This window comes from Canis lupus, chromosome 24 (genome assembly GCF_048164855.1).
Source record: "Canis lupus baileyi chromosome 24, mCanLup2.hap1, whole genome shotgun sequence".
Lineage (NCBI taxonomy): Eukaryota > Metazoa > Chordata > Mammalia > Carnivora > Canidae > Canis > Canis lupus.
In genome coordinates this window covers 26,683,822-26,755,910 of record NC_132861.1, presented here as the reverse complement: position 1 = coordinate 26,755,910, position 72,089 = coordinate 26,683,822, and the positions used below count along the sequence as shown (strand labels likewise).

The 72,089-nt window shown below is 37.3% G+C and overlaps 1 protein-coding gene and 1 long non-coding RNA gene across 2 annotated transcripts; one reads left to right on the top strand and one right to left on the bottom strand.

Moving 5' to 3' along the window:
• Nucleotides 1-18,398: 18,398 nt before the first annotated feature.
• On the bottom strand, nt 18,399-33,540 carry LOC140615910 (uncharacterized). The gene is made up of 3 exons (XR_012016414.1): nt 30,814-33,540; nt 28,868-28,935; nt 18,399-20,383 (listed from the first exon to the last, which is right to left on the bottom strand). It is a non-coding gene; the product is annotated as an uncharacterized lncRNA (long non-coding RNA).
• HPGD (15-hydroxyprostaglandin dehydrogenase) lies at nt 33,349-63,945 on the top strand. The gene is made up of 7 exons (XM_072796030.1): nt 33,349-33,534; nt 33,842-33,965; nt 37,363-37,469; nt 45,809-45,905; nt 57,641-57,717; nt 60,554-60,717; nt 61,651-63,945. Exons 1-7 carry the CDS (start codon nt 33,442-33,444, stop codon nt 61,787-61,789), a joined length of 801 nt encoding a protein of 266 aa, XP_072652131.1. The 5' UTR covers nt 33,349-33,441; the 3' UTR covers nt 61,790-63,945.
• The last annotated feature ends 8,144 nt before the right edge of the window (nt 63,946-72,089 follow it).

Sequence of the window (72,089 nt, the reverse complement as noted above, 5' to 3'; positions counted from 1 at the left end):
CACAAAAAGATGGAAAAATATTCCATGCTCATGGATTGGCAGAATTAATATTGTGAAAATGTCAATGTTACCCAGGGCAATTTACACGTTTAATGCAATCCCTATCAAAATACCATGGACTTTCTTCAGAGAGTTAGAACAAATTATTTTAAGATTTGTGTGGAATCAGAAAAGACCCCGAATAGCCAGGGGAATTTTAAAAAAGAAAACCATATCTGGGGGCATCACAATGCCAGATTTCAGGTTGTACTACAAAGCTGTGGTCATCAAGACAGTGTGGTACTGGCACAAAAACAGACACATAGATCAATGGAACAGAATAGAGAACCCAGAAGTGGACCCTCAACTTTATGGCCAACTAATATTCGATAAAGGAGGAAAGACTATCCATTGGAAGAAAGACAGTCTCTTCAATAAATGGTGCTGGGAAAATTGGACATCCACATGCAGAAGAATGAAACTAGACCACTCTCTTGCACCATACACAAAGATAAACTCAAAATGGATGAAAGATCTAAATGTGAGACTAGATTCCATCAAATTCCTTATCTCTGGTTTTGCACCATCTCCATGCCCTCAGAATTTCTGTGAGCCTGATTCTAGGCCCTCCCCCACCCCACCTCATCCTGTCTAGCCCTATCTGTCTCTTACTCACCTTTTGAGCTCCTCTGCCTGCATCTGACACTCACATAAAGTATTTCATAAGTTGTTGTTCTTGGCCTTCACTATACACTCCATTTCCCCTCTTTCTAGATAACTTAAAAATGTAGATCATTTACCGAAACTCGTTGAAGCACTTGGCCTTTCCCAATTTTTTACTAAACCTCTCCAGCAAAAGTCCCCCTCAAAACTCTTCCACTCTTTGCATGGTCATCACCTTCTCATCTCTTGGGATTCAGAGCTTAAATATTCCCTCCTAAAGGAGATTTTTCCTGCTTTCCTACCCTCAGCTTGTCTTTTTCATTACAAAGTGTAAAAATTTAGTTGTATCTCACTATTTGTTTTTGTCTACTGCTCTACTAAACCATACTCTTCTTGAAAGCAAGAATGTAATCTATATTGTTCAACATTATATCTTCAGCACCTGGAGTAGTGCCTGGCAGGTGCAGTATCCAACCCCCCTTATATCTCCCCGCCCCCCCCCCCCATCCTCTGTTTCACCTTTCACAGTTTCAGTTATCTGTGATCAGTTGTGGTCTGAAAATATTAAATGAAAAATTCCACAAATAAACAATTTGTAAGTTTTAAATAGGACAACATTCTGAGATCTTGCACCCACCCACTCCATTCAATGCAGGACATGAACCATCCCTCTGTCCGGCGCACCCACAATATAAATGCTATCTGCCTGTTAATCCCTTAGTAGCTATCTCGATTGTGGGATTGAGTGTCACGGTATTGCAGGGCTTGTGTTCAAGTAATGCTTATTTTAGTTCATAATGGCCTGAAAGCACAAGAGTTACAATGTTAGCAATTTGCATATGCCAAGGAGAAGCAAAAAATGCTTTTTTAAAGTGAAAAGGTGAAAGTGCTTGATAAGAAAAAAGATTGTTTGCTGAGGTTGCTAAGATCTACAGTTATTTTTATTATGTATATTGCTCCAAATGTTCTATTTTACTATTAGTTATCTTTGTTAATCTCTTATTATGCCTAATTTATAAATTAAACTTTGTAACAGAGATGTATGTATGGGGGAAAAAACAGTATATACAGAGTCTGGTATTTTCCTGTTTCAGGCATCCACTGGGAGTCTTGGAACATATTCTCCAAGGATAAGTGGGGACTACTATAGTCATTGGGTTTTGTTGAATGAATGAATGAATGAATGAATGAACTGAAAGTTCTTATTCAGAATGGAATCCCCATATAATCTCCCTGTACAGTGGTGGATAATTTGATTTTGGCATATATTTTACATGCCTTGAACCATATTCCTTTATCTATTCCCTTTGCTGTAATGTCTTTTTGAACTTATAAATGCTTATTGTAAAAAACTTAGACAACTTAAAGCATAGTTTATGTTCATATGTTCTTCCTTAGAACATAAGAATCATTCCAAGCCAAGAAAAATGTGCCACTTCATCAACTGATCTCACAGCACTTTGTCCCCATTGCTATTACAGGGATTATCACAGTTGTAAATGATCTGTTTTCTCAGCTAGATTCTAATCTTCTTAAGGATAGGAAGCTTCTCTTATTGGTATCTCCAGACATTGCCTGCTCAGATTTTCGAATGAATATTACCATTGTAAATGTAACTCTACTTTTCAGAGCAAGTCATGGCCATGTAATGTACTGTTGACAACAAACTAAATGTTTGAGTGTTATGGTTGAATTGTGTCTCCATCCCCATTCCACCAAAACAAAACAAAAATTCTGAGGTTTTATTTGTACCTCTGAATGTGACTTTACTTAGTAATATGGTCACTGTAGATATAATTAGTTGAGTTCACATGCAGCCATACTAGAGCAGGGTGGGCTCCTAATCCAATACGACTAATGTCCTTATAAGAAGATGGTCATGAGAAGACAGAGATACACAGGGAGAATGCCACGTGGTCACGAAAGCAGAGATTGGATTGCACAGCTATAAATCAAGGAATGCCAAAGATTCCCAGCAAACCACCAGAAACTAGGAAGAGACAAGGAAAGATTCACCTTCAGACTTCAGAGGGAGCATGGCCTGCTGACTTCTCAAGTTCAGACTTCGAAGCTCCAGAACTGTGAGACAGGAAACACGGGGTGTTTTAAACCACATAGTTTGTGGCACTTTGCAATGGCAAGCCTATCAAACTAATACAATAAGCTATTATTATTAAAACTCTGCCTAATAATTTAGGGCCAAGCTCAAAATCTGCATACTTTGATCGATTTGCTGGCACCAGAATAAAGGAAGAAATCAATTAGATGGTGTCTCTTTCTTTCTTTCTTTCTTTCTTTCTTTCTTTCTTTCTTTCTTTCTTTCTTTCTTTCTTTCTTCTTTCTTTCTTTTCTTTCTTTCTTCTTTCTTTCTTTCTTTCTTCTTTCTTTCTCTTTCTTTCTTCCTTCTTTTTTTTTCTCCCTTTTTTATTCCTGTGGTTGGTTGAGCTCAAGAAACAAAGTTGCTACTAACTAGGAGTTGCACAGTATTAGGGGAATGTTTCATCTCTGAGTTAGACAATACTTTCATTCTTGTAATCCCAACCAGATAGTATGTTCATGACGTGGAAAGAGGTTTTACATGATCATTCACTTATTACACATCTATAATGGCAGTGTTCTTTGACTGTTGATATTGTATCCACAATATTTTCAGCCTTCCATGTGAAGTGGAAAATTTAAGGGTCTGAAGAATCTTATATCCTAAACTGGCATTTCTTGTTCAGGTTGGAGAGTGGCTCATTTTGAGAGCACTGGGGGGATATGCTGCAGTGAAATGACTCTGGAGAATTTCTAAACTCTACTCCAGAAAAATGAATGCCCTGAACTTTTACTAGTTTCCTAGGAGGCAGAGTGACAAATGTATTCTTATGAAAGATAAATTACTCAGTCTCCTTAGGGCTTAATGCAATCAGCTTTTGTATGGGATAAAGTCTTAGATGACTCATTAAAAAAAGGTACAAATTTTTCCCTAAGTATATCAGGGAAAATTAGAATGAGCCCGTATAGTCCCTGAATAGAAGAACTTCACTTACAGGAACCTAAAACTATATATATGTCCTTCCTTAACACATATATGCAGATATAATAAAAGATGAGGAAAAGTTTGGAATAGCATACTAAAACGCTGAGCACATAAATGTATCAATATTCTTTCTTCCACACAGGGTAAAGGTTACAGCATAGGGAATCTACTCAATGGTATTTTTAACTGTGTTGCATAGTGACAAATGGTAGCAGCTTTTGTAGTGAACATAGCATAATAAGAGTTGTGAATCACTATGTTGTATACCTGAAACTAATGTAACTTGCATATCAATTACATATATATATATATATATATATATATATATATGATTTTTAAAAAAAATCCCTTTTCCCATAAGAAGGAAAATTATCTGTGGATAGTGAGCAGAAAAGGACTATAGCTTTCCTTTCCATACACCCCAATTCTACAGAACACTTAATTTATGACCTTCTATTTAAGTTTCTGACCTGTTAATGATGATTTTGTATCTTAGAAACACACTTCAAAATAAGCAGGATCTAATTTAAGATTCATGCTTCACAGGATGCCACAACAGTTTCAATTTAGAAAACCAAAAAAATAAACTGTTGGACCTCTGCAGAAATTACTTAATTTTAATTTTAAAATACTTTCAAAATCAAAAGCTAATATTTTCTTTATTTTATGTTGACACTGTATATTTAAATTATATTCTTTCTAAGACTCCTGCAAATAATTGGCCTTGGAGCACATGATACATTTTTTTAAAACACAAGAAACAAAGAAACCCAAGAAAACAGCAGATTTTCCTGTTTGCTTTCCATATGCTCAAGATGCATATCATCTCATATTGAATATGATATTTTCTAAGGCCTATTTCTAATGCTATACTTCAATAAGTGGTTTTTATATCTATCAAAAGGCATGACAAAAAGTAAATAAATTAACTCTTTAAATTTGCAAAATAATTGAAACTGAATGCTATAGTAAGAATAAAAATGTTAAGAAAAGCATATGCAGAAATGAATACTTTGATTTTGTCCTTTTTATTAGTGTACAGTATTTACTGATTTATGGGTTATCAGTATGGGGGCAATCTGTCAAAACTATGGGTCTAAAAATCATAGCTAACTTACAAAATTAGGAAAATCTTGCTTTATAAACTATCTGAGAAACAAATGACTCAGAAATAGAAAGAAAAAGAAGTAATCCCACCTAATGTGCAATGTTTGCTCCCAATTTAATGATTCACATTTGGGATCACAAGGTATTACATATAAGCATGTTCAGCCATAGTCTGGGTACAAAGCTAGCTTTCTGTAGGATTTGCTTCTTTCACTTACAGTTTTAAAATAGTTACTTCTGATCTAACTTGTTTATAATATAAAGTCAATTTAATTTGGTTTCTTCAAGGTTTGATCTTCAAGAGTTCATGGGGAGATTCAGTCAGGGAATAGAGAACAGAGAGGCCGGTTAATCACCAGAATAAGCCATGCCAATGGCTCATGAACGAAGTTATCAGTGCAAATAGCTCCATGTCTGACACAGAAGTAGGACTCAGTAACTAATTATTGAATGAGTATAAGTAATCTCTGGAAATACACACACACACACACACACACACTACATTTCATAGTACTAGTTACAATGCAGTATTTCAATCAGATGAGAGAACCCCAGAAGACCCATGGCTTTCATTTCAGAATAATGCCTGATCAAACCTAGTGTTAGCAACTGAAATGCTCATTATTGTCTCAATAGTCATTTAGATCATCACACAGAAGTATCTTTATAGTTTCCATAGACATCTACATAAAATGTATTTTAAAAAGAGGGCTCCCCCACTAGATGTGAGAATATTGTTTCATGCAGTAGAAATCTTGGGAAAATATCTAGTCTTTTATACCAAGGAAGCTTTTCAATGATGAGATCTGGCAATGGAGACATTTAGTTCACCTTAAGGAAATTAGAATCACTATTTTGCATCACTAAATTAGATGAAGCGAAATTTCCCTGTTAGCTGTAGCCTAAGTAATTTTTAAAGAACGTGATCAATGAAAAAAATTATGCGAAACACTTGACCAGTACTCCTCAAAACTCTCACAGTCCTCAAAACCAAGGAAATTCTAAGACACTGTTACAGTCTAGAGAAACCTAAACATACATGACAATGAAATGTAATGTAATATCTTAGGTGAGATTCTGGAACAGAAAAAGGGCATTAGGTTAAAAGCTAAGACAATCTTGCATAATATAGAGACTTTTTTAAATAACTATGGACAATACTGGTACATTGGCTATAACAAATGTACCATACTGTTTATTATAAGATGTTAATAATAGGGGAAACTTGGTGTAAGGTGTCGGGAGACTCTGTACTATCATAATCTTCCTGTAAATCTAAAACTAAAAAAGTGAAATTTACTTAAAAATTATGCAACTGTTTAAGATATATACACATATATGACAGCAAACTATCCACCCAAAATCTTACTTATGTGGAGTTCAATTAATATCACACACATATGCATATGCACATGCACGTGTACACACATGCACACATGCGTGCACTCACCAGGGCTGTAGGATGATTGGGTTGCAGAGTGCCTACTTGTTCCTTGGGGTATGGGATAAGTTCCTTCTTAAACTCTAATTAATAAGAGAACAAGAAGTTCATGAACATGTGCCTTGTACTTATATTTGGGAGCACCTGGGGTTTATACAGCATCTTAACAAAAGAATTTCGTAGAGAAGTGGCAAGACAAAAGAAAAAGACTTTGAACTTCTAGGAGTAGCAAATTGTGGCAAAGCAAATATATGGGAAAGTAACCAGTTAAACGGTCTAGTTTTAGCAAAGTTTATTATGTGTATGCCTCTGATTCTATCTCTGGACTGACAAGGGTTGTCTTCCGTAGTTAACTTCTATACCTTCTAGTAGGGAGGGAAGAGGGAACACCTTTATAAACTTATGTCCTGCTTTTAGCCAAATAAAGGGCACAGAGCTTTTCTTTTGTCTGCTTGTTCTCTATTGCCTTCAGTTCAAAATAATCCTTGTGCCAATGGGGCATATTTTGGGATGGCGTAATCTGCTACCTTTCAAGGATTCTTCAATATTGCAATTTAGGAAATTAATTTCTTTATTTTATTAAGGTCTTTAAATGGATTTTTAAAAAGACATTTTAACCTGTAGGTGTTCAATTCATATGTTTTGGATTTGAATGAAAAGAGGTATGAGGGTTTTTCCCAAAAATCTTGGCCACAAAAATAATTTTACAGTATAATTTACCCTAAGAGGCTTGTATGAATTTACTTTTTCACATGTATTTAAGGATTGAAAAAAAAAAAAAAAACAATAATAAAACAAAGCCTCTCCTGATTAGCATATGTACTATGGAATAGCAGATGTTACAATGTACCCTGAGGACAAAAGAAGCTGCCAAAATTGAACACATCAGTTTTAACAACCCTGGAACTCATTTTTGCCAAATGTTTTAAGTACAGGAAATGACTTGAGCCACTCTGTATTTCTTTTTATTTAAGGCATGACTAAAGGTTGAGTCTTTCAGAAGTTCTGAGGCAAATAGCCAATTAAAGCTATGCCCATCATCTGCAAATTTCTCTCTGAGATTACTGTGCCCAATAACCCAAAGAATTATTACCTAATTACCTAAAGTAATAGGTTGATGATAAGACTCCCTCATGCTTTCAAAGTTATTTGCAGCGATCCAGACTATATGGTCTAATTTATAGGGTATGAATAAGGAATTAGAGAAAACATTAAAACAAGTTTTAAATATCTCAATATGATACTTAGTTTCACATTTTTCATTCTCTGGATTATAAACCTCATATTTATGCTTTCATCTAAAAATATTTATTTAGTATTTCATATCCAATTCACATTTATAATTACAAATACCTCAAAATTCTAAAAAGGCATGGAAATTAAAAAAAAAAAACCTCAAATAATTGATAAATCATTTTAATGTACACATTTTATCGGAATAGAAATTTGCCTGAAGGAAAAATCAATAAGATTTTGAGACAAATATTGTATATGTATGTGCCTGTATTTGTGTTTGAACCACCATTAAACCATCTTGATAGTTTATTCTGGCATAGAACTGAAGGTCATATGTTTAGTTTCAGCGTGTGACAGATTACTTTCTTTTACAGTCCCTGACAACACCCTTAATTCCAGCCATATTGGTCACAAATTTAGTATCACTGACAGAAAAACAAGTCAAAGTACAAGCAGATTGGGGCAGTAACATCATTTTTCCCATATGAATAGCATCTCTTTTAAAATGTATTCATATTTCTATTCGTCGTGTGCCCAGATTATATTACCAATATAATCCTATATCATATAAAAAATATATATGAGAGGGGGTGAATTTCAAGTGTTTATATATGAAACATGTTTAGTGTAAATGGCTTCAACAATTAGAAAAACAAAGAAACTCAGGAAAGATGACTCCTTTGTTCTGGCAAAATCTTACCCATCTCACAGAACACAGCTTAAGAAATCATTTCCTCTGGGAAACCTAACTAAATTGCCTTCCTTTTGCCCCTATCTATAGATAATTTGTTTTTTATTTTCTATTATGCTACCTTTGTTTCTCTGTTGTGTGTGTGTGTGTGTGTGTGTGTGTTGTGTGTGTGTTTCATAGGAGCTTGAACTCACAGCCCTGAGATAGAGACCCAAGCTAAAAATAAAAGTCAGACACTTAACGGACCTAACCACCAAAGTGCCTCTACCTTTATGTATTTTTAATAAGACCCCTGTACTTTATCCTCATCTATTGTATTTTATTTATTTATATATATATCCTTGCCCTAGATCATGAGTTCACTATATGGATGAATTCTTATTTCTCCAGCTTCTAGCTTAATGCTTTGTACATTGAAAGCATTCAATGTGTGTTAACACATATTATTAAGTGAAAGAAGCCAGTTTTATAAGTGTCTACGTACTGTATGATCTCAAATACATGACATTCTGGAAAAGGCAAAACTTTAGAGACAATAAAAAGATCAATGGTTGCCAGGCATTTGGACAGACAGAGTCAGGGGAGAAATTAATAAGTGTAGCATGGGAGATTTTTAGGGTACCAATACTATTCTTTATGATTTTATAATGGTGGGTATATGACATGCATTTGTCAAAACACAGAATTGTTCCACAAAGAATGAGCCCAGTGGAAACTATGGCCTTTAATAATGTATAATAATAATGTAATAATGTAATAATAATGTATCGATATTGGATCATCAATTGTAACAAACATACCACACTTATGTAAGACAATAATAAGGGAAATGTGCAGGCTACCTGGGGGAAGGATGTGTGCAAATGTGGGGAGAGAGAAGGGTACATGGTAACTCTGAACTTTCTGCTCAATTTTTCTATGAGCCTAAAACTATCCTAAAATTAAGGTCCATTCACTTAACAATGTGATGAGAAATAAAATGTTTAGGGGTCATAATTTTGTCTCAAGGTTAATTTTTTTCTCAGCTGTCATTGGAGTATTTAAAAACTCTAATGTCAGCATATTAAGATTAATTTGGCCAAGTTGTAGTTTGAATTTCTCAGGTTCTTTACATTTCTGAAACAGTGCCAATAATCATCACTTGGCAAGGCAAATATCTCCTTAGGGAATCTTCTGTAGATCTAAACATGCTATTCTAGTTGTCAGCAGCCATATACCCTCTCTCTGCTAATGTTTAGAGTATATGTGCATACGAAAGGAAGGTTTCATGTTTAGTAATAATAGCAGTAGTTATTTGAGAATTATATGTGGAATTTTGTCACATAAATTTCTTATACTAATTAATGTATTCAAATAGTATACTTTATTAATTTTAATTTAATTTTATTTTGGTGGAGGGCAGGGAAAGATTCTTTTTCAAGTGGGCTCCATGCCCAGCACAGACTGTTGCAGCACTCCATCTCACAACCCTGAGACCATGACCTGAGCAGAAATCAAGAGTCCCATGTCTAGCCAAATGAGCCATCTAGGCACCCCTCAAGTAGTATACTTTAAGCTCAAATCTGTAAGCCTAGTCTATTTCCTCTATCAAAATAAAGCTTTAAAATATTGCCTCAATATATACCTGCAGCTATTATTTACTCAATTTTATGAAACTTAGAGATACTGACACAAATCATTAAAGATTATAATTTTTAAAAAATATTTAAAAATTTTTTAATTTTAAAAACCGCGCAGCGGTTTAGTGCCTGCCTTTGGCCCAGGGTGCGATCCTGGAGACCCGGGATCGAATCCCACATCGGGCTCCCGGTGCATGGAGCCTGCTTCTCCCTCTGCCTATAGATGTCTCTGCCTCTCTCTGTTTGTCTCTCACGAATAAATAAATAAAATCTTAAAAAAAAAAAAACCTTAAGGTTCAGAACTGAGCTTTAGATTCAAGAATGCTCTGCATTTAGATAATGTTGATGCCATAGGAATGAATGCGCATATTCAGGAGTCTCTAAAAGGATTGAAGATAAGAGAAGGCATTAACACTTAGGAGCTGACACCTAAAGATTAACAGAAGAGGACCTTACAAAGGATCCTGAAAAGACTGAAAAATTAGAAGTCGAAAGACATAGAGGGCAAGGTCATGAAACTCAAGGCAAGACAATCTTCCAAGAAGTGAGAGATAAAGAGGGTCAGGGTGGGGAAAAAAACTCAAAGATGATAAAGACCAAAATACCTCCATATGTACTTAGATGTGGCAGCATTGATATTTGTCATCATAAGAGGAAAGTTAAGATGGTTCTGCTTTATTCTCCTACTCTCAGAGCCTTCCTCAGTATCTAACACCCATTGACTCATTCAAAAAAAAAAAATTTATTGAAGGGCCCTATACTATCCCAGGAAATGGAGTTCTTTAGAAAGACAAAGAGAACTCTTTTAGGTGCTTGGGATACATTTAAAAAAAAAAAAAAAAAAAAAAAACAGACCAAGACCTCTGCCCTTGTGGGGCATCCATTCCAGAAGTAGGGAAAACAGACAATCAAGAATAAGTGAAGGGAAGCCAAATTTCAGTGGATTGAAAAATGACTATGAGGGATGAATTTGAGATAATGAATATACAAAATATCCAAATAAATGTCGGAAGAACTATAAAATGTGAAATAATATCAAAATAAATTAGCTAAACATGACAGCAAGGGATTTCTTTTTTTTTTTTTTTTCTTTTAAATTCAACAGAAAAGCAAATTGAAAATGTTTACATGCCATGGGACTGATGCTCATAGAAAAAGAGGAACTGAAAGTCAGGGGAAAGAAAACAGATAAATGATGAAATAGTACTTTTGGGAAGAGAGAGAGGACTGGATTTCAAAGTGCAAATGGAGAGACCAGAATTATGCCAAAGCGACATTGCTAGCATGATCTGGGAGCAAGGATGGAGGACATAGAGTCCCAGATGTGTTGGTAGCAAGGAGAGGAAATCCCGTTTTATGAAGGGAAAGTATAGAGATGAAGGGGTTAGAAGGTAGTTCTAGTGCTTGTGTTAGCCTTGCTAGAGCACCAGAGGAAGAGCAGCAGAGGGCCACTCTTATTGTTACAGTTTAGGATTTCCCCTCATGGTTCCCTAGCAGCCTGAATTTGAAAATCAAGAAGTGGGATAGATTTGTCAGTGCAGATCCTATAGGTGGACAATGGCACTAAAGTAATTGTCAAGACAGTAATACAAATAATGAGTTGTAGAATCCAGAAAAGACAACAAATAGAGAAAAGACATGAGAAGCTTAATAGGCAAAAAAGTAGAATGGCCAATGATCTGGCGGTCCAGTGTTTGAAAGCTTCTAAAGATTATAATAATACATTTTGAATAATGAATGCCTAAATAATGGGAAAATATCAAAAATACAAACATCTGAATACATACTCGAAAAAAATAGTTTTACAGCAGAATATTTTGAACATTGACTTAACTATCTTCTATGACACCTTAATTAAGTATTTTCAATTAGTTTGCTAAGAAATTCAGGTATGCAGAGAGCAAATGATGGACTTATTTGGTCTTGCTGAAGATAGAAAAGATTTGGAAGATTTTTGATATGCTGATTTAAGTGAACTGTTTTGTTTTTAAGATTTTTTTATTTATTCATTTTAGGGAGAGAGAGCATGAGCAGGGAAGGGGAGTGGAGGGGAGGGAAAGAATCTGAAGCAGACGCCACACAGAGTGCAGGGCCTGACGAGGGGCTCGATTCCATGACTCTGAGATCATGACCTGAGCTGAAACCAAGAGTCAGACACTTAACCAACTGAGCCACCCACATACCTCTTAAGTGAAGTTTTATATGAATAGCCAGAAAGATAACTGGAAGCCAGAGAGAAAACTGGATATGGTAGTTGCTCATTTGTCAGGACAGAGAAGAAAAAGCAGAACTTCAGGTACAAAGTCAAATGGAGTACAGACATGTGCTAGGGAGGCATTGGTTTCACAGCCCCTAGTAATTTGTAGGGAGATAAAGGAAGATGAGGAAAGGATCCTTTAAAAAAATAGACTTAATTTTTTTAGAGGAATTATAAGTTCATACTAAAACAAGTAAACTAAAGGCAAGTAGTGTGGTGATTTCCCACATACCCTCTACTCCCTCTACACATGCATAGCCTGCCTCACTGCTAATCACAGTTCCCACCATCCTGGTACATTTGTTACAAGTGATGAAACTCCAGGGACACATCACTATAAACCAAAGCCACAGTTCACATCAGGGTTCACTCCTAGTGTTGTTCACTCTGTGTCTTTGAATACATAATACGAGGTATCTACCATTATACTACCGTATAAAAGTCTCACTGCCCTGAAAAATGCCTCATACTGCCATAATCTGACCCTGTTACCCACTAAGCCTTAGCCACCACTGATGTTTTTACTGTTTCCAAAGTTTTGCTTTCTCTGGAACATTATGTGGTTGGAATTATGAAGCCTTTGCAGGTTGACTACCGTAATTTAGTAACATGTATTCAAGGTCCCTCCAAGTCTTTTCCTGGCATGATAACTCCTTTCTTTTCAGCACTGGTAATGTATCATTGCCTAGATTACCACAGATTATCTATTCACTCACCTGCTGAAGGGCATTTTGGTTGCTTTCAAGTTTCGGCAATTATGAATAAAGCTACTATAAACATCTGTGTGCAGGTTTTTGTGGAAACGGGTTTTCAATTCCTTTCGGTTAATAACAAGAAGCACAATTGCTGGATCTTATGGTAAGAGTAGGTTTAGTTTTGTGTGAAAGCATCCAATTGTCTCCCAAAGTGGCTGTACCATTTCGCATTCCAGCAATGAATGAATGTTGTTCCACATCTTTACCAGCATTTAGTGGTCAGCAGTCTGTATTTCGGCCAATCTAATAGGCATGCAGGAGTTATCTTGTTGTTATTTTAATTTGCAGATCTCTAATGATATATAATGTAGAACAATATATGTTTATTTTCCACCCATGTATCTCTTTTGGTGAGGTGTCCAGTAAGGCCTTTGGCCCATTTTTAATTCAGGCTGTTTGTTTTCTTATTGTTGAGCTTTAGGAGATCTTTAAACTAGTAACAACACTTTCTCAGATGTGTCTTTTGCAAAAATTTTCTCCCCATTTGTGGCTTATATTCTCATTTTCTTGAAATTATCTTTGATAGAGAAGTAATTTTTAATTTTAACTAAATCCAGCATATCAGTTCTTTCTATTCATGCCATGGATCTGCAAGCCCTTGCCAAACCCAAGTTCATCTAGATTTGCTCCTATGTTATCTTCCAGGAATTTTATAATTTTACATCTTATATTTAGGTCTGTGACCCCTTTTGAGTTAGAGTTAAATTATTTTGGGAAAGGTACAGGGAAAGACTGTCATAGAATTTTTTTTTTTTTTTTTTTTTTTTTTTTTTTTGGCTTGTGGCTGTCTAGCTCTTTTAGGACCATTTGTTAAAATTGTTTTCTTTGCCTTATTATCTTTTTTCCTTTGTCAAATATCAGCTAACTATATTTATGTGGGTCTGCTTCAGGTCTCTCTTTTGTGTTCTATTGATTTTATTCACTTTTCTTTCACTGACACTACACTGTCTTGATTATTGGAACTTTATGATAAATTTTGAAGTTGGAGAATGTCAGTCCTCTTTGTTCTTTAAAATGCTGTGGGCTGTTCTAGATCTTTTGCCTTTCCCATCTGCAGTGACTATACTTCCTGGCCAGCTGGAGACAGTGGTTCTGATTCCAGAGTCCCCTCCCTGGTTAGCACAGCTACCACTAGCCTGCTGCATGCACAGAATCCCATAGCAGAAACTGCCACAGTGTGACTATCTTAAGACTGTAGCTGACACTCTGTGACATCTCCTAAGAGGAATCGGGCTTCCTTGATGAGGACCTAAGATGGCTGTGCTTTGTGATGCCAGAGAATTTTGTGGCTATAACCTCCCTAGATGGTTGGTGTGGACTGGAAGACAGAAGGTGCCCCCTTCTATATAAAGTGTTTCAGAAGAAAAATGTCACAGGGCAGAATGACACAGCCAGGTCCATTCTTCCAGAAGACTTATCTCTGTGAGATGTGTGTCCAGGTGATAACACACATTGTGTGCCCCAGCTGAGCACTTGCGAAGCATATGGAAGACAGGTTGAGCACAAGACTTGACCAGCATCAAAAGGAGCACCGTGAAGATGGGGCGTGGGAAGGCCCTCCTCCATGAAGGGCTGCCCATCACCTGCAGGAAGGGCTTCCAGAGCAACACCAGCTTTCTTTAGTGCCAGCTACTCCCAGGGGAAGGAAGCCACATGGCAGCACCAAGTGTGGGGAGGCCTTTCTTTTTTTTTTTTTTAATTTATTTATTCATGACACACACACACACACACACACACATACACACACACAGAGGCAGAGACACAGGCAGAGGGAGAAGCAGGCTCCATGCAGGGAACCCAACATGGGACTCGATCCCGGGACTCCAGGATCACACCCCAGGCCGAAGGCGGCGCTAAACCACTGAGACACCGGGGCTGCCCGGGGAGACCTTTCTCAATGAAGAAGTCATGACAAGTGCAGCAAAGTGGGGAGAGTCTTTTGCTACAAATACAAACTTGTTTGGCACCCATGGATACACGACAGAGAAAAGTCCTCATGAGTGTGGAAAGTTCTTTAGCTAAAGCTCCAACATCGTGCATCATGCTGGAGCCAGGGTTTATTCCTACAGTGAATGTGGGAAATCTTTTAGCTTCAGCTCCATCCTGAGTAACTGCCAGGGAATTCCATGGAACAAGGCCTCATGAATGTGCCCAAAGTGCCAAATCCTTTAGATAAACCCATGGCCTCATTTGACACTGCAGAGTTCAAATTTGAGGAAGGCTTGAATCATGCAATGAATATGGGAAATCCTTTAACCACAGAGCTGACTTCATTCAACAGAGTTCACACTGGAGGAAAGCTTCCTTGTTCAGTGTAAGAACGTAGGAGAGGGGAACCTGAGTGGCTCAGTGGTTGGGCATCTGCTTTTGGCTCAGATGGTGATCCTGGGGTCCTGGGATCGAGAGCCACATCGGGCTCCCCACAGGAAGTCTGCTTCTCCCTCTGCCTATGTCTCTGGCTCTCAAACACACACACACACACACACACACACACACACACACACACACACACACAGGAGGAGAGCCTCTGTGAGAGAGCTGTCTACCTGAATTGGACTCCTCCTATCTGAATATACACAATGGAAGATTCCCCATAGATTCTAGGAATGTGGGAAACTTTAATGAGCTGCACTGTACTTTTTAACCTGTCCAGACCAGGGCACTTGCCATATTAATGTCATAGCCAGTTTCTGTGGCATATACCATTTCATCTCTCCACCCTAGCAGGTCCCCAATGTGTACTTCAATTACCCAGTGTCATAAGGGAAGGCAGATATTTCTTCTTCCTCTCCCAGGCCCTGGAGAAAACCATGAATAGTCTTAGCCCTGGTGGGGGGTGGGGGCACATTCTCTTCTCTCTGACAAGTTAAGGCATAGCCCTGACACAATTTTGACCAAGAAGACCCAGTGGATAACAGTGGCAATGTGCAAGATATCTTAGTTCTTTCAGTTTGATTTAATTTGCATAGCTGACAAAGGCCACCTCAGAAAGCCTGCAACAGTTTGTGGTCCTATTTTGTGGCTTGGAGCTCAGAATTTGTATTGCAGGTCCAGAGGTCACCTTGAGGAAGGAGAAGTTGCCATGACAACCTCCAGTGCTTTGGGGAAAGAGAAAAATTAGGTCCCTTGTCCCCAAGGCATGTCACATAACACTCAGCACTACTGAGGGGCAGCTGTTCCCCATAGACTGCAAAAGAACCATATCCCCTGATGTCCAGAATTCAATTTGCTGGGTCACTTGCAGTAAGACTACAGGAGCCAGACCGAAACAATGTGTGTAGCTAAGAGAGTGGAGAAGACTGCACCCTACTAGAGAGAATATGCTTCTTCCCCACATGTTCTGGTGACTGCAGTCATAGGACATGAAGTCTTTGTAGACTTCATACTGGTGTGTTTCTTGGTCATTGTCAGAGCAAGAGTTTTTTTCCTGTAGTCTCTGGACTGTTCACCTCAAGGTCATTGCAGCCCAGTAAGGAAAGTGTAAATACAGAAAAGGGGAATCCCATGGTGCAGAAATGTGACTTTTATCACTCAGCTAGAGTTTTTGTTGATCCACAAAGATGATCTTGTTTGCTTGCCAATATTACCTGCCACTAAAAGAGGGCTACCCTTCCCAAGGCATGAAGAAGGAGATGGCCAAGTAAATATAGAGTTGCCAAATCTTCTGGTTCTGAAAAAAGTAGAGATCTAAACTTTTATGGATATACTTTTTTAAAGTTTTATTGACGCATACCTGGCATGCCATAAACTCACATATTGTAAAGTGTGCAACTGGATTACTTTTGGTACACATATGAACCCATGAAACCATCGTAACTATGTTCATGAACATACCCATCACCCCTATAGTTACCTTGTACTGTTTTTATAATCTCTTCCTGCCCTTATGAGCCCTCCAGACAATGGTTGATTTACTTTCCTTGACATTACATTAGTTTGTATTTTCTAGAATTTCATATGAATGGAATCATAAAGTGTTTGCTTTTTGTTTTATTCTGGTTTCCTTCATGCTACATAATTATTTTCAGATTCCTAAATGCCATAGTTAATTATTTTTATTGCTGAATAGTTTCCCATTGTATGATTGGATATAATATCTGTTTATCCATTTATCTGTTAGTGGAAATTTGGACTTTTACCACTTTGGTGCTATTACAAATAAAGCTGTGTATTTAAAGTGTACAATTTGATGTCTTGATACATGCTTAAACCCTTGAAATCAAAAGTTTCTTCTTGCCCTTTTTTTCTTAGAAGGTTTTATTTATTTATTCATGAGAAATGGAGAAAGAGGCAGAGACATAGGCAGAGGGAGAAGCAGGTTCCCCGTAGGGAGCCCAATGTGGGATTCGATGTGGGACTTGATCCTGGACCCCAGGATCATGACCTGACCCGAAGGCAGACACTCAACTACTGAGCCACCTGGGTATCCCTCCTCTTGCCCTTTTAAATCTATCCCTTGTGACATATAAAATTATTGATTTAAGGTCACATCCTACTTTTTGGAATGGATATTTTTGTATCTATATGCGAATGGAGAGGAATCCCCTATGAAACTCCCTGAATGATTCCCCAGTTTTCCAACATTATCTGTCAGCATGACTACTCTCATTTCATTTCATCTGTCTCCACATTACTGGATTATTTAACCTGTAATCCCAGATATCATATTAATATGCATAACCTCTTCAGAATGCATTTCAAAAATGCAATTTCATAACATTAGTAACTAAGTAAAATATTTAAAATATGACAAAAATTGGGGCACCTGGGTGGCACAGTCGGTTAAGTGGCTGACTCTTGATTTTGGCTCAGGTCATGATCTCAGGGACGTGAGACTGAGCCCTACATTGAGCTCCTCACTGTGTGGAGTTTGAGGTTGTCTCCCCCTCCTTCTGCCCCCACCCCCGCTTATGCACACCCTCTCTCTCTCTCTCAAATAAATAAATCTTAAAAAGCAAAGCAAAATATGACAAAAGTTGGATAAGGTGAATGGGTAAACAATTCACAGACCAAAACAAGCAAACAAACAAACAAAAAAACCCTAACTAAAAATGATCCAAAAAAAAAACCAGAAAAATGTCTAATCTCACTAGCAATAAAGATTTACAAAGTCAAATAAAAACAACTCTTTAATTTTATTTGCCAACCTTTGGCAAAGATTTAAAAGTGCAAAAGTATTAGACAGCCGGGATATGGTCACTCTTATACTGATTGCTGGGAGTATGCATTGGTGTCACATTTTTGGGACATCAATCTGGCATATCCTTTTAATCTAGAAATTTTACTCTTAGGAATTTAACCTAAGGAAATAAAAAGTAAAACCAAAGTAAAAATGCAAATAATCTAAATGCCAAACAAGATATTAGAAAATAAAAATAAATTTTGCCATATTTCTTCCATAGAATACTATTTTGTCATTTAAAAGAATGTTTGTTGTTAGTATTACAGCAAATGCATTCCAGTTCGTATGCCAAATTTTACAAATCTTATAAATAACTTTACTTGCTATAGACAAAATATGTATTTATATAATGATGTGATAATAAAATATTCATATATGAATATTTTATTATCACATCATTATATAAATACAATTAAGACTGATTTATTTACATGTTTATATGTAAGAGGTTTTTTCCTTTTTTTAAAAAAATATTTTATTTATTTATTCATGAGAGACACAGAGAGAGAGAGAGAGGGAGAGACATAGGCAGTGGGAGAAGCAGGCTCCATATAGGAAGCCCGATGTGGGACTTGATCCCAGGACTCCTGGATCATGCCCCAAAGGCAGACGCTCAACCACTGAGCCACCCAGGCGTCCCTACATGTTTAAATGTAAATGATTTGTTTCATATTGTTAGCAAAGTCATGCACATGTGCCATTTTGTTAATGGCAATATAATTCAAACACTCAATATTCAGTTATTATATCCTCATCTTAGACCACATGAATTTAATAGAACAAAAAGACATTTGAAATATGTTTACAAAAATATGATAAAAATATTACAAATGCATTTGTATCAATAAATAAACTATAAACTATATTGATAAGAATAATAATAAAACTAATACAGTATTTGTAACATGGAGCAACAGGCATTATTCTGCAACTGATCCATTATCCCTTACCCCTGTTAAATTTTAAAGGGTTATATTGTACTTATGTAGAAGAATGTCTTTGCTGTTGGCATGAAATATGGGATGATGGGGCATCCTGTTGACAATTCTCAAACAGTTCTGTGAAAAAAAGTTTCTTTTACTAGTACTATTTTTGAACATTTCTCTAAGTTTGAAATTATTTCAAAATAAAAAGTAATTTTAAATCTTTACCCAGTGAACTTACTCATAAATCTCTTGTGTAACATTATAACTCACTAGTACAATTGGCAGATCACTCCTCTGTATATAGTTTTATTTATAATAGATTGAAGTATATTATTTAACTCCACATCTTGTCATTAAGTTTGCACTTTCAAAGAATGAATAAACTCAGGGTTTCATGGGGTCACATATTCTTTTACCAGATGTAAATATAACCATATATTCATTAATAGATTTACCCTATCATATAGTCTCCAAAGGCAAATTTGGAATTTTTTGGTCTATTAAAAAAACGAAAATGGGTATTTTGTTTATGAAAACACTTTATGTTCATCATTTCATGCATTTTACTTAGAATGTAAATTTCTAAAACAAGGGGGATTGAGAGAGAGTTATTAATAATGAAGAATGGCATTTTACCACCAAGAAGTACATTTGCCATTTGTAAGGTAGTTGTGCGTTTTTTAAACTGAATGGAATTTGTAAAATGTTAACTTGAATAAGCAAGTCATTAAATCAGACCTTTCCTCACATGCCTTTCTCAAATACAGAATTATTTTACTACTTGTCTTTTTACTCTGGAAAATACATTAGGTGAGTTTGGTATGAGAAATTCTTATTGAACATGGACTGGCTTCTAGTAGTAACCATCTTGCCTCACTAAGAGCCCCAAAATAATTGGTTCAATATTCAAGCATAAAATTATACTGAAGATGGATGTCAGAGTCATCCCATCACAACTTCTGGAATTTATCTGTGCTAACCTCTTCCACAACCTCAATCCCCAACCCTCATGGTGACTTCTCTAGCGAAAACATAGCCTATTTGTGCTTTTCTGGTCTTTTGGCACCTGTCATATGCTCCTCCACGCTTGTTCACAAAGTGTCTTCAATCATAAAAGGAAATGCTTAGATAGTGAAGAATGTCAGTATTTGGATTAATAATTAACTCATTTTACAGGATTCAGGGAATGCCTTTCAATCTTCCAAGACTTCTGTGATCTCAGACCATGCTTGTTTGTTTGTTTATTTTTCTTTCTTTCTTTCTTTTTTTCTTTTTTCTTTCTTCTTCTTTTTTTTTTTTTTTAAGATTTTTATTTTATTTATTCATGAGAGACATGGAGAGAGGCAAAGACACAGGCAGAGGAAGAAGCAAGCTCCCTGCCGGAAGCCTTATGCAGAACTCAATCCCAGGGCCTGGGGATCACGCCCTGACCCAAAGGCAGATATTCAACCACTGAGCCACCCAGGTGTCTCTGCTTTGTTCTTTCTAATTCAAATAGTGTTCTCCTGGAAAGATAAGGATACAACAAAATAGTATCATAGAAGCTATGAATACACAGGAATTCACTATCATCTGTTACATCAGCTACTCTAGCTCTTACCTTTACATATATAATTATATATATTTTCATTTGCATATGTTATATACATGAGACATGAATATAAATCCATCCCTATATATAGTATATACACAGTAGATAGTATTCACATAGTATATTAAATCAATACATAAAGATGAATTTATACTCATCTCCCTATATATATATAAATATATATATATATATAAATATATATATATATATATATATATATGTTGTTGTTTTGTTTCACGTAATTTTTTTCAAGATTTTACTTATTTATTTGACAGAGAGAAAGAGAGCAAAAGCCGGGGAGAGGGGCAGAAGGAGGTGGACAAGCAGACTCACCGCCGATCAGGGAGCCCAATGTGGGGCTCTATCCCAGGACCCTGGATCATTACCTGAGTTGAAGGCAGATGCTTAATGGATTGAGCCACCCAGGTGTCTCTTGTTTCACATATTTTAAGAAGCCTTTTTATTACTGCCCCATGATTTAGAAATCTCAGTTCCTTAGAAAGCTCTGATCTTAATTCTCTTCTTCAAATCTTGTGCTTTCTTTTCATTCTTCTACCAATCTTCACATAGCTGACTTTCTTTTTCCCTTCTCAGCTCCAATGTCTCTTCTTTAGAGGCCTCTGTTCATCACTGGATCTCCCCAGATTCCTCCTCCTCCACCCATGTCGCTCTACCCCAATCCTATTTTATTGTTTTAGTATCACTCATCACTCCCTGTAATAATTTTTTCTGTCTCTTTCAACTACAAGGTGAGCTCTGTGAAGGCAGGAATATTACTGTCACCCTAGGGCTTATTACTGACCTAAGCACAGAGTAAATGCTAAATAAGCTCTTGAATACAGTGTTAATACTCAAAACACCCACTGGCACAGTACAGACGTAACAGAGCAGGTGCCAGATGTCAACAACTGGAGTTGCCCTGCCAGAGTGTACAGATTGAATATTTCCCTTGGTTAAATGAATAAGTGAATTTAAGCTTATGTTATCCGCCTCCTGTCCAGGAACTTATTACTACTTTCCCTGTCACCTTCTTTAAAACACCTTCCAAATCGATACCTATCACAGTGATAACTCTTGGTTGTAAAGCAGAACTTGGTTACTGCAAGCCTCACAAACATTTCCAATAATATTTCTTTATGGGATCTCTCTCATATTTTCTCAATTTTCCATAATCTGGCTTTTGAAAAAGTAATTCCAGAATTTCTTCCTTTGGCCAATATGAATACCACATTGTATTATTTATTGTAAAAATCTCAGTATACAAATTGTTTCCTCCTTTTGGATTAGAATTCAGCATAGATGTACTTTCCTCTTTTCATCTCATCTATCTTCAGAAATTCAAAATAAAGTAGGTCGAGTATTTTTCATATGCTTTGCTCTTTCAGTTGAAAATAGACAAAATATATCAGCTTCATCACTATCGAGCCTTCACTCTGTGCCAATTGTTGCCCACCTGCTCTACTCACATCCACCAGGTGACAAATTGTTTAAAGTCAAGACTCATGTCTTCATTTTTAAAAATTCCTTCAAAATCCAGCACCAGACTTTGACTAGAAGTAGGAGCGCTAACTTTAAGTTAAATTGGGTTGAATATGCTTTTTTATTTATACAAGCTGGATTTCAGTATGCACTACATAAAATTCATAATGCTTCTCTTTTTCCTTCTTTCTTGGCTCAAATAATTTCTCTTTTAGATTCTTGGAGTTTCAATGGTACATATGCTTTTTACTTCCCTGTCTCTGCTCTCAGATCTATTTCTGCCTTCCCACTAGTTCATAGTAACAATTAAGATCATGTTCATCTATTTATGGTTAAATATAAATTTCATTTTGTTCATTATTCACAATCACTTACATTTCCCAATTCTTCCTCCTGTTGTTTTCATTTAAGAATTACCAGGAAACCATTCCAAAGTGTCTGGGTTTTAATTTTATCTAAGTATTTCCCCCCTTCCTCTAAATGTTTCGCTAAAATCCAGTCCCTTGAAATGTGTTCCAGCTTTGCCAAGAACTCCCTGGGATCAATTAACATTTAATGGTCTACCTAGTACTGTGCTGAATAACTTCACATAAATCTTATCACTCAACTTTCCTGTTGATATCATTATAAAAACTATTATCCTCATCTCAGATTTATATAACCAACCTGAAAAAGATTGAGTAACTTGTCTCTGGTTACAGCTGGTAAGTAGTAAGGGGGGATTCATGTTTACTGCTCTTTCCACTTCGGAAGACTCCCCTTACCACTGTTCTTTATAAAACTCCAGATCCAGAAGGATCTTGGTACTAAGCACCTCCTACCCATATGGTTACTTAATGCCCCGTATCTTATTTCTACCATACAATCCTAAAATGTGCCTAAATTTGTCAACAGTGTCTTCTAGAAATGCCATTTATTTCAACACAAATCGGGGGGGGGGGGGGAATAGTAGTATATAGTAAGCCTCATGAAATTTGGCAGACTTTCAAATGTATATCAAAACAATTTTGTGATAAGGTATAGGGTGGTGTCACAATGGTCAACTATGCCATTCTTAATGGTGTGAAGTCATACAATTTACTAAATCTAAATCTCACTTCCCTCTTCTGTAAAACAGAAGAAATAATAGGTTCCAACCCATAGCACCATTCTAGGGAATAAATGAAATAATGTGTGTAAACCTCTAAATATAATGCCATTTCTGAGAAAAGTTAATTTATTAACTTAATGAACAACAACTGCCATCATCATCATCATCATCATCATCATAATCATCATCATCACTATTTTGGAAACATGCATCAGGTAAATAATGCACATCTATTTAATTGAAACAAGCCACTGCAACCCTAAACATGGTATCAAACTCCTCTTATTCTAATGTGAATTTCTGAGTAATTTTCAGTCCCTTCAGGAAGATAGCTATGTAGCACAAGATGTACTCACTGGAAGAGTTGATCTAGTTTTCCGATAGGACCCAACCAATAAGAACTGTGTGACCAAAGAAAAGACACTTGCCTTACTGCTTTTATATACTCATATCTAACATAAAGGAATTGGAACACATAATAAATAACAAAGACTCCATTCAAACAAAGGTTCTGAAATTATCTCTTGGCCCGCTCCATTTTGTGATAAATAATTAACATCTGTGGTAGTAAAGAATAAATTATTCTCTAGTTCCAGTTCACTAAATTGATTTCTAGCCCTTGGAGAAAATTATTACATCATTTTCACTCCGAAAATAATAAGACATGAAGGGATTTCTCTCTAGTAGAGATTAATAAAGTATTTACCATCCCCAAATCAATTCAATGCCAACTAAACATAGTAGTGCATTCCTTGGAATAAGTAGAGTCACCTGCCATGATCTAAAGAGTTACCTCTTTAACTCTTACAAAATCCCTGTAAATTACTTAAGTAGTACGTAGCAGAAATATTTCTGTTTTAGGAGAAAAATAAAACCCACCTGTATGTAAAATGAAAAATTTGCATATTTTGCCTAAATTTTCCCATAATGTTGAGGAGAAATTTGGGAGAAGAAACAATGTGTGAACTTCCGTTCCAGTGTACCTAAGGAAGATGAGAAATACAGGGAAAGGAAAGATCCTCTTCCTTCTTTTATTCAAGTGTGGACTACCTCTAAAACCCACATCTGGCAAATATCCAAAAGCACCCAATCTTCTAAAAACAAAAATTTACTAATGGTGCTATTCTCTCCATACAGTGAAACTGTGCAAAAACTGAATTTTTCTTCACAGTGAGTCACTGGGAAGACATCTGGTCTTATCTATTAAGATAGTCATTTGTATCACTCCCATTATTGGGAACTGCCCTTCTGGGACAGTCCCTGTGCTTCACTCCAGCAGAGATACCTTGATTCCCAAGCAGGGGGCAGAGACACCTACCTGTTCAGGCAAAGCTAATGTTGGTGCTGTTTCCCTCCCTCCCTCCCTCCCTCCCTTCCTTCCTTCCTTCCTTCCTTCCTTCCTTCCATCCTTCCTTCCTTCCTTCCTTCCTTCCTTCCTTCTTCCTTCCCCAATCTTTGTCTCTGTTTCTGTCTCTGTCCTCTCTCTTACACTCTTTCTAAGCCAGACTATTCCTCTAATTTCACACAATACTTAGGTTACTTGCATAATTACACTTAATACCCATAGGGCCCATCAGTAGGAATTTCTCTATAGTTATCTTGCCCTGTCATTTACACAGTATAATGTAAGATCTCACCTTGTAGGTTCGAAAGGTTGACAGCAATTAGGAAAACTAAATTCTAAAGCAGAGTGCAAGCAAGCTAGCATATTTATACAAAAGTACAAAATTTGAAAAGGCAACTTCAATGTCAGGATTCAATTAAAAAGCCTGATAGTTTGAGTTCTCTAGACATGTCCAAATATATTTTAAATCAAAATGGAACAAACTATAACATTTTTAAAAAATGGCTAGCTGGAAAAATACACTTGTCCTTACTTCCTTCATTATTTGTGGTATTTTGTGAGTCATGGTGCCAATGAAAGGATAGAGGGCTGCTTTGATCAGATGTAGTTCTAGAAGTTCTAGCATGTTCCCTGATCTACGTATTCAATAAATTGTAAAGCACTTAATTATCACTATTTAGTATTTTTAGATTATCTTGAAGAAGTCACTTCATAAATATAAGATAGTACCAGGTCAATGACAAGAAGTTGAGTATAACGTTTTTCTTTTTTTGTTGTTTTTTGTTTTTGTTTTGTTTTGTTTTTGTTTTTGTTTTTGTTTTTTAGTATAATGTTTTTCAAACTAGAAGGTAATCTAGTTGTCCCTATTTGAAATAAATGTGTCTCTTCATAGGCTTCTCACATAAAGATGGCCATTTCAAATTCTACATCCTAACATACATTATTTGTTGCAGTTTGTGTTATTAGATCCAATATAGCAGAGATTTACACTGTAAGTTTCACAGTATTAGCAAATGTTATATCTAGCCTCCATGTTGCTTTCTTTCTGATGATTTTAATTGTGTTGTTATACAGCGACACTGCTCTTTAGCAATATTTCAAGAGCAGAGAGCATGTGATAAGTGGGATGGACAGACGTGAACCACTGCAGCCTGTGGTCTTAGCTCTCTCCTTCTCTGTCCTGCTATCCATGTTGCCTCCTCTCATTTCCCACTTTATTCAGGGTTCAAGTAGATCTAAGAGTTGCGTCCTGTGTCTTCACACACAGAGGCTCCTAACCAAGGAAGAAATCACGCGCAACAATCACTTCTTCCCTGTTCTACTCCCCTTCGTTTCCTATTTGCAAAAATGTATAACCTTGGGTTAGAAAGAGGATAGGGGAGAAGGAGAGAGACAGAAAAAAGCATGATGGAGACAGGGGATTATGGAAAAGAGGGCAAGCAGCTCCCATAGAGAAGCTCTCCATTTTACCCAGGCATAATGTTACAGATGAGAACATTGAGCACTTATTTGATCTTTAAATGCTCACACAGCTTATTCACATCAGTCTATACCAGGGCAAATTCTTTTTTTTTTTAAGATTTTATTTATTGGGATCCCTGGGTGGTGCAGCGGTTTGGCGCCTGCCTTTGGCCCAGGGCGCGATCCTGGAGACCTAGGATCGAATCCCACGTCGGGCTCCCGGTGCATGGAGCCTGCTTCTCCCTCTGCCTGTGTCTCTGCCTCTCTCTCTCTCTCTCTCTCTCTGAGTGACTATCATAAATAAATAAATAAATAAATAAATAAATAAATAAATACTTTTATTTTTTTATTATTTATTTATTTATTTATTTATTTATTTATTTATTTATTTATTCATGAGACACAGAGTGAGAGGCAGAGACATAAGCAGAGGGAGAAGCAGGCTCCCTGCATGGAGCCTGATGCAGGACTCGATCCCAGGACCCCCGGATCATGACCTGAGCCTAAGGCAGATACTCAACCACTGAGCCACTCAGGCGCCACAGGGCAAATTCTTTTGACTTCCAAGTCACCAACCCTAAAAGTATCCAATTCTGAATTTCTATTGTATATTCTATCTCTCAGTACCAAAAATTTATTCACTGATGGTTTCTTCACCTTAATCTATGAAGTCTATTAAGTTTACTACCTTAAAAACTCTTAAGAATTTATAAAACCCAGAAAATCACATTAAAGAGTCTCTTCGAAGTTTCGGCAGTGAGCTTCTGGAAAGTGTCCTCTATTGCTACCAGGTGCTGAAGATCACGACCTGTATGGGCATCACCCGAAAAACTTCTCATCATTAATGGCACATCAGCACCATATGCACATTCTAGACTCCAAATCTTCCCTCAGCCTAGGAGTTTGGTTGTACATATTGAAACATAGGTCAGCTGTGCTGGTACTTTTCAGATCTCTTCCTGTCTGATAAGACCTCATATTACACAACCATGAAAAGGAACGAAGCTGTTCTCTCCCCTATGCCTAGGAGGATCTAAAAATGATGAGGAATCCCTTACATGCAGGAAACGTGCATTTCATTCGCCTCACCACACTGTGAAATGTGAAAAGACTAATCTGATTACTCTGCTCCGACCCAGATGGTCAAATTGCCAAAGGGCCGGTCCTAAAAGATCTTCTGGGACACTACCCAAAAGTTCAGCAAGAATAAATAACCTCTCACAGGTGAACAGCTCAGCCAAGTAGAAAAAAAAATTTCCTTCTCCAAATTTAAAACCCAAATGGACATCCAGAATTATATTCAATATTATTTTCATTGTTATAAAGAGTTATACCAACTTAAAATAAGAAACAATCCAATGCAAATATGAATGGGTGACTCCCCCCAGAACTTTCACTGACATTCTTCCAGTCGATTCCATCCTATCAGATGGATTCTAGTGGTTGGCATCATGATGGAGGCTTACAGTGTTCTAATTCTTCTGTTCTTCCTAAACCCCTAAATTCTTCAACAGTAAAAGCAGGATCAATACAGTTTATCTGCTTCCTTTGTCCCTGACTACACCTCATTCTCCAAGCACAATCTTTCAAACACCCAAATCTTAGAGGTGTCTCTGGTTTTTAAAGCAACCCAGTGTCTTGCTATCATCTGTGAGTGAAATCTGAAGCCCATTTCATGGCTTTAAAATTTCTCCATGATCTGGCTCTTTCCTTTTTCTCTGGCTTCAACTTCTGCACCCCACCACTATCTCAAACTTGGCTTTCCTCTGTTTGAATACATAGCACTCTCCTTCCTTCTGGGTCCTAGAGTCTGTAGAGTTCCCTGTTTACACAACCCTTTCTCCAAGAGAGCTAACACTTTCTCCAGAGGATTTGTCGCTCCCCACACCACACCCACTACTATGTTAAGTCTCTCTGACATGTGCTTTGACACACCAGCCTGTGCCCAAATTATTGTCTGCCTTCCCAGCCAGGTTAGGTTACAAGCCCCATAGCGGGATAGGACCATGTGCTTTATTTACTGCACGTCCTCATGTCCTAGTGCAGGACATAACCTTTGGGGCCTGAGAAACATTTGTCAAATAAATCATACAAACCGTATGAGCATAGAATATTAAGTAGAGATCACTTCAGAGCAGTTGTTTAAACTAATGCCAGCAACAATTATTCAGATTCTGTGTGCTTGATCCTCAAATCATCCACAAGAGGGGAATGTATTCTTCTTTCCCTTCTTGTCACAGATAACCAACACAGGTATACTCTTGACCACTCTTTTCCCATTTCCCTTGCCTCCCAGTTCCTGCCAGTCACAGGAATATACGATACCTTGTCATTTACATGCCACAGAACTGGCTTGATGCTTAATGCGTCTGTAGGGTTGCATTTCCAAATTGGAAAACCCATCTGTTGTGGGCTGAATTGTGTCACCCCCACCCTCTCAATTTCATTTGTTAAATCCCCCAGTACCTCAGAATGTGACTGTATTTGGAGATAGGGCTTTTAAATATGTGATCACTTTAAAGGAGGCCTTTAGGGGTGTCCTTAAGATCTTTATAAGAAGAGGAAATTTGGGGATCCCTGGGTGGCACAGCGGTTTGGCGCCTGCCTTTGACCCAGGGCGCGATCCTGGAGACCCAGGATCGAATCCCATGTTGGGCTCCCGGGGCATGGAGCCTGCTTCTCCTTTTGCCTGTGTCTCTGCCTCTCTCTCTCTCTCTCTCTCTGTGTGACTATCATAAATAAATAAAAATTTAAAAAAAAAAGAAGAGGAAATTTGAATAAGCAGGGAGACACCAGGGGCTCACACACAAGGGGCAACCAGGCAAAGACACAGAGAGGAGGCAGCCAGCTGCAAGCCCAGGAGAGAGCTGTCAGAGGAAACCAAACCTGTCAAAACTTTGATCTTGGTTTCCAGTCCAGAACTGGGAGAAAACTAATTTCTATCATTTAAGTCATAGAGTCTGTGATATTTGTTATGGCAGCCCTCACAGACTAACACACTACCAAAGTTTGAAACTGCTTACCTGTATTCTGGAGCTGGAACTCTACCCTTATCATTACTCTTTTTCCATTTTGAACTAAGTCTTCATATCTAAACCCAGAAAGAAATATGAAAATTAAGGAAGAAGACCTACTGATAATAATTCATGGGTATGTGTGTATGTGCCAGACACTGTACTAGGTAGGTGCCTGGTACATCAACCTGTTCTCCACTTAACAGCTCAGGGAACTTAGAACGACAGAGGTTAAGTAATCAGCCCAAGATCATACAATTAGCAAAGAGGAAGAGACTGCATTTTGAACATACATCTATCTGAGATAGCCGAGTGGCACAGAAAGCAAAGGGGCTTTGGGGCTACATGACTTGAGTTTGAACCCAGGTTTGTTGCTAAATGTCACAGTGTGACTTTGGGACACACTTGTTTCCCATGAGCCTCAGTGTCTCCATCTGTAAAATGAGGACAATACTATTTATCTATTTATCTTTGTAGGATTGGTAAAAGGATTAAATGTGAGAACACACAAAAGAACAAGAACTGAGTTCTTGTCACACATAGTCAGCTCGTCTATTCTTGTGCAGGCAAAGCTGGAACAAGAATCCTTGACCCCAACATTTGCAGAAATTGCATTATTTTAGCAGTGCTTTTCGGTTTTGTAAAGAAAAAGTCTTTTTCTATATTGATTCATCTGTGATCATTTAAGAATCAAGTAAGTTGGTATCTATCAGATAACTGATTTTCCTCTATCTTTAGCCTGGTCTGTGACTAGTTACCTCTCGGGATGTCTATGCATCCCCCAGGCATGGTTGAAGGAAAATCAAGTTAAGACTGGCTTGTTTTAGCAGGTCAGAACTGAGCCAACAAAGACAGTGTGTGTATGAAGATATATATTTGATAAGGAATTCTGACTTGAATTTAAATCTATTTTTCACTTCCATTTCTTAAAGAAATCACTATTTAATTATGGCTACAACTACTGCTTAGTTACAATTATATAAAAATAAAAAGTTTAATTAAAAAAAAATCAGTACCACACCTTGACACAAAACCACTTCCCACCTTCTTCAATTTTCTAGATAAGTGACCTTTTCCAAATTCTTTAATGTCCTTAAGCCTATTTTTCTCATCTGTAAAATGACCACAGTAATAACTACATCACCGTTTGGTAGTAAATAATAAATGTAATTATAAATGTATAGTGCTTAGTGATAATAGCATTTTCATAGCATTTGTTATGTGCCAGTCACTGGTCTAAGCACTTCATTTGAACTTATTTAAGTCAGTATAGTCTTTACAACAACTTTATGAAAGTTCATATAACTGATGAAGAAGCTGAGATTCAGAGCGGTTAAGAAATTTGAGGACATATGGCTAGTAGGTAGCGAAGCTGAATTCACAGCCAGGCAGTTTGATTGCAGAGGGTATGCTTTTAGCATTTACGAGACGAGTAAATGTTCAATACCCAATACCTGCAACTATATTGAGAGAAAAATCATCCCTTTAAATCGATTACTTAATTTTGCATTTTATCTCTTTTCATTTAAAGAAAGTGTTTTCAAATTTACTAAATAAAGTATAACGTGTAAATGGGAATGCTTCGCAAAATTATGTGAATGATGGATTGTTTCATATTTAACTTAGTTTTACTTAAGAATTATTTTTTAAATTACATTGATGATAAAATTGTATAGCTAGTGTCAATGAAACTAAATGATGCTATCAACACAGAAGCTGAGACATGTATATCAGAACCCACAGGGGGATGTGTTTATTTAGTAAAAAGTACTTTTCTGTTTTTTAGAATATACATATAGAATGTCTTGTAGGCATTTTAAGTCAAAACGTACACCTAATACAAAATATGGTAAAATATCAGGACATTCCACTTCAAAAAATACCATTCCAATGTAATTTTTCCAGGCTTAACTTTTAAATTATGTAAAAAGATCACAATATATAGCAAATCTCACCATCTCTTTCAAATTTTCTGTCTTCTCTCAGACACGTATCTCATGTTTATTTGTACTGTTCGTTGTTCAATATGTACGAGCACACACTTTGGGTGGCCCTGTGCTGGATGCTGGAGATATCTAGAAAAAAAAAAACAAAAAAACAAAAACCCAGCTCTCTCTTCAAGGAGAGCTGGACACACAGAGATAGTAAGATCATTAGAATAATGTGATGGGTGTTGTCACTGTAAAATTTTCATAGCTGAGTTGGAAGACAAGTGAAGAAAGTAGGAGGGGACGTATCAGGTGAGCAGATAGAAGATGGCAAAGGCCTGAGCTTGGGGAATGGGGTTAGGTTTTAAGTGATTCTGCTTTCTAGACTTTAAATAGAGGGGCCAGGGGATAGGCAGGGGCATGGAATGTGGTGCCCTCCTCCTATGCAGTGCCCTAGAGTTCAGATAGTTTACGGATTTTGAAATGTCCAAACATGATGAGATCTACAGTTTAGAACTTTTACTGAGAGGAATGTGGAAGCTGAAATGGATTTAGGAAATTTGTGGGCAAAGTAATTCAGGATGTTAACTGCTATCGTTATCACAGGAGAAAGTCAAGGGTCTGAATAAAGACACTAACAATGAAAGCTGAGAAGAAAGGTCCCAACTGCCCTAGATCCCAGTCCTTCCTGTGTATTAGAAATAAGTAAATAACCCAAATAAACAAAAACTGTCACATTTTCTTTTCTATCTCTCAGGTATTATTTATTAATAATCCCGAAGTAATTACTTAGAACAGATATTTATTGTATGGCTCTGTGCCAGGCACTGTGCTTTACACGTATTTCCTAATTTAATTTTCACCAAATTCTCATAGGAACTGCTTCTTTACTACTAAGAAGTCTGAGGCACAGAGAGTTGAAGCAACTTGTCCCAGGTCACAGTGCTGGTCAGAAACAGAGGCAGGATCCAGACCTATTTTGTCTGAATCTGAAGCTGAAGCTCTGATATCTCACCCCACGCCCCTCCAGACTGCTTCCAGTGCCTCTCACTCTAGTGGACACTGGCCTTTTACATTGAATCTGTATTTCTGTCCTTCCTTAAAGGAAAACTTGGTTTTTCCTCTAATGTTTCTGACTATTGTCCAATCTATTTCTTCCCATGTGATGTCTTGAGCTCCTGCGATCCCCATCTTCTCACCAGCCGTTTTCTCCTTAAATTTCAATTTGGTTTCTATGCCTTGTGAACGTACTCACACTAATTCTTTTCTTAAAAATTCAAAGCATTTCTCCATCTGTCCTTCCCTTGTGCTCCTTAGTTTGTCAATTAACTCCACCTTTCTTCTTGAAGCTATTTTCCCCATCTTTGTGGCGACACTTTGCTGTCCCAACATGGTCCAATGTGGCTCTAGTGGTTCCTCCCCCGCTAGTTCCTTCCTGCTGAAGAGCTCTTTCCTTTTTTTCTTCTATGTACTGTCCATGCCACTAGAGGTATTGGGTTTTTGTTTCCTTTTTAAACATGTCCTCTGGTGTTCTTTTTCAGTACATCTCTCAACTTACTCTGTCTTAATTTCTCAACATTTTTTGAAGACCCAATTTCAAATCAACTTGGAAGTGTTTCTTAGCTGGCTTAGTGACAGCCTGTATTTTACACACCACCCTCCCTGCTCCCCCCACGCCTTCACTGCTGACCCAGTCACCTTCCCCCTTATCTCCTGTAAGCAGCAAAGAAGTACACAAAGGATTCATTCTGCAGTTCATTTAAGCCTGTTGCCTGACTTTCATCTCCTGAAATGCTTAGGCTTCTTTGTTCCTAATAGGTGCCAACCAGGTATTAAGCTTACAAGCGTTAAAATTGAAGCCTGCAGGTGATAACAAGAAAAAAAAAAAGTGATTAGGTCAGAAGAATAGCCGTGGCTGAATGCATCTTGGATACACAGCTTATACTCAAGTTCCTGGAGGACAGAGAACCTCTTTCCCATACCCAGAGCCTCCAAGGCGAGTATGAGTCGATGAGTAAGCATTCCATTGAACCAACTGTTTACCAGGCTCACAGCGACTCTGCAAGTCCTGTGCAAGTAAATGCTTACTGTTCGGGGGGAGCCCAGTTGACACCACAGTGGTCATGACATGGGAATTCAGACATAAACTTAGATTGAGACAAGGAGTACCATCCCTAAAATTTTGCTGTTTGCTTGGTTTTTATTCTTTTTTTTTGGGGGGGGGGATCGAAGAGGGGAGGACCTGAAGGGAGGAGGAGGAGGAGGAGGAGGAGGAGGAGGAGGAGGAGGAGGAAACCAAGCTCCCGAGCCCCTCCCCTGTGCTGCTCTTCTCCGGGTGGTCTTCAGCGCCCCGAGGGTCATCTTTTGGGGGAAATAACCTTGCTGTTTGTCCGTGTCAGCGCCCGGCCGGGGGGCCCCTCCGTGGGAGGCCGAGGAGGGGCTCTGACCCGGGCTCCGCGTCCGGGAGGCAAAGATCGCGACGCTGGGCGCCTCGGAGCGCTCGGGGCCAGGTGACACGGCCGTGGGCTCCGGCGCGGGCCGGACAGGCTCCTCCCCGCCCACTCGCAGGACAGCGCGCGGCGGGGGCTATAAAGGCTGCGCTGCGCCGAGGCCGGGACACGGAGCTCGCCCACCGCCCGGAGCAGCGGCAGCGCCATGCACGTGAACGGCAAAGTGGCGCTGGTGACCGGCGCGGCGCAGGGCATCGGCAGAGCCTCCGCGGAGGCGCTGCTGCACAAGGGCGCCAAGGTAAGCGCGGCGCCCCGGCCGCGGGAACGCACCCTCGCCCCCCCCCCCCGCCCCCACCCCCACCCCCACCCCCACCCCGGCCCAGGGACGCCCCGCGAGCTGGGGGCCGCGCCCTAGCCCCCCCCCCACCCTCCCACCCCGCACCCCCGGCCGGTCCCGAAAGCTGCCGAGGCTCACGGTCTGGAGCAGATCTTAAACTTGAATCGCAGAATCTGAGCTCCCAGAGGGGAGCGTCCCGGTGTTTATTTACTGCTCCCCTGTCTGCTGCACAAGCTGTGCAGGACCTCGATTCCTCTCTTGTCTGCAGGTAGCGCTGGTCGATTGGAATCTCGAAGCAGGTGTAAAGTGTAAAGCTGCCCTGGATGAGCAGTTTGAACCTCAGAAGACTCTGTTCATCCAGTGCGATGTGGCTGACCAGGGACAACTGAGAGGTAAGTGAGGGGAGTCCATCCATCCACAGGGAACACGCCTTGAGCAAGCAGCGACCTGAAGGCAGCCCGAGCCAGGGAAGCAGCCTGGGTGCGGGCAGATCGGCTCCCTCCTGGAAAGCAGCTCCTGAGAAGCTCCAATAGAGAACTTGGACTGTTAGGTTTCCAGCTGACATCTGGATAGCCATAAAAACTAAGGGGGGTGGGGGTGGGGGTGGGGGGAGAACCAAGGCTGCTTGAGACACCTTTTAGTCATTTGGCAGCACAGAATGTAATCGCAATTCCTTTGTGTATTCAAAGACCGTGCTGCTGCAGTAATTATTAAATGATCCAAATTGCAGATGGAACTTGGAAAGTTGAAGTAGGCTAAGGGACTGTGGCAAACAACTTCTCCCAGAACGCTGAAGATGCAGAGTCCAATGACAACCAAATGTGGCAATGTTTCCTTTTAAACATAAGAGAATGCAAGATCAAGGATCATCATCGCAGACGTGCTAGATGCTTTCATCCAAATGTTCTCTCAGGCTTTTCCCCTCTGAAATGGTACTTAAAAATAATAATAGCTGCGCTACAGTGTTAGAATTGCAGAAGAAAAGTTTCTATCAGACTTTCCTCAATGCTTTCCTGTTTCCGATCTACTCCCTTAAAATAGAACAATCTACTTGTGAGATAGGGAGGACAGTATTGGCTGTACAATTAACAGATTTGGTCATATGGCGGCCTGATAGATTTGCATGAAAAAATATGATTTCCTGGGGGGGGAGGAGAAGTAGAAAAATAAAATATATGTATTTCACAGTTTTATTGGAAGATGAAATTGTTAGGCACATCTGTAATCAAAGGGCAAAAAAAAAAAAAAAAATCTTCCGTAAAAGTCACTCTTGTACTCCTGTTTTTAAAGGAACACTGAAAATGTAAGTTTCTTTGAAATGTTGGAATATTCTATAAGAGGGTGAAGATGGAGTGGTATCTTAGAAGGGGTGTTCCTCCTACAGTTAAAGGAGATTGTTTTAAAGGAAATTATGTAATTAAATCTAAAATGGTAAGGACCTATAACATGAATTACAAGCATGACTAGAAGAGATCTGTGAACCCAGTGCTAGTGGAATATTTTGCTAGAAGATAAAGTTTTGTTGATTGTGCATGATATTTTGGATTGAGGATAAAGTCATGCCAAATTCCAACATCCATGCTGATGAAATAGGAAACAGTATAGATCATCTAAAACTACTTCTGCCTGAATTTATGTGGTTTCACATGTGACATTTAACCTTAATTGTTTTTCCTTCCCAGTATTTAAAATTAGTATCTTGGCTGTAAACACATTCCTTAAGGATAAGTGATTGTGGAGGAGGAAACTCAGACACATAGTGAGTGACCAGGAGAAGGCATGTTGGTCATGAGAAGTCCACATGTTGTCTAGACATCAGCATTTATTTGCATTTAAGGAAGACATGGCCCTGACTCTAACGATTTCAGAATTTAATGCCATCTACAGCTTTTGAAACTGTTTAAGCTGTGACTAACGGAGACTTCTTTGAAATCAAATAAATACGGAGGTGAAAAGTTTCTTAGAGATGATCCAACTGTAATTCATTTTACAAATGAAAAAAAAATACTCCATGGAGAGTTTAGGTATAGCTTATAAATGTCAGCAAGAGCTGAACTGTAAGCCACTTCAACCTGAAATTCAGTAGTAGGTCAGAGAAAAGATGATGTTTTAGATATTGATAAGGGCAGAGAATAAGGAATGCAGTAGAGACCAGAATGAGGAAAGAAAATTAAAGAAGCAATTGGACTTATATACTTACCAACCTAAATTTCCTATAAGATGGAGGTGGAATTTTGAAGAGTAGAAAATGCTTTAGGTGGAATTCAAAAAAAATTATATATATATATTATATTAAAAAATTTATATATATATAAGTTATATATATATTCACATATATTCCTTAGATATTTTCTGCTAGAGGACTTTTCTGGAATCAATTGGAGATTCTACGCAGTTTAAAGATTCCATAAAAGAATAGAAAATTTTTATTTTGTTGTTTTCTATAACAGCATGGTAAAGTACTGTAAATAATGGCTTTTGCAATATTTTTGGCAATTAATTGCATTGTAGTTTATCCATTTGGAAACTGATGAAGCCATGCCCTCTTCAATATGCCTGGTGACTGTTAATGATTCTAGATTTATCAATCAAAATAAAACTTGTCTAGATTTTCTGTTTTCAACTAATTCCTATATTGGCCCTAAGACCGGAGAATACATTTCTATCATTTGGAAAAACAACCATGGTTGTTATCTATAGTCTCAAGTAATACAGCTAGAACCAATGGTAGAAGGCCCAAGGAAACAGTTTAAATCTACACAACTATTGTCAAAACCTGCTTTGAGAAATAATGTGTTTCTTAATACAAAAGTGGTAAAGTCAAGTATGAACTGGCTAAGGAAGGAGGGTTGGAAGGACTAGATGGGATATGTGGTTGGACCATGTAATGAGTGACCTTCAGGCCTCAGAATCTATGTGGATTTTACCCTGGTTGAAAGTAGTTTTTATACAAAATAGTTATACAAAATAGTAATACAAAGTAGCAATAATAGAACGAAAAAAGAATAGTAAATATTGAAGTCACAGTAGCCAGATCAACTGAATGAAAATACACTTTTTCTTACTGGGGTATCAGACTCCTTGAAATGATCATAATGAATCTGAATACAAGAAGACTCATGTTTAATATAATACTGTATAAAGATAATATGGCTTATTTAAAAAAAGGATATTTGTCATAGTCTAAACCACAGAACTTCAGTAATTTCTTAAGAACCAAGAGATATTGGCTGTCCAAGTGGACTTCTAAGAGCTCTTAGCTTAGGAGGCTCAGTTGTCCAAAATTTACTACATTAAGAACTTCAGTGTGCATACAGCTCATTTACAGACCTAATTAAAGAGTCTGATTCAGTAGGTCTGTGGTGGCAACAGACTATGCGTTAAAAAAAAAAAAAGATTTATTATTTATTTTAGAGTGCATGAGTAGGGGGAAGGGTAGAGAGAGAATCTTCAAGCAGATTCTCTACTGAGTACAGAATCCCCAACAGTGCTGGCATCTCATGACCCATGAGATCATGAACTGAGCTGAAATCGAGAGTCAGATGCTCAACCAGCTGACCCACCCAGATGCCCCAGATTATGCATTTCTAACAAGTTTCAGGGTAAAGCTGTTGATGCTGCTGGCTCACAAACCATGCTCCTAGAAGCAAGGCATTAAGTTACAGTCTAAGAGTAAAATTTTCATTATAAAAGTGAATAAATGAAAATTAATGTCAAGGCACAGGGTAGGATTGAAATGTACATCTGGAACACAAGAATGTATCTATAATGTCTTTTTTTTTTTCTTAGATACTTTTAGAAAAGTTGTGGACCACTTTGGAAGATTGGACATTTTGGTCAATAACGCTGGTGTCAATAATGAGAAAAACTGGGAAAAAACTGTGCAAATTAATTTGGTAAGCTATCTAAGCCATGTTTATTGCCTAAACCTGTTTAATAAAATGATGCTTTTACTGGAGAAAAGGTTCTTACATTATGGAATCAATACAGTGACCAACAACATAGAGAATGGCAAGTTACAGAAAGCTAGAAAAGAAGAATTTCCTTTTACAAATGGGAAGACATTTGAAACGTCTAATTATGCAAATAAATCTGTCTTAAAAATCTTAAAAGGAAATATGAAGAAAAAAAAAAACATAGTTTATCACATAACTTATGAGTTACCAAACCATGGTCCTAGATGAAACTGGCCTGCCACCTGCTTTTGTACTTGGGAGCTAAAAATGGGTCTTACATTTCTTAGGGTTGAAAAAATGTAAAAAGAATACGAACTATGTGAATATCTGAAATTTAAATTTTGGGCAGCCTGGGTGACTCAGCGGTTTAGCACCACCTTTGGCCCAGGGTGTGATCCTGGGGACCCAGGATCAAGTCCCACATCATGCTCCCTGAATGGAGCCTGCTTCTCCCTCTGCCTTTGTCTCTGCCTCTCTCTCTCTCTCTCTGTCTCTCATGAATAAATAAATAAAATCTAAAAAAAAATAAAATTTAAATTTCAATGTTTATAGTTTTATTGAAGCACAGCTATCATCCATGTATATATTGTCTATGGTTCCTTTTTGCTACAGAGCAGAGTTGAATAGTTGTAACTACCTTATGATGTGCACTGACTAAACTATTTACCATATGGCCCTTTACAGAAAAATACTTGTCAATCCTGGCTTAAATTACTTATTTATAAACTAAATCTTAATTTAATTCCAGAAACATAACAGGATGCAAGGCAAAAGTGACTGTTGGACTTTATAATTATTAAGATTTTTATCCTGAAAGTCAATGTGTGTGTGTGTGTGTGTGTAACTTCTACAATGTTTGATGATTATTTAGCTCCTAAATTACGAAGAATGTAGAAATAAGAAATACAATTTCTGTTTTACCCTCTGTATCACAAGTTTGTTGGCTATCCCACTTTATAAACACCGTTGAGGTAAGATAGTGGGGTGTAGTGAAACTTAAATCTTAGCCAAAGCATGCTGTAAGAGGTAGGCTGTGAAGGGGTCACCATGCTTTACCTGTTAAGGTCATCCTACCAGTCTTGCAAAACAGGTATGTGTAAAGTACAGAAGGGCCACTGTGTGTATAAACATACAGGGAGTGGCCCCATACTTCTTGATGCCCTCCTAGGCAATGATAAACTCCTTAAAAACAGGATGTGTTGTGTTTTATCTTTCTTTCTTAGTAGTCAACACAATATCTTGAAGATAGTGCTTAGTCAATAAATATATGACTTGAATCTACATTCCCATGAGTAATTTCTTACCTAATAACTTGATGGGAGTAATGAGAATTATACTACCTCACAAAAGAACTGAACCACTTTGAAGGGTACAAAGTTTCTCCACAAGCTTGACAGATGCCTAAAGTCCTTAAACTGAGAATGAAAGGTGCTATTTTAGAGAATAATTTCCTTCCAGTTCTTTTTAACACTCGTCTCAAGTGTTCCTAGATATCATTAGATTTCAAAATAACTTTAAAACCTACCTGTCAAGTTTCCCCCAAAGTCTTTCTAGGATATGTTTGTGTGTTTAGAGACCTGACCTGTCAACTTTCATATTGAATTTGTCTCTTGCGGACAGTATAGCATGAGCACTTATTGTTTAGGTCACACCTGAGGATATCTGCATTTTATATTTATGAATTTAAGCCACTTATATTTATTATTACCCTCTACTGAGATTTATTCTTACAGATTTGTTTGTATCTTATTTTTTTAATATTTTTTTAAAGATTCATTTATTTATTTTATAAACAGAATGAGTTGGAGAGGGGTAGAGGACAGTGAAAGAGAGAGAGAGAGAGAGAGAAGCAGACTCCTTGCTGAGTGTGGAGCCTGATGTAGGGCTTGATCTCATGACCCATAAGATGATGACCTGAGCTGAAATCATGAATCAGATGTTTAACCAACTGAGCGACCGTTCCCCTTTAGTTCATATTTTGAGTTTACTAAGTTTTCTTTTTGTTTTTTTTATCTTTTTTCCATTCCTTTGTTAAATTCCACAGGATACATTTAATTTTTTCTGCTGGTAAGAGAATTGTACATTTTACTTATTTATTTTTAAGATTTTATTTACTTGAGAGAGAGAGAGAGTGCTCATGAGTTAGGGGAAGAGGCAGAGGGAGAGAGAGAAGCTGACTCCCCACTTAGCAGGGACCGTGATGTGGAGCTTGTTCCCAGGACCCTGGAATCATGACCTGAGCCAAAGGCAGACACTTAACCAACTGAACCACCCAGGTACCTTGAAAATTGTACATTTTATTAATCTCTGGATGCTGCCCCTGACTCATTAGGAACCATACTTCATTACATCCTTTGGTTGCCAGATCAAGAAACAAATAAATGTATGACCAGTTGAGAACTTCAAGAATATTTAAGAATATATTTTTATAAACTTAATGGCGCTTTCCACAACCACATAACCTGATAAGAATTTCTTTGAATCAAGCTTTGCTAGTGAAAAAGCACAAATCACAGAGCAGTTTTCTCCCTATACCCTCACTACTGATATTTTAACAGTTTCATCAGTAATAGCTACAGTTATTTTATAGATAAAGGGCATAAAGTTGCATATATTTGTTGCATTAATAATGAACACTTACTGTGTCTTCTAAGAAATTAGCAGTCAGAAAACTATAATGATTAGAGTTGATATAAAGAACATGAAAATAGTGAAGACATTATCACAAAAATAATAAGATTAGAATCATCAGTCTTCATCTGGCTGAGAGAGCATGTTTGCTTTAACATAGCCTGGATGAATAAACTTGTTGCAAGCTAAAAATTCGTACATTGTCTACAAATAGAGAATTCTAGAACACCAGGAGAATTTTATTTGAGTCCTTTGGTTACAACTCACTCTCTTGGATCCTTCCTCATTGAAATTATCTGGCCTTTATTTTTCTTTGGACTCTGCTGACATAGGCCACTCCTTAGCTTAACTCCAGGAACTAAGGACATTTATTTAATTTTACATCTAGAGAGCAAGATATAACCTTTGTTACCTATATATAACTTGAAAACATGTTACTTCCCCTCCTACCTGCAACACCCGTTTCAAGAGTAGATTAGGGTCTGATCTATCCTTATCCTTCTAACTTGATTATCTTTGTTAGTACAATGCAAATATTTGTGTTTGGTTCATATTATTTTTTTTAGACTTTGAATGTAATTTGCCTCCTTTTACAGTACCCCGTGTGTTCTTTTGCATGTTTTTCTATGTTCCTGTCCCTGTCAGAGAGTAACCACTTAGTTAAAGGACCTCACCAAATATCTCTTCTTCTGGAACCTTGTATACCATAATTATACCATTCTTATAGGGCTTAGAAATTTAAAAATTTTATTAGAATTATTTTTATGCCTGTGCAGCTTATGCAAGTATACTGTAAGCTCTCTTAATAAATGAAAATTTTGTGTACAGAGTAGATGTCCAATTAATGTTTATTGGATAAATAAACTCTTATCCTATGATATTTTGCATTCATGAATATTCATTTTTGTATTTTAATATATTTGGTTTATTTTCTAATACATCAGTGTTGCCATGCTGTATCATCTGTCCTTCCACTTTTACTCCTTACCAAACTTACTGCTTCCTTATCCTCAACTGAGCAGATCTCACCATTCTTCCCACACAAGAGATACATTAAACCTCTTCCCATTCTTCGTTTCCATTAGGCTATTCTGTGCTTCCTCCTTAATCTGAAGCCAACCCCAGTAGCTTTCTTTATAGTTACCCAGAGCTCATTAGAAATGTTCAGAAAAGACTGAACCTTTGAATAACTATCAAAGGTTACTCTGGCAATTGGGCGGGTGGAGGTAGACTTAACTTTGAATATTGATAAGGCCATTCTTTGATATATTTCTTTTACTTTTTGACCTTTAGTAAGCCTAAATAATTCATTCCCATTCAGGTGGGATTTATAATCTGATTTGGACATGTAACTAACATATATTGAATCCCTTAGTGTACTCAAATAAAAACTAAACAAAACAGATGGCTTATTGCTATTGATTATTTATTTATTTTTTTTTCAGAAATACAAGGGTTGACTAAAGATTTGTACTGGGAAGGGTATACATTTACAATCAGACAAAACTAGATTACAGTTATGAGTTTAGGATCCATGAACTTTTTTTTTTTTAAGATTTTATTTATTTATTCACGAGAGAGAGAGAGAGAGAGAGGCAGAGACACAGGCAGAGGGCTCCATGCAGGCTCCATGCAGGGAGCCCGACGTGGGACTCAATCCCGGGTCTCCAGGATCAGGCCCTGGCCAAAGGTGACGCTAAACAGCTGAGCCACCCAGGCTGCTTGAACTCATGAACTTTTATTTCATTTCTCTGGTCTTGAATTTCCTAATTTTAAGGGGACAAAGATAATTTCCTGAAGGATGATTAAGCTTAACTAAAGTGAAACTTACATGAAATATCCAGCATAGTTCTTACTACATAGATAGTATCACTCAATAAATTACATTTATCCTCCAGAATGTAAAAACTTACATTTTCTTCATTCTTATAATCTCATTTCTATATGAGGTAGATTCCTCTGCCCTACTCTACCTCTAAGAAGAGTTGAGGAGATGGGCAGAAATGTCAAAATGTGCTCCCTTTTCTTGGCTCCCAAGGATGTTGATTACAAATTAAATAACTAGCTCTGCAAGGGGGACTACAATAATATTTACCACATAAACAAGCAAAAATGGAAAAAGGCTGGAAATAAAAGATAAAAAGAATTTTAGAAAAAAAAATCATCTATATTAGTATTCCCCCAGAATCAGGCTGGAGAAAAGACAGGAAACTTGGAAGACAATGTCTCATGATTTAGATAACAGAGTTTTTAAAATTAGAGTGTATATAAGGACCAGAAATAAGCTAAAAGGAACCTCAGAGGGGAGGAAGATAAGGAAAATGTTAGATTAGAAAATTTCAGTAGAGAATACGTGTGTGCGCTTTTTACATATAGGTTATGGAAATATATATGTAATATATAACGTTATATATTATATATAATAATATATTTTATAGATATATATTAAGAAGAGATGATGCCTGATAAGAAGGTTTAAACAAATACATTATTACCATTTGTCCATATAACTTTGTTACTTAAGAATTATTCCCAATATGGGGGATTTTTGAGTGATTTTAATTTATAGAATGCTTTAATCTGTGGAAAAAAAATGATTTAGGATTTGGAATACAGCAGTTATAATTTTGGTATTACATATAAAAATTGTTCATAACCAAAACTGTTGAGTAAGCATGTGTTAACTAGACCATTTTGCCAATAATTGAATTTTTATTTGCACCATGTGAAATTAGACATAGGATTTTCTTTTTCTTTTTTTTGAGAGTCAAGTGCAAAATTTTTCGAATGTCGGGCAGCCCCGGTGGCCCAGCAGTTTAGCACCGCCTTCAGCCCGGGGTGTGATCCTAGAGACCTGGGATTGAGTCCTACGTCAGGCTCCTGCATGGAGTCTGCTTCTCCCTCTGCCTGTGTCTCTGCCTTTCTCTCTCTCTCTCTCTTTCTCTCTCTCTCTCTCTTTCTGTGTCTGTCATAAATAAATAAGTAAAATCTTAAAAAAAATTTTTTTGAAGGTCAAATACAAAATTTGAGAGTACCTGTATGATAGACTAAAATAATACTATAGATCTCAGCTGTTTTGTGTTTGTAGCTAGAACTTGTCTATAATTTTAATTTTCTTTTTTCCCCCTAGATGCTTGATATTTTAATGACCCAATGTATGTGATATATAAATATTGCCAAGGGACAAAAATATATTAGGAACATTAATAAAAAAACATTTTATTCTGTGGTTTCCTAACATTTCCTTGAATATATTAATTTGGGATAAGGAAGAGATTGTTCTAGGAAAGAAGATGAAAATATCACATATGTCCCAGCCAAAGCATTAGACCCTATTTTGTAGATTTGAAAAATTACTTCGTTCTTGATAATGGATGGGAAAATAATCCTTTGGCCTCCTCCACTAAAGACCTGGAAATTTTCCTTTAAAAAAAAAAAAAAAAAAGAAAAGCTTAAATATTTCCAAACTTTCTATCTGGCTGCATCTTCTGGAGGTTGAAAACACAAAAACAGAGTGTCAGCAAAGCTATAAATACCTGAGAATAAAAGCATAGCACCAATATGTGTAAACAGAAATTCTGTCCAGACATGCTAGAGATTTAGGCAGAAACTACCAGAATCTAACTGACTTCAATAATTTCAGCCATGTTCATTTTTTCCTTCTTATATAAACCCTTCAATGTTTTGTATTTTTTCTTTTTAAAAGGAATCATGTGGAGATTTTACTCATTCTCCCTAAGCCTACTTAATATCAAACTGACACATGGCTTAAGTGAATAGAATCTTTAATTTACTTTTTTTTTCATAACTGCTATTAGGTAGGGAGGCGATGTTGAATGTCAAGAAAACTCCAAATGGACTTTTTAAAATAAAAAGAAGGTAAATGCCAATATATGCCCTCAGTTTCAGACTCATTACTGTTGTATCATTTTCTTTCCAGTATTGTAAAGACCACCTCCCCCCAAAAAAGCAGGAATTAAGATGTCAAAAGAAAATGTTCACCTGCTAAAAGTCTGAGTTGGAAGGGAGAGGAATTCTTAAATCTAAAAGGGAAAATAAGGGGATCCCTGGGTGGCTCAGCAGTTTAGCGCCTGCCTTCGGCCCAGGGCGTGATCCTGGGGTCCCGGGATAGAGTCCCATGTCAGGCTGCCTGCATGGAGCCTGCTTCTCCCTCTGCCTATGTATCTGCCTCTCTCAGTCTGTGTCTCTCATGAATAAATAAATAAAATCTCAAAAAAATAAAAATAAAGGGAAAATAAGTCATCAAGTAGGAGTTTTGTATCACAGGTTGTTTTTGGTAGTGGTGAATTCTCAAATGTTAGAATAGAACCATGCTTATGCATAGAGGTGAGAAACAAATCAGAGTAAACGCTCACAGAGGCAGTTGCAAGAGTGATGCAGAAGATTAAGTGGCAGACAGTAGGAAGATGTGCCTAGCTGATCCAAAGTTCGGATGCTGAAACCAAGCAAAAGACTTACGTGGTCTCACACAACACAGAGGTCAGGATTGCTTGATACTGCAACACAGTGCTACCGGAACTCAGTTTCTTTTCATCTCTCCAGTCGGCCTCCCTTCTTGGAGATTTCGTCTTAAGGATACTAACAATGTAACTGTATCTTCCAGCCATCACACCCCTACTAAATGATGGAAAAAGACCTCATTCTGATGTAATAATTTCTTTCTGATTTTCTTAAAAGCAACAATTTTTTTTTCAGTAACATCCTGTTCCACCACCACCCGCCCCCTTACCTGGACCCACTCCAGCTGACTGCTCCTCAGGTCTCAGTGGCTAGAAATGGGTCACATGTAGGCCTCCAAACAAGTTACTAGCAAAGAGAATGGGATTTCTGTGACTAGATTAAATTAATCAGTGTCGGGCAGCCCCAGTGGCCCAGCGGTTTAACGCCGCCTTCAGCCCAGGGTGTGATCCTGGAGACCTGGGATCAATTCCCAAGTCCAGCTCCCTGCATGGGGCCTGCTTCTCCCTCTGCCTGTGTCTCTGCCTCTCTCTCTATCTGTGTGTCTCTTATGAATAAATAAATAAATAAATAAATAAATAAATAAATAAATAAAATCTTTAAAAAATTAATCAGTGTCCATACTAAACCTAAGAAGATCACCTTCCCCTACAGAAACAAGTGCAAAACAGACTTTTTATTAGAAATAAAAAAGGACATGAAAGCTGTGTAGAAAATAAAGGGCTTCCCTTATTATATATTCCAAGGTCCAAGAGAATTAAACAGAGCAGATGAATGAAAAATACCTGGATCTGAGAACCATATGCTAAGAAGGGTAAATGAATTTTATATCTAATATTCAGAAAAGAAGAACACTGTATATACAGTTCTCAAAGATGCTTAGATTTGAGGTCAAGTGACAAACACTATGGTAATATGACTTTTTTCATAAAATCTCAGAATGGACAATGAAGTGAAGTTGCAGAGATGTGAGAAGCTCCTCAGCTGGAGGCAAACAAAAGAGAGTCCAGTCAAGACCAGCTTTAAAAAAAAGCAAGCAGCCACTTGAAAAATTTTTGGTGATAGTATTTGCAGAAATCTCCCTGGGTGTCTCCAATAGCCTTAAAACTTGGGACTATGATATATAAATAACGGCTGTGTTGCTTTTCCCATTTATGCCTCTGGATTAGGTATCTGTTATCAGTGGGACCTACCTTGGCTTGGATTACATGAGTAAGCAAAACGGAGGAGAAGGTGGCATCATTATAAACATGTCATCTTTAGCAGGTAAGGACCATGATTACCTCATAATGACTTCCTATTGGTAATTTGGACCACAAAAGTAAATCTACATTGATAATGATTTCCTATTGATAATTTGAGCCATAAAAGTAAATCTTCCAAGTATATTTATTATCAAATCATGTTGGGAATTGAAAATTTGTTTGCTCCATTTCTCCTGGCTCTATGGAATTTTCTGTTGCATAAGATCAGAAGTTTGAAGTATATGTTGATTCCTATTATTTTATTTTATTATTTTTTTTTAAATTTTTTATTGGTGTTCAATTTACTAACATACAGAATAACCCCCAGTGCCCGTCACCCATTCACTCCCACCCCCCGCCCTCCTCCCCTTCTACCACCCCTAGTTCGTTTCCCAGAGTTAGGAGTCTCTATGTTCTGTCTCCCTTTCTGATATTTCCCACACATTTCTTCTCCCTTCCCTTATATTCCCTTTCACTATTATTTATATTCCCCAAATGAATGAGAACATATAATGTTTGTCCTTCTCCGACTGACTTACTTCACTCAGCATAATACCCTCCAGTTCCATCCACGTTGAAGCAAATGGTGGGTATTTGTCATTTCTAATAGCTGAGTAATATTCCATTGTATACATAAACCACATCTTCTTTATCCACTCATCTTTCGTTGGACACCGAGGCTCCTTCCACAGTTTGGCTATCGTGGCCATTGCTGCTATAAACATTGGGGTGCAGGTGTCCCGGCGTTTCACTGCATCTGTATCTTTGGGGTAAATCCCCAATAGTGCAATTGCTGGGTCATAGGGCAGGTCTATTTTTAACTCTTTGAGGAACCTCCACACAGTTTTCCAGAGTGGCTGCACCAGTTCACATTCCCACCAACAGTGTAAGAGGGTTCCCTTTTCTCCGCATCCCGATTCCTATTATTTTAAATGGTGACTTTTAAGCTCTCTTACTGTGGCACTAAGTGATAATGCAAGTGAAAGCATCTTTGACCAAGTAAAGAGTACTAAAACATAGTTAAGGTGTCTCTACTTCCATGTGATTTTAGAAAGAATATATAATTTGAAATATGGCATATATAATAGTTGGGTTCTGTTGTAGGGGAGGCCAGACTTTACCTGGAGTTTCTTAAGGTCTCTGGCTGGGCCCGAGAATTAAATTGACATAAGACAGGTTAATAAGAAAAAAGCTTATAGATTTTTATGTGTACATGAAAGCCCCCACGGGAAAACCAAAACTCAAGAATGGCTAGGCCTAAGCGTTTATAAACAAGGTTGAACAAAGAGAGGTAATTGTGGGGAAGCAACTAAAATATATAGGGAGCCTAAAGGAAGATAAGAGTTATTTTAACAAGGTCTGTACAGATTTCCGTTGGCCTCAAACCCCCATCTCTGGTGATAAGAATGTTTCTTTCCTCCTGGTATAGGAAGGGCATATTTTTTACATGGAAGTTTTATCACCTGCTTTCAGGAGGAAAAGGAAAGGTCAGAGTGCCCTTCTTATACCTGCTGTTTTTCAAGTGCCTTTAGCTTAAAATAATCCTTATGCCAAAGTGACACATTTTGGGGTCACCTATCCTGCTACTCTTCAGTGCTAAATGGCTGTAATAAACAGAAACACGTAGTGGCTTAAATATAGTATAAGCTTATTTGTCATATATCATCAGCCCTGGGCAAGATATTTGTGGTTGGAAGCCTCTTCAATATGCAATCATTTGGAAAACCAGGTTAACAAAAGCTCTTTGACATGGAGCATCCATAGTTTTGCTGGAGGTACTGGGGTGGGGTGGGGTAGGGGACTCTTTTCTCTGTGACATTGAAATAAAGAGAACACTGAGGGGGTGAAGCTGCTTTTCTAAACACCCCCCACCCCAGCTCAGTAATGACAAACCTCACTTCTGTTCATGTTCTGGTATAGAATTTGATCTCATGGCTCACATAATCACAAAAGACTCTGAGAATGTAGCGTAGCTATGTACCTAAGGAAAGAATAGATTCATGTAGATGGCTAACCACCTTTGCCACAACTTGCACCCCAACCTATGTTCTATTCAGGAGAGTAGGATTTAATACCACCGGATACCATGTTACTCAATAGTAGCTATAAATTTTTGGCAGGAACTTTTGGAACAACTTAACCAAATGACTTCTAAAATTCTAGGGGGAAGAAAGATTCACCAATGGTTCTTCAGTAATTCAAATAAATTATGAGGTTTTAAAAGTCCGACCAGTATTGACAGCACGTCTAAACTATGCGGTTCCAAAAGTAGGGAGACCTCCTTACATTATCTGATTTCAGTTCGTGTGGTAATTTCAGAATAGGTGGTCTCCATCCCTCTCCCTGTGCCCCACTTACTAGCTCCAGTTGTACTTCAGAGGTCAGGTTTGGAGGTGCCTGGGACCACAACAGAGGTCTGATTCTCAGCATTGTTCTTTCCCCTTCCTCTGAGAATCATTGTCAGCTGGCCCTTAAGCCTCTGTAAACCTGCCATCAAGGGAGACTTAGAAATCTCCTTCTTTAGAAGTTCTCAAAAAACAGATTATCATCTCAGCTTCTGTGTTGCTTAAAGACAAAATGACAACTCTATAAAGTTATTACAGACTAATTCTATACATTTGGGAGGTAACTTGGTTATTCTGCCTAATGTCACGTCTACTTATAAATTACATTTTCATTCTGAGGACATGGTAAAAGGTGAGAGCATGAGTAATACTTAGATATTTGTCCTAAGAGAGAACCACATTTTAGATTCTGGGAATCTGAAGCCCTAAAGTCAAATTGTCAAGGCTCTATCTGTGCTATTTTGAAATGAAATTATAAAGGAAAAATATGTAATTGATTGGAGAATTAACAGGAAGTATTTGATATTTTAATAAAAATGGAAATGTAGAGAAACCTGGGGTGGTGATCACAAGATAATCCCATGGACTGTGTCTTGAGGCAAAAGGGGGCTAACAAGGCTTTTGGAGATGCTTGAACCCTGTCCAGGGAGCCCCTTGCCCTTCTGTCACTGGAGGCACTTCTTTCTTTCCACACAGGAAGTCTGGCAGGCCTCAGGGTTTGGATCAATTTAGGGCTCTGTGGGAGACATTCTGTACCATAAGGCTTAAAAAAAAAAAAAAAAAATAGGAGGCTTACTTGCCTCAGAGAATGAATAAAGAAATGCAATGTAGTGTACTATGTTTCATCCAATAAAAATACTTAAATGTGTAATAATACTTAACATTCATTGAGCACTTACTGTTTACATGATACTATTTTAAACTCTACATACACATTACCTCATTTCATACAACAACCCCATGATGTAGATTCTATAATCTCCATTTCACAGAGAAGGAAATAAAGGTAGGAGAATTGAAGTATCTTGCACAAGCTTGCACGTCAAGGAACCAGTGAAGCTGGAATTCACATGCAAGCAGCTGGATCCAAGATCTCTTCTGTCTTATCCACTAGGTTGTCTAACTCTTCTGTCCTTGAGAGTGTCAGTTTGTCTCTCCATCCATGGCTACTTTAGCCTACCTGTGAGTAAAAGGAACTGAATTCCTAGAACTCGAATAAGCCAGTGAAACTTGCTAGTTATCTTCAGGCCTTCTGGGCACTGCTTTAATCTCAAGACCACATGACTAAACCTTAGGGGTATCTTAGGCTTTTGCCCCATTTGACACACATAGTAAAGCCCTGAAAACATCTGAGGAGCTTACCAAAGTCACAAGTCAAAACACGTCACTGAGAAGCGCAATTTAAGGATTACAATTAGACGTCCACTTTGCTTTCTTAGCTAAGAGCTTGCTTTATCACCCTCCCCTCCCCTGGGTATTTTTCCTCTTCTTAACCTGTTTTAGAGTCAACATCTGGAACCCTGAGTGGATCTTTCTCAAATCATGCAAATAAAAGAGTGAATAAATATAAATTCAGCGATAAGATCATTTTGGTTTTAAATTACCTTTCTGGCACTTGTGCAATTTAATGATTATCTTAGCATTCCATATTGCTTCTCCACCTCATATTCCTCCCAGCCAGCAGGGTAACTCTATTTATAATGGTTGCCTAGTTTAGCTATATCCATTCTGTTTAATTTGGTGCCTTCATCCTTATGTAGAGAGGTACATTCTCTCTATAATGCCCGACCTCCATACCTGGTACCTTTATACTGTTTCCCTTTTGTCCCTGGCCAATCTGGGCAGGCCCTACCCAACCCTTCCCATCCAGGGCTTTGTCACTAAGGTGCTTCCATTTCACAAAGAGTATTAAAATGTGGTAACTTGTATTCTAGCCTCTCACCTAGAGCTCTTCTTCTTCCCATAATAAGATTAGTTTGATAAGCACTCCGGTTTTGTAATAGTAGAAGAAGGTCAGTGAGAACCTCTCTGGCTTCACACTTTCCTCAGAAATATTACCAGCAAGCTTATATCCTTGAAAGTCATAGCATGTTGGGAGTGGACACATGACCCAAAAAGTCTTTGAGGAGTTATCAGGGTCAGAGTATTTTTTCCCCAGCTTCATTGAGGTATAAATGGCAAAATTTAGGAAAGATATCTCTAATTCTTGCTTCCTCTGTGTTTTCCAAGTGTTTTCCAAACATTCTTTCCATGAGGTTTTTTTTTTTCCTGTGTTCCCTCCTACTGCTCAGTCTGTTAAAGGAATGGCTGTGGCTACTGGTGAACTCCACCAGTCTTTGTTCACAATCTCTTACATGGATTCAGTGGAATCCTTCACTGTCAGTGAGGCCTGAAGTTGAAACACTGGTTTGGGCAGAGAAGTTAATGAGTAATGACCACTGACGCAGACCAAGTATCAAATGCAATTAATAAGTTTAACAAACAGGAGTCAAGTGGAGAGTGATTCCTCCATGTATTGAGGGAAGTTTTTGTGCTCCAGGGGGATGCTCCAAAGTTTTCCTCATCACTGTTGACCACCCAGACTCTTCTCTATGAGTTTTTGTCTATAAACATAATATATAAAGCTGCATTCATTTTGATACATTCATCCTTAACTATTAAAAAAAAAGAAGTTGAGAGGAACAAAAGATGCGAGGGAAATCTGGTTTAATACAATTAATTAAATAGCTGTGCTCTGAGCATAAGACATCCCAGAAGAGTCAAGTGTGCTTCTCATATAGTTAGTTGCCTCAAACAGTGGGAAGGACAAAGTTGTTGTCACAGGAAAAGCAATCTGCCTGCCAGTCTTGCTTCCAACCTGCCTATATACTCAGCTGCTGAGATCTTCGTGTTCACTGGGGGCATTCTCTGTGCCTTTAGCAGAGTCACGCAGGGGCATTCTGTGAGAAATCCCACGAGGGTCTTCTTTACTGAGATTGAAAACAGCAAATAAAAGAACTCACTTTCTGAAAACATTTAGAGTCTCAAGAAAACACTTGAAGAATCATGGATTTTTTTTTAGCATATCTTAGATACCAATCCAGTATCATACTTACTTAACTGTAAGTTTCACCTAAACTAATATAATTATCTTGCCATTTGTGTTAAGGTGGAAGTGCTTCAGTTACAACTTTAAGTAAAAATTCAACTTAATCTAACATATTTTGAGCATGTGCAGAAAAGAAAATGGGGATATGAAAGTAAACAGACAGAATTTCTACCCAGAGAGCTGTGTATCCGTGTCTCTTATCAACATGTCAGAACCAAATAGTTAGCATGCATAGACTTTTAAACACAAATGCAATACTGAATTGCAAGACACTAGGACTCCTGTGTCCTGAAGAGCAGTAGTTGGACTGATATGTCACAGCAGACCAGAGATTTCAGGTGAGTTAAAAGACTGATCACCTTTCAGCTCCAGGCCAAAAGTATAAAGGATCACTTGGTACCACTCTCTGCAAGTGTTCATGTTATAGAGAAGGGGACCTAACATACTTAGCAACTGCCAAGGCATTGTGATAAACTATTAGCTATATGAGTGGCCTAACAAGTTATCTAACATGCATAGAGATTACCTAGAGGTTTTGTTCAGATGTAAATTCTGACTCAGTAGATCTGAGATGGATACTGAAGTTCCGGTGCTGGTCCCTGGACCACACTTTGAGCAGCTAGCCTCTAGTTTTCATGGGGGGATTCATTGAGTTGGTCCTGAAATTCATCTCCATTTCCTCTGATCACAACACCAGAAATGACTGAACTTTTAAGATTGTTGGTGCAACATTAGAAGCAGCTTTCTAAGAATTAATAAAGTTAATTTTTGACAAACAAAATTACCTTCCTGGAAGGAGTTTTTGTTAATAGAAGATGGGGCTTTAGGAATCCTTATATGACTTCTTACGTCATGTCGTACTTTAAAACATGATTTGGGGGTACGTGGGTGTCTCAGCCAGTTAAGCATCCAATTCTTGATTTCAGCTCAGGTCATGATCTCAGAGTCCCGAGATGGAGCCCCACGCAGGGCTCTGTGCTCAGCAGGGAGTCTGCTTGAGAGTCTCTCCGTTTCCCTTCTGTCCTCCCCCTACTGGCTCGCTCATTCTCTCTCTCTAAAATCAATGAATCAATCAGTCTTTAAAATTAATTAATTAATTAATGAAACGTGACTTATTAATGGCAAGCATGATACCGAAGGGAAAAAGCTGCATCAGATAAGGTGTTCGTTATGTGGAAAATCACATAATGAGGAAGTGTCCCCATTACTTTACTCAGCTTTCTGCATGAACATAGATAAACAGATTGTCACCAGTTCTCCCTTTGCCCTTTATCTTAGAGAAGTTGATGGTTAAAAACAGAAAGACGAGTAGATGATTTCCTTTTTGATTATAAACAAAAGGTGAGGGGTTCAGATAACCACTTTTTGGCACAGCTGTTCAGCTACAGTTTATCATGCAAAGATTGGTATTCTTAGATTCTCCACTTATTTTCCTAAGTTGAATTTCTTTAGCACTTCTGTGTAATCTGTTTCACATGCCTTCGTTCCATTTAAAAGAAAACATGTTTGGGGATCCAGTATGATTGCCCTGTCCGAGCAGATTTCATTTTTTTGCACAAAATCTTTTTGAGTTTTTTACCTTCCATGAGTTGTAGAGATTCAAGCTATCTGTTGCAAATATGGGCAGAATGAATATTAAAGATCGAAGAACTAATGTGGAAATGGAAATTGTATTTTTCTAAATGACTTCCTTGTACTGTAATTGCATATGTAATTTTCAGGCATTTAAATTTTTCTTTGTAATTATCTCATCAGTCAGTGGCTATTTGGTGTTATTATCCTGAATGGTGGTAGAAAATATTTCTCTATTTTGTGGGTAGAATTTCTCCTTCTCTTAGATTTTTTCCTAAATCTATTGTTACAATAAACATAAACCTATAATTCATTAGATGTTAAATTTTGGAGAGAGCCACTTTGGGATTCTATAAATGAACTTGTATCATGCTGGGTCTAGAGTTTTAGAGAGGAAAATTTTAGAGAGTTTAGAGATAGAGAGTTTTAGAGATAAAAACTCTATTCTTAACTTTTAATGTAACATATCCATTTTTAAGCACAAATAAATTTCTCGCAATACTAAACAAAATGTCATTTCTTTAGAGATCGATGTCTCATTGCCACAATCCGTTGTTTTGTTGTTGTTCTTAAATCCTTTAACATGAATACCCTGTAAATATAGGTATTAATTTGCAAGATGTTAAAAACCCGAATTCATTCCAGCAACTGGTCCTATAGTCCTAATATTGACAAAACTCCCTTCAAGTCAGTTGACAGGCACAGATCTAGCAGTTCAACCAGTGATGTTCTAGCCTCCCCCTGCACCAGGGGACCTCCCATTAGTCTGACACATTACAATAGACTATATTTTAAAGACTACTTCATTTCATCATACCTTATACTTGACAGGTACTAAACACATGGAACTTAAATATAAGTATTCTATAAATCCTCTCGAACTAGGATTCACAGCAGCCCACAGCTTGCCAGGGTTCAGAAACCAAACCGAGTTAGGACACTGGTCCAGATTTGTGCCATTTTAGTTAAAATGTACATTTTCATAAAAAAGATATAATGTGGATAAATAAGTCTATAAAACTAGATTTGGGGATATTTCATCTTAAGGAAAAATGTTTCTATAAAATAATAACAGATAGTAGTGTTTATTATATTTCAGGCACTACTTTAAGTATTTTATGTGAATTAGCTCATTCAAGGCTCAGCAACTACTGTGACTGCTCTAGTTCACAGAAGAAAAATACCTCGATAGGCAGTGCCTACTCCTTCAAAGGTCACATAGCTCACTGCAGTGGATTCAAAATTTGAACTCGGCCAGCCTGGCCCCCAGAGTCCGTGCTATAGTCTCCCTTGACAAGTTTGATTAAAAGGATGTTTTTGAATGTTTAAATAGTTTAAGAAAGTGTTGATCACAAGATCTGTGCAATTGGTGGGGTGAAATGAAAGCCCAAGTAGAGTGTGTTGTGCAGCAAGTGGGAGGCAAGGAGAGTAGAGACAATGAGTAGAGTAATTCCCTTCAGTACTTTTTGTTGTCAAGAGATATGGAAGGGTAGCTGAAGGAAAATGTGAGACCAAAGGTGCTACCTTAAGACAAGTGATATTGAGACATGTTCATATCTCAAGGTGACCACTGTAGACTTCTTAGAATACTATCTTTAATTTCCAGGACATGGTGCTTAACTTGTTTTTTTCATACCTCCACTGGTTCTTTCTTCTTAGTCTCTTTTGTTTGGTCATCATCTTCTACCAGAGATGGCTGCCATGTATAGTTGTGCAGGTTGTAAACTGCAGGAATTTGAGGGAGGGGCCCAATTTATACTGCCATGTTAATGGTGTTTCCAGATTCATAACATACACACTCTGCACAATTCTGTGTACTAACCCTGATTCCCAGCCTCAGGATACATTTTTATTTCAAATATTTAGGAACAATATATATTAATGTTGTGGGGCTAAGGTAAGTAATAGAACTACGGTTAACCAAAACTGAAGCTAATCCACGACAGCAGTAACATTATGTATAAAAAGAAAAGTGGGTCTTGAGATCCAGTGGAAAATGCTGGGTTTCTGAGATATTTCAGAATATAAAATCATTGTTAAAAAGAAAAACAAAAGCCTTAAGAAAAAGACTTTCTCTCCCCATTTAGCCTCCTTTTCACAATAGCAAACTGAGGTACAGATAGTAAATTTCTACCCAGACTCAGTCTGTAGAGAAACTGGGAGGAAAGCACTGCAGATCACTAACCCCTATCTGTTTGACTCATAAGAAGCAACAGTTAAAATCTGTATGTATGGAAAGATAAAAAAATCTCTAAGTTAACTATGACTTGCTAAGTAATTGACAAAAAGAATTCTCTTAATTTGTAATACAAAAGTGGAAACAGTCCTGATATCTATCAACAGGTGAATGTATATGCAACTTATGGATATATTCTTACAATGGAATACTATTTAGAAAAAAAGGGGGGGGAATGAGTTATTGATACATACTACTACATAGATAAATCTCATAATAACTATCCCAAGTGAAAGAAATCAGACCAAAAGAGTTTACAATATATGATTACATTTGTATAAACTTCTAGAAAAGGCAAACTGCAGTGACACAAAGCAGATCAGTGGTTGCCTACAGGGAGGGGAGAGGCAGAAGGAAAGGATGACAAAGGGGCAAGAGGAGACTTTGAGATGATGGATGTGTTCATTATCTTGATTGTGGTCATGGTTTCGTGGGTATATACATATGTCAGAACTTACCAAACTGTACTCTTTAAATATATATAGTTTATTGTGTGTCCGTTATACCTCAATAAAGCTGTAAAAAAATAAGAAAGGACACAATTTCTGAATGTCTGATACTGATTTATACAGCCTTTGATCTAATGTCAGAAAGTGAAAGCAATGCACAAGTAAACATTCTGCAGGATAGCAGTGAAAATGTCGTTATAATGTCAAAAGATTCATAAAACCAAGTGCCACTTTAAAAATGCAAACAAATTTTTCATATTCTGGTCACATTTACAGTTGTTCCTGTAGAGGAGAGTATATGTTTTGTGCTTGCTTCTTAAATGGAACCAACCCAGCACCATTTGATTTATTTCACTTCTGTGACACTTTGAACCAGCTGGGGTTCAGAAGTTCAGAGCCTTCATACAAGTAACAAAAATTCATTCCAAATTCATCTTTGACAACATTTATGAACAGTGTCCTTGTGCTTTTTGTTTCTGTGGCTGTGTCAGCTTATCTCTGATTGAGGTTCATTCTGCATTTCCTGCAGTCAGTGAACACTATCCTCCAACCAACTGCCTTTGTCTCATAAACATTTAAGGAGAGACAAAGCAACAACTAGCTTAGAAGAACAAGCAGCAGCGATGCCTGGCTCCACCTCCTTATTTGCTTTATCCCAAACCCCTAACACACCTGTGTACCCTGTGTAGGCATCATAAATTCCTGTTGACTGACAGTGATGAACTCAATTAACTTACACATTTTACTTAACCTAAGAGAAAACAACAAAACAATAACAAGAAGAGAGCCACAGTACTTTGAGATCACTGGGTGGACACACTATGCGTGATCTACCATCCTCAGGGATTTAAACTGCTCTTGAGCAAACATACTTTATAAATTGAGACCTGGCAGGCACCCAGGGAGTGGTTAAGGTCTGCATTTATTGTTGAACTTTGGCACAACACGCTCAACTGATTGGTGGTGCTCTGGGACTAGTTAGCTGGGTGGAGATGAACATGTCTCAGCAGAATAATTTAGTATTATTAGCATGACATTTGATATTAATAACATTATAGCAATCAGAGATCACTGTTTCTTGACTCAGAAATCACAAATTTAAAATATGTTAAAATGAGTTAATGGAGGAAATTTGTTAAAAACTGAAATATACAAATGGCTCTAGTTTAAGGTATCATTGTTGATTAGAGAATTGACAATTATGAGAAATAAACTTGAGAGTAACAGTTCAGCGAAAGGTTTTTCCTGTTGTTTCTTTTGGGGGTTTGGGCTAGGAGGTAGGGGAGAAAACATGCTCTATGTGCTACAATACTACTATTTTTGCAGGCCATGCAAATTGTTGCATGGAATACAATTGTACATTCGAATAGATTCTATTGTATATATGTGGAAAATTAAACCAATTCTAAAATTGCTTGAATTCTGTTAGAGTACATAATTACGAAATGAAATAAAATAGGATCATACATTTTTATTTCTGGTCTTTACTTTTTTGAATTTCTAGTTTTCTTTAAGTCATGGACAAGAAGATCTAGGCATCTACTACAGATCAAAATCAAAAGACGTTTTCTTGGATGCTTTAAAGGGATCATTCAGTATGATTGGTGATGGGGAAATGCACACTAATTTATAATTTATAGCAAAGTCAAATAATCTCCAAATCTCATTTAAGAAATTTACACTTCAGCCATTTGGAAGCCTTACAAAATGTAGAATATACACTTTTAAAAATCCAAACAAAAACTGAAAATTGATGGTAACATTGGATTTAAAGGTGATTCTCTTTATGTTCCAGATTACATTTACTTTTCTTGCCAGAAGGTCAGGGGGACAGAAGGACTTACATATCACTCTTGACTTCATTTCTAGGCTGTAACTTATATACTGGTCAATTCTGGCCAGTATTGTAGAGATCACAGAAGGAAAATTGTCCAGTAATTATTTTAGTGTGTTTTGTAGAATAAGCTTCTAATAGAACAGAAACAAATTATTCAATTGCATAGCAATTATTGGATTTTGTCTGCTTATTTTCTTAGTGAAATTGTTGAAATTTTTTGTTTGTTTCAGGGCTCATGCCTGTGGCACAACAGCCTGTGTATTGTGCTTCAAAGCATGGCATAATTGGATTCACACGTTCAGCAGCGGTGAGGAGATCACAACCACAATATCCCTTTTTTTTTCTTTCTGTCTATATATGAAACATGAGTTCTATAACATAGAGGGGAATAAATTCAGAAATCAGCACCTCTGGATTAAGAGAGAAAAATAAATTATCCTCTAATCTTTATTATAAAAGATGGTTTTCAGGGATCCCTGGGTGGCGCAGCGGTTTGGCGCCTGCCTTTGGCCCAGGGCGCGATCCTGGAGACCCGGGATTGAATCCCACATCAGGCTCCTGGTGCATGGATCCTGCTTCTCCCTCTGCCTATGTCTCTGCCTCTCTCTCTTTCTCTCTCTGTGACTATCATAAATAAATTTTAAAAATTAAAAAAAAATAAAAGATGGTTTTCAGATCACATCAAGGAACAAATGAAGAAGAGATCTTTTAAAAATGATGTTGGTTCCTAAACACAGATGTGTGTTGAAAAATATCCTAAGGGGCAGCCTGGGTGGCTTAGTGGTTTAGTGCTGCCTTCAGCCCAGGGCCTGATCCTGGAGACCCGGCATCGAGTCCCATGTCGGGCTCCCTGCATGGAGCTTGCTTCTCCCTCTGCCTGTCTCTCTCTCTCAATCTCTCTCTCTCTCTCTCTCTCTCTGTGTGTGTGTGTTTCATGAATAAATAAATAAAATCCTTAGAAAAGAAAAATATCCTAAGGGGGGAAAATGGGAAGATACTACCTATATTTTATAATTGACTCCAAATTTAAAAATTATTAACTTTAGGCCTACTTAAGTAGAATATGTAGTGTGCTCTAGATATTACTTATCACTGGAGATAGGAAAAAAAGGAGAGCACAGAGGGACGGGACAGGAATTTACTGGAGAGAGTAGTCAAGGATGACGCCTCCATGGGGCCTAGGGTGAGAAGTGTACAGAGTGAAGAAAAATATTTTGGGCCTAATTGACTGCATGCACTGATGGCATGACATGAAAGTGCTTGTCTTTTCATAATAACTGAAAAGAGGCAGTTTGAATGGAACCTGAAGAGCAAGGGGAAAGTAAGAAGCAGGGCCCAGACAAAAACCCCAGCTTATTAATCACAGTGATGAGCTGAGATTACTTTTTTTAAAAAAAAATTTTATTTATTTATTCATGAGAGACACAGAGAGAGAAACAGAGACATAGGCAGAGGGAGGAGCAGGCTCCCTGTGGGGAGCCTGGTGCAGGACTTGATCCCAGGACGCCAGAAACACACGACCTTAGCTGAAGGCAGACACTCAACCACTTAGCCATCCGGGTGGCCCGTGAGATGAGATTTATTCTAACTGCAGCCATCATGAGTGGGTCATTTATGCCAAGGAATGACAAGATCAGATTTCCATTTTCAGAAGACCATTCTGGCTACTGTTTAGAGACTGTATTAGAACGAATGTAGAAGAGGATACAATAGTTGGGGGGATCTCTGCAATGATTAGTCTAAGTAAGGCAAAGAGAGGGACCAGACAGAGACAGACAGGGAAGAGATGGGGGTAGAGAAAGTAGATGTCTGAATGGTAGATATTCAGTCAAAAGAAAGATAAGCAGCTCTCATGCTCACAATTCAAATTGATTTGGAAATTTTTATTTACTTTGCGGAGACTTGATCATTAATTCAACTTTTAATGAATGCATAAAGCTATTACAAAAGAAGGTAAATCTTAAGTACCAGAAATTTCCTATTTACAATGACAAGAGTGAAAATCTGTACAGTCAATTCTCACTATTTGTGGTAGGTAGTTCTATAAACTCACTTGCAAATACTGCATTAGAGAATACTGAACTGTTGCTCCTCGGGGAGAAACAGAGTTTAGTTCCTTTGAGCCTCTGGTCACAGCATTTTGACCGATCAATCCATACATAGCCTAGTCTTATGTATCTTTCTGTGTAAAGACATCTTATATAATATGTACTGTGTCTAATATGTATTGTATTAACATGACCAACAGCATTTATACCTCATGACAGCTTGAAACTTATCTAACACCTGAATTTTCTCTGTAAGGCACATCACAGCCTTCTCACTCTTAGGAGGAACATTGGACAGCACTTTACCATCATGGTTGGGAGGCATTTTAAATAGCAAAGTCATCAAAAAATGTCACAAAAATAGGAAAAACATAGACTAAATGTATCACAAAGAGGATATTTGTTTATAGCATAAGAGCTGAAACAAAAGCATCTTTTTTATTTTAGCTGGAATTTGCTCTGTGTCCAAAATTGACCCCAAAAGCTCCATGACTGTTGATTTTGGTGGTTACAAATAAACTTTCACAAGTAAGTGGGGTCCAAAAATAATTAACTACATTTTGTCTTAAAAATAATTCAAATAAAATCAATAGTTTGAAAGTTAAGCCAAAGAATGTTAATCTGAAATACTTAAATTGCCTTCCACGTAGTACATATTATCAAGAGTATCTATAGCATCAATCAGAGTCTAACTTTCCACCAACAGTATTTTTTAAAGAAATATATTTTTTTTGTTATGCAATCCTAATCTTTGAAACCAAACTTGAGATATTAATTCCGAGCCTCGGTTTTTTGCAGTTAGGTTCCTGCAGAGTTCAATAGATAAGAGTAGCTTAGATAATCAAGTATTTTCAGGAGCTTCCCAGTAATACTGATTTTGAAAGAATGAATTAGCTGAGGCTTTCAGGTATTAATTTAACACTTTAAGTATGTGATCTTTTACTTTCTGCTACCAGTCAACCTTAACACTGTCATTGTTAGATAGCTAGTATTTTTCACATCATGGTCTTTGGAATGGCTTTAATTATCAGTGTGTCCCATGGTATATATTTACAAAGCAACTGAAGCCTGTAACCTTCTACTTCTCATCCGCAGATGGCAGCGAATCTCATGAACAGTGGTGTTAGACTGAATGCCATTTGCCCAGGCTTTGTTAATACACCCATCCTTGAATCCATTGAGAAAGAAGAAAACATGGGACAATACATAGAATATAAGGATCATATCAAGGATATGATGAAGTTCTATGGAATTTTGGAGTAAGTAAAACTATACCTATCTTCCTTTATATGATGGAACAAAGTATTGTCTAGACATAAACAATAAAAAGGGAAAAAATAACCCTTTAAATTTGAGAAACTAATTTGGCAAACTCTCTAAAAGAAATTTTTTTTCTGGATTTCCAAACAGAATGTGTTTACACATTATGAATTTCGAGATACAGATCATAATGCCTTCAGTCATAATCATATTTTTTTTAATGTTCATGTTTAGTTGCCTTTGGAAGTAATGATATCTTATTTGACTGAATTCCAAGCAATATTCACATTTACCTTTTGTGAAATTTCATATGGTCCCCTAGTTTCAACCATTTTATAAGAAACAGTTGACAGACACACATGTTTGATGGACAGTGTCTGAATTCAAGCAGTTGGTTTCATAGCACAGAGTCATAATTGTCATGTCGAAGGAATCAGACCACCTGGGATCAAATCCCGCCTTTACCATTTATCTGTCAACTTCTGGGTACTTCAGTTTTCTCTTGTGTAAAATAGAAAGTCCGAGAATGCATTGATTCATGAAAGGTTCTTAAACCAGCAACAGATAAATACGAGACATTCTTATCAGTAATTCTTCACATATCTACTTTAATACCATTTTTATCTGATAAGTCTAATATCTACTTTAGGATAAAGATGAGAAGATAATCATTTTCTCAAAGTAAACAATAAATATAAATTCATAAATTCTTCCTGTCAGAATGACAGAGATAGGGCATGGAAATCTACTACTCAATTTATCATATAATTTAGTTGATATCTAACTGACTAAAATATGGAGGTAGCAATAGCTTCATGACAGATATTTCCCTATTACATGTTAAAGGTAGTAGATTTTTCAAAAGCAATTCAGAGTGTAGTGATAATTATGCCTCATATTTAGTTTAAAAACAATGTTCCCTTTATTTTTAGCCCATCAATGATTGCCAGTGGGTTAATAACACTCATTGAAGATGATGCTTTGAATGGCGCTATTATGAAGATCACAACTTCTAAGGGAATTCATTTTCAAGACTATGAAACAACTCCATTTCATGCAAAAACTCAGTGAACATCTTCTATATGGGCCGTAACTGAAAACAAGAACAAATGACTTCCATTAGACCATTTCTTCATCGAATATAACTTTTTAAATGAAATGTTATTGTCTGAAGCTTTCTTTCATGCGTTTGAGATTAACTTTATCTCTAAATGATTAGTTAGGTATTTGGATGAAAAAGATCAGGAACTCTCAAAGATAGGATGTGAACCAAAGTTAACTTTTGATTTTTATATAAGTCTATAAGTAATGACTTATAAAAGTCTATATAAGTAATGATTAAAACAAAGGATATTCGAGGAATATTCTGCCTTTCAGAAAATGTATTTAAATTTGTGGTACATGAATATTAATGTTTTTCAGAATATCATTTTAAAGGAGATACTTGAAATGTTATTTAAGTCAAACCTGATGTAAAAATCTCATTTTGTTTTTATGTTCTCACTAGTAAAAAAGAGAAGCTACCTGCAATGGCAAATTTTTAGTAACAATAACTTTTACTTATATACCACTTTTCAGCTGAACATTTCAGCTCTTTAAAGATGTGACATACTTAGGGGCCAGTAGTTAGGAAATAAAGTACAGTATGACTATATCCCAAATGAAAAATCTGATATATGGGAAAATGACAAAGTAATTGGCTGAGATATTGATCCAAGTTCAGCCTCCCATCTAGGGAAACCATTTCTTTCCTATTTGCTTACTTTAAGAAATTTAATTTTCTCCAGCAAGCTCAGGAATGACATTTTTAACACTTATAGCAAAAGTAATAGTTAGTGCTTCTACAATATTATATTTAAGATTGCCTCATTTAGAAAAAAATAGAAATGTAATATTTTTCAGGTTATTTCATTTATACCCGTTTCCACAGTGCCTACTTTTTAATAAAACTCTTCTTTCATTTTAATCTCCAGAACTTATTTAGTGTTATATGTATAGCTTTCGAGGAGAAGAAACCAATTTTGTCAGAGCCTTGATCGTTAATATTTTTTTGTGCTCAAAGTCACAATAACAAGAGATAAAGGTAGCTGTGATGTTTTTGCTGTTTTCCCTGTCAAGTATTTTAACATATGATCAGTAAATGCAACTGCTTTGGGTATCATTATTTGCAAGCAATAATTAATGCCAGTAATAGTGAAAGCACAAGATTTCCAAATCAACCATTTTCTTAGGGAATACTATATATGCGATTCACTCTGCCTGCTAAGTTCAGAGCTCCCAGCTTGGAGCAAATTCCGTCCATGTGAGAGATGGATGGGGGTTTTCTAGAGACACTGGAATGTTGTCATGTCTTGCTCTGTTTTAATTCTGCCGTAGAGAATATTGCCTTCACTTTTAAAGAGTAATTTTAATATGAATAACTCTTGTCCAGAGTTTCACATAATGCACTTGAAAAAACAACCAGAAATGAAAATCCAGGACTGTCTGATAGAGAAAAGTGGGAATAATGCACAAACTTGTTCACACATTGTGGCAGTAACTAGTCAGTGAATAATAATACAGGCATGGGGAGTATTACTTCCTTATTTTCCTACTGTAATGTTCCACTAGAGCTAAAACTTTTCATTTATGGATAATTTTTTTGTACTGGCAGTCATCAATATACTTTGTGTATTGAGTTGAATGTTTTTCAAATCAGTGAAATCTGCAGACATTTAAAATCAGATACTGAGTAGAACTGAAAAAAATGAGGTATGTTGGAAAAGTTCATTTTATATTAAAATGTATCTGCTATAAATAGCTTTAAATAAACCTGTATAATGTTATATGATATCTCTGTATACTGGTTGGGGAAAAATAACATTAAATTTGGGGGAATGGAAAGCCTTAGTTTCTTTAATTGTATTTTTTCAGTGAAAATCCTAATGTAAATAATATGCATTTTTTAAAATGCACATTTCTTAATAAATGGGTTCCCAGAACAGCAAAGCTAAAAGTATGTGGACACTGAAAAAAGAGTAAGACTTGATAATGGTATTGAATGTCCAACAAACAATTTTCATATCAAAATAATTTTAGTTGCTTGTTGTGTTGTGCCACTTAAAATATAAATGATTATGTGATGATTTCTGTCTAGTTTTTTTTTCTCTCTGTTCATAAATTTAGGATGCTGAAGAAGTCTGAAAATGTAAATTTTTAAATAAAGTTCAAGTCATTTCACATACTAAGTATCATTCAAAGGGTAGCTTCTTTCTTACATTTGAATTTCGAAAGGCAAAAATCCTCATGCACACAAGAAGGTGACTGGCTTCAGTGCAGGGTGGCAAATGCTGGCACCAGTCTTCCAGCTCTTTCCCCTTGTTCGCTTCCCTCCTATAGGGCAGCTCTGTCCATATGGTGACTTCAGGGTTGACAGCCTGATTTTCACCAGCTTTCAGTCTGACAAAGAAGAACTTGTTTCTGACTGCAGAGCTCCTTGGCCTTGCTTCAGTTACGTACTGAGTCCTGAGATAGTCCTTCGGGTCAGAGAGGTGATCATGTGGCTTGACCAGAACCAGATGACATGTCTCCCCCAGAGACAGAGAAGAAAGAGCAGTGGAGGGCAGGAGAGGTGGGCGGGAGATTGACCTGAACCCTCTGGATTAAGACAGGGAGAGGAATACTTTCAAGACGAAAATTATGCTGCCGTTCCCAGAAAGTGGGCGAACATGACAAGCTAAGAAAACAATAGTCATTATAGAGGAAGATGGAGTGAACAAGGATTCGTTTTGTCTTAATCTCTTGGATAAATTTTCAAAGACTTTTATGATTCCTATAACATACCTAGAACCTTGTTTTTAACACTCCATGTACCACATTGGCTAGGATATGATGAAAGAGGAGAAAGTGAATAGAAAATAGAGCAGTTACCTCCTGCATATGTAATTGTACTCTTTCTCAATCTATGACCTTTATTATTGTGAATCACAGTATGGTTCAAAAAGGTTCAGGGGCACCTGGGTGGCTCAGTAGTTGAGCATCTGCCTTTAGCTCAGGTCGTGATCCTGGGTCCTGGGATCAAGTCCCACATCAGGCTCCCTATGGGGAGCCTGCTTCTCCCTTTGCCTATATCTCTGCCTCTATCTCTGTGTCTCTCATGAATAAATAAATAAAATCTTTATTAAAAAGTTTCAAAAGCTACTTGTTTTAATATTGACTGCAATTATTACCTCTAGAGTTTATTTTTGAATTTCTGACTATGCTACCATTTTAATCTTATGGTTCCATTTAAATGTTTTAGCACCCTTCTAATTCCTCTTACTAAAATTTCATCAACAATGTATGGTTACACTACATTTTAACAGAACTTTTTTTTTTTTTTTTGAGAGGAAGAGAGAGAGAGAGCACAAGCAGGGAGAGGGGCAAAGGGAGAGGAAGAGGGAGAAGTAGACTCTCCAGTGAGCACAATGCAGGGCTCGATCCCAGGACCCTGAGATCATGACCTGGGTTGAAATCAGATACTCCACCAACTGAGCCACCCAGGTGCCCCTTGAAGATAATTTTTTAAGTTGAACTTTAAACCATTAAAATATCTTTTTTGCTCTTAGTTTTTAGGTAACATCTCACACATAAACTCTCTCACTCAACAAATAATTCACAAACAGTTATTTTGTTGGTAAATTTATATTTGCATGTTTCAATACATTGTATTCTATGTAGATGTTAGTGCAGACATGCATTGGTTAAGGTCTGGTCTGGCAAAAAGCATTCTAGGAATGCTAGAATCTAATACAGAGAAATAGTTACAAAGGTTACTGGAAGAACTGAAGAACCCTAGAGAAAGGATGGGATGAAAAAGTAACCAGAAGGAAGGTACTACTCCAGGGTAGGAGTGGGCAGCCACTGACAGACATGCCACCTTAAGAGAAGGGAGAAGGAGGAAATGACCTTGAAATCTCCCATCTGCCTGCCCTTCACTATTCTGTTTTCAAATCAGGAAAATATTGTTTGCAGGATCTGCCCCTTGTGACAGAGCTGAGCAGTATAATAGAAGGGAATGGATTTGAAAATAAACAGTCTAGTGACAGGCACAACATACATTTGATATTTACCCTGCTGTAGTCATAGATTTGAGCTTGCTACTTAGCACCCACTAAAGGTTATATTTAAGAGTCATGAATAAAGATAACACTCTGACTCCATAAAAATAAAATGGTGCAGTGGCCTGAGGATCTATTTGCACAACAGCTAATGACCCTGCAGACATCTTGCAGATAAGTAGCAGCTTATGCACTTGGGCATAGAGATGTACAGATTTACTAATAATTCCTGTCACTCATCCTTAATATCATTTGTCTTATTTGTTTTATGCTGTGACTAGTTATGTAAATATAAGAAATACTACTTCAAAAATGAAGAAAGCAATACTGTCTCACCATCATCGTATATATGCTAAATAAGGATTCAATGACACTAAAACAGGCTGATCATCATATTAAATCCTATCAGATTTTTGGGCTCAACCTGATGACTTCAAATTGTAAAAGAATGACGTGATAAATTCTCAGATTTAGGTTGCCCTAAAGCAATTGCATGCTAATCAGACACCATTATCTAAAATCTAAATGTATAAATTTAAACAGATTTTTATTTATCCACTCTTAAATTCATATATATGTGTGTATATACATAAAGTACATATTCATAAAGAGATAGATGATATAGGTAAGTAGATAAATAGGTAATACAGATATGATGGAAGAACTAGATCTGTGGCTTTCAAATGTTTCACTCTTATGATCACAAAGGAATTTTTAGAACTATGTATACTTTGTAATCATTGAGTAAGAGAGTAGCAGAGGATTCAGATAAACCTCGAAATTCATGGCTTAACATAATTAAACTTTTTCTTTGCTCATAAAGGAACCCAATGCTGGTATTCAGTGAGCAGCTTTACAGAAGTGGTTCTGGATCCTTCTGCCTTGTAGCTCCACCGTCTAGGGCTTTGGGGTCATTCACCTTCAGCCAGTAGACTGGAGAAGTGGAGAAGACATATCTGCTTCTTAAACAATCTCAGCCTGCAAGTAATATAAATTATTTTTACTCATAGCCTATTGGTGAAACTAATTCCATGACCCTATCCAAATGTAAGCAATGCTAGGAAGTATAGAACCTATAGACAAGCTTCCCAAAAACAACTCTCCACAATAGAAAAGGAGCATGCATTTTTCATGAGCAAACACATCTTTTGTGGTTTTGCCACATGTGGTATCTCTCTATATACCCCTCATTCCTCACAATGAAAACACACACTCCAACTCAAGAGAAACATCCTAAAATCTCATGCAGTTACTGCATGCAACTCAAATCCAGATCCCCAATATCTACACCGTCCTCTCCATTAAGACATGTGGCTTCTTGGGATCCCTGGGTGGCACAGCGGTTTGGCGCCTGCCTTTGGCCCAGGGCGCGATCTTGGAGACCTGGGATCGAATCCTACGTCGGGCTCCCTGCATGGAGCCTGCTTCTCCCTCTGCCTGTGTCTCTGCCTCTCTCTCTCTCTCTCTCTCTCTCTATCATAAATAAATAAAATCTTAAAAAAAAAAGGACATGTGGCTTCTCATGATCTAGTGACCTGTGAACTCAAAAGACAATTTATCTAACCTGTGCACACACACCCTGTATAATGATGACTAGAGGAAGAAAACCAAAAATAAAATCTCTTGCTTGGAAAATAGAAGAGGAGGATCACTGGTCAACAACAGTGATAACAATTCTACAAGTAAGTATTGTGAGGTCTCTGCCCTGGAAGTGAGGAATTTCCTTGTCCACACTCTGAGTAGACTCTGGGCCTCTGAATGATGGTGTAGCTGCAATATAGAAGGAGCCTGATCCTCAAATAACCCTCTTGGAATGCTTCCCACTCTACACTTACATTGAATTCTTGTGTCTGAGAGAAATAAATTCTATTTTGTTAAGTTCCTGCAATTTTGGGATTTCTCTCTGACAGCACTGAACATTATCTTAGCTAATACAGTTGATACAGAAGTGGAATGCTGCCAAACAGCCAAACCCAACATATGTAGCATTGTCTTAGTACGTGAATAGCAGGTGGTGAGGCTAGAAAAATGGAGGACCGTGTTAAGCAAAAATAAATTTATTTTTGGTAATTGATAATTATATTGCTTCTGTGACTACTGAGGCTGATTTCTTTTTTTTTTTTTTTTTTTTTTGAGGCTGATTTCTAAATGAAGAGATTGTAAGACATAATGCATTGGTGTGTTTTGGTATTTTCCAGTTATGTTTGCAAGGTATAGAACCCAGAGACGAGCTCAGGTTAGAGTTCACCTAGCCTGAGCTAGGATAAAAATGGAAAATAAAAAAAATAAAAAAATAAAAAAAAAGGAGAAGAGAGAATCCAGAAATTTGAAGCCTTTGGGGTTGGAAAGTTTAACTGGCTTTAAACTCCAGATAACAAAAGGTAAGACTAAGAAATGTTTTCTCTATTAAAAATGCATTAAAGTATAGGTCTGTCCTTGATGTTTATAGCAGCATTATTTATAATAGCCCAATTGTGGAAACAGCCCAAGTGTCCATAGACTAATAAGTGGATAAAGAAGATGTGGTATATATACACAATGGAATATTACTCAACCATAAAAAGAATGAAATATTGCCATTTGCAACTACACTGATGGAACTAGAAAGTATAATGCTGAGCAAAATAATCCAGTCAGAGAAAGACATACCACATTATTTCAGTCATATGTCGAATTTAAGAAACAAAACAAATGAACAACGAGAAAAAAAGAGAGAGAGGGGCAAACCAAGAAACAGACTCTTAACTAGAGAGAACAAACTGATGGGTACCAGAGGGGAGGTGGGTGAGGGGATGGATGAAATAGGTGATGGGGATTAAGGAGGGCACTTGTGATGAGCACTGGGTACTGTGTGTAACTACTGAATCACTATATTGTACACCTGAAACCAACACATTCTAAGTTAACTAACTGCAATTAAAATAAAACTTAAAAATAAAGTAGAAGTCTGTCACAAATTGCAAGTGTAGAGTTCCATCCAAGCCTGCTTATTTCAACATAGCTGCCATTATGTTGAAAGAAGAGAAGAATGGGGGTGCAAGGAAACATGTCAGGCTGAGAATTACGACCTCTCTGACAATGAAAGGTATTTGAGATTTTTTCAGGCAAACCAAATTGACTAGAGTAAATAGATTAAAAGTCTACTAATTTTTTAGAGAATTGCTCAGCTAAATAAATTATAAACCTGACTGAAAAAGCCTTTAAGTGTTTGAGACTTAAAATAAACTTTGGGTTTTAACACTTGGATTGACAAGACAGAATGTATAAAAATGATACAACTTCCCAGAAGGTTTGGTACCATCAATCTCCCTACCCCAAAATGGACAATAATAAACCAAGAAGAAAGATTCTGCCTGAATGGCTTCACTGGTTAATTCTCCCAAATATTTGAGGAAGAAGCAATTCCAACTTCCATTCTCCCAGAGTACAAAAAAAGAGGCCAATTCCCAACTTATAACCTTGATTTCAAAACCTACCATAGATATTATATATAAAAAAATAAATAAATCACACTTTCCCCATAATGAACATAAATATAAAAATTCTAAAAGTTAACACACAAAAAATTCTTTCACATCAAAAAATAACAGAAAATAAATTGGGTTATTATAGTAATTGAATCTGGTCCAACTTTCAAATATATTCATGGAAAATGATATTAACAAAATAAAAAGGGAAATCATATGATTATCTTATTATATACATAAAAATAGTTGATGAAATCCAACATATATTAATTATGATGGTAAATAAGTATAAAAAACTAATAATAGAAAAGTGATTTCTTAGTTTCATGAAAAGTATCCACCAAAAAAGCACAAAATAACAGCATGGAAATGTTTGGAAGTCTTTCCTCTGTAATTATGAACAAATCAGGAATGTTCACTGTCTCAACCTTTATTTGAATTTAAGTGATCTATTCAGTACAATTAGGCAATGAAAAGGCAATATAGAAATTGGAAATGAAAAAATAAAACCATCATTATTTTCTGTGTATGTGACTATAAATGCACAAAAGTCTAAGAAACTTAAATTATTAGAATTAATGTTTTATCAAGCATGTCGACTATAAAAAAGTGGCCACAATTCTTTGCAGTTTCTTTCAACAATAGCTGGAGTGTGTTTCTATACCGCAATCCAGGTTGGCCTTGTGACCTCCTTCTTCAAAACAATGCAGTAGAGTCAATATTGTGTGATGTCTGATAGAGTTTTTTGCTTGCTTCTATTTTTGTGCACGGAATCCTGCCTCCTCATGAATAAGCCTGATGTCAACCTATTGATGGATGATAGACCAAATGGAGGAGAACCAAAACAGTCTAATGGGCCAGTTCTCAGCCACTCCAGTAGGCAGCAGCAGATACACGAATCAGCCGCATTAGAGATTAGCCAACCCTAATTTATGCAGAAGAACCACTCAGCTGAGCCCAACCCAAATTGGCAACCCATAGAATTGTGAGAAAAATAAATTGTTATTGTAATACACTAATGTATGGTTCTTTGTTATGCGGCAAATGCTAACTGGTATAAGAAGGTTCTGAAAACAAAGATGGTATAGAAAAATATGTGAAAATCTAAAAACCCAGCATTTAAAATACAGTACGCTCCATAACATAAAAATTACCAAATAGCCTCTGGCCTTGATGGGATTCAAGGAATAAGGAAAAGAAGTAAGGAAGAGAGGAAGAGAGGGAAAGACAAAGAAAGAGAAAAAGGGGAAGGAGGGAGAAGAGAAAGAAAAAGAAAGGGAGAAATGAAGAAAAAGAAAACTAAAAATGCTTCATTGAATAATAATAATTTAAAAACCACATTTAATTGATGGCAAAGGAAAGCTACCTAGATAAATCAGAATTTTGAGGGACCAGGATGCTGGAGAGAAGAGAAACTCACTGAAATGAATGTGGTGTTTTTACTACTTCTTCTTGGAAATACTGGCCACTTTTTTGTTGTTTGTTTTTTTTGTTGTTGTTGTTTTTTGTTTTTGTTTTTGTTTTTTTACACTGGCCACTTTTTAAATGCTAAGTGATGCTGACAAAGGGTAGATGAAGGCTAATAGCTACTACATTGCAGAGAAGCAAAATAGAACAGAATTAAAAGGGTGCCATTGGCTCAGTTGGTTAAGCAAGCACTCATCCAACTTGTGATTTCAGCTCAGGTCCTCATCTCAGAGTCTTGAGATCGAGACTTGCATCAGCCTCCATGCTCAGTGGAGAGTCTGCTCAAGATTCTCTCTCCCTCTCTCTCTGCTCCTCCTCCCACACACCCTCTAAATAAATAAGTAAATAATACATCTTTAAAAAAAGGAATATTTTAAAAAATGGTCCATGGCTGGAGGAAAAATACTGGAGTTTAGGACAACTAAGTAGTGAGGATTTGAGAGAGCAAGATTATAGAGAAAAAGGAAGTACAAAAAAATAAAGCCCAAAGCTGAGAGCCAGTTTCAGCACAAGCCATTTGACAATCTATAAGCAACTTGGTTTGAAAGGCAGACAAGCTAATATAAAGTGGCCACTAAGAGGCTGGAAAACTAACCATAGCTCTCATCAGTATCATCTGTGGGATGGAAAACAGTAAGAGTCAGACCCAATTATGGTGGGGAGGTAACAGAAAATAGCATCACTTGGGGCCCCCCTAAGGCCAGACTCTACAAGTAAGGGCAAACCAGAAATAGATACCAGGCCCTAAAAGGACTAAAACCCTCAAGTCATCTTAATAGCTTATTAGATTTAGCTGATACACTGCTATTCCACTTGTTTACCATAAGCAAATGAAAACCTCCTATGGAGAAAAATAATCAGCCAGAGCTTCTATAATTCTTCATACACGATTTCTAGCATTCAATTAGAGTAATAGACTACAAATTCAAAAAGTAACAGACATACAAACAGTAAGAAAATATTTTGTTTGAAAAAAGACAGCCTCTAGGGGCTACATATTGGAGTTAATAAAAAGTGGACTTTAAAATAATTGTAATTAAAAAAATAATTGCAATTTGTATGTCCAAAAATTAGATGACTAACACTGGGAATTTTGCCAAAGAACTGGAAACAACAAAAGACTTAGAAATGACAAGACAGTTACTGAAATCAAGAAAATAGATGAAATAAGAGACTAGACATAGCTGAAGAGATTCGTAAATCCGATCAGAGAATCAGAAAATAGGCCAGCAGAGAATTGCTAGGCAAGGGATAGAAGAAGTGTGGACTCAAAGTCATCCAACAGAGGTGTGATTTGAGTCCCAGGAAAGAATAAAAGAGAAACTGAGGCAGAAGCAACATTTGAAACTCATTTTCAAG

Excerpts from the sequence above, each read along its gene's own strand:
- HPGD (XM_072796030.1), top strand. The coding sequence starts at position 33,442 with ATGCACGTGAACGGCAAAGTGGCGCTGGTGACCGGCGCGGCGCAGGGC. Across the intron at positions 45,906-57,640 it reads AAACATGTCATCTTTAGCAG|GGCTCATGCCTGTGGCACAA; the intron begins GTAAGGACCATG and ends TGTTTGTTTCAG. Across the intron at positions 57,718-60,553 it reads GATTCACACGTTCAGCAGCG|ATGGCAGCGAATCTCATGAA; the intron begins GTGAGGAGATCA and ends TCTCATCCGCAG.